The following is a 72,089-nucleotide window of genomic DNA, read 5'->3' as shown; positions in this document are numbered from 1 at the left end:
AAGTTTGGCCAATCTCTACTCCTTGAGAACAAAACAGTCCTGGGATATTGGAATTAGATGTGGATTATTCTAGGGCAAGAATTTCAGATGCAGGAGGGATCGATCGATCAATTGGTAATGCTTCCCAATTTCTACCACATCAAGTGCACGGAGGTCACCGTCTACCAGGGCGACCACATGAATGAACCCAACTAGGAGCACAGAGTGGACACAACTTTCCAGGGTGGACCCACACTGATTTAATGAACTGGACACAGGCTCCCAGGTGGGTCCCAGAACTGACCCCAACCAAATGGACCCAATGGACACAGCTTCTCAGTGTGGTCCCACAACACACCCCAACCAAGTAGATCCAATAGGAACATTTCCTCATGGTGGTGCCAACAGCTGAGTTCAACCAAGTGGATCCAGTGGATGCCTCTTTAGGATGGCCCCAGAACTGACCTCAAGCAAATGGACCCAATGGACACAGCTTCCCAGTGTGGTCCCACAGCAAACCCTAACTGAGTAGATCCAGTGGGAACATTTCCTCATAGTGGCCCCATAGCTGACTTCAATCAAGTGGACCCAATGGACACAGCTTCCCAGTGTGGTCCAAGAGCAAACCCCAACCAAGTAGATCCAATGGGAACATCTCTTCACGGTCATCCCACAGCTGTGTCCAACCAAGTGGACCCCCAGTGGATGTCTTCTTGGGATGGTCCCAATAGGTAATGACGGTTAAGATTTGCTGCCATTGGCTATTAGGAGAATTTGCAAAAAGGGATCCCCACAATGGAGAAGAGTGGGGATGTGGCTTGCAAACCCATCCGTCAGCTGATGCAGGGACACAATGGGCCCTTTAGTGCCACCATGGTCATCCCATGGGCCTCTACTCATACAGTGTTCTTACCAAATCACCCAGGACACAGAATTCCACACAACCGTACCCTCTTCGGTTATGCAACATGGCGGGCCCCATGGGAATGCGGGTGTCCTGTGACCAGTTTCTGGCATTTGAAACGTCATTGAAATTCACTCTGATGATCTCTTACAATGACCAGATTTATCTGGTTTTATTTTTTTTCTCCATCTTGCCTTGATTTTCCTTTTCTTAATTTCGTCTGTTGGTCCAAGGCTAAAATTTTCTGTCTACTTTCAGCCTACAGTGAATTTTAACAGCTGAGTTAGAAGCCCCTAAAAATAGGGTTCCCCAGCCAAAGTGCTGACACCACGTTCTCTCCTCAGGAATGAAGGTGGCAGGGCTGTAATTAAAAGGACATGGGCTGGTCTATCTTTGACTTCCCTCAATAGCTATCAGGTTAACTTAAAATAAAGTCTCTCCGTGTTATGGAAGGCTGCAGGACACAGAAAGCGTGTTCTTCCCTGCCACAAAAAAAGAACGGATTATCCAATTCACATGATAGGTGAAGAAAAGCGAGCTTTTCTATGGCTTTCAAAACCACGCTCATAAAATATTCTTTGAACGTGCTTGGCGACTGGTTAACAGATGGGGAGGGACGTGCCTCCAAGAACCCGGTGCACAAATGGCCGAGCTCCTTGGCTCCATTCTAGGCAAAGACGCTGGGGTCTTGAAAGAGGCTCGCGCCACCGCCGTTTGACGGGAACTGTAGCTGTGAATACTTAGGTTGCATATTAGGTCATAAAATAAAAAAATCGACGTCTTTCCCTCCTCTATCTCTTTTGGAAGCATCTTGCCTTTTTTTTTTTAATCCCTTCTCTGGATCCGATCTCCCATTTATTTTTTCGGCTTGTGAGCAAGAGAGCATCTGGAATGATTTTTCATTTTCATGTTTCCTTAATAACATTTTCTCAGATTTCGTTGGATGCCTTCATAAAAGCCCTCTTGCTTTATAACTTAGCTTTTATGAGTTCCTTTCACCATTGTTTCTGGTCGGCTCAGAGTTTTTTCTGTTTCTTTCCTTCTTTCTTCCTTTCTTTCTTTTCTTTTTCTTTCTTTCTTGCTCTTTCCTTCCTTCCTTCCTTCCTTCCTTCTTTCATTCATTCTTTCCTCCTTTCTTTTTCTTTTTTCTTTCTTTCTTTCTTTCTTTTCTTTCTTTCTTTCTTTCTTTCTTTCTTTCTTTCTTTCTTTCTTTCTTTCTTTCTTTCTTTCTTTCTTTCCTTCCTTCTTTCCTTCCTTCCTTTCTTTCTTTCTTTTTTCCTCTTTCTTTCCTTCCTTCCTTCCTTCCTTCTTTCCTCTCTTTCTTTCTTTCTTTCTTTTTTTTTTTCTGTGTTAATCTTATGTCTCTCTTTGCTCCTTATTTCCAATACACTGTTAGGGAAAAAAGAAAAAAAAGACGTTTCCCAGAGGTGATGATATAGGGTGTGTTTGGGTTTTGTTTTTCTTTTTTCTTTTTTTTCCTCCATGCAGGTATATTATTTGTGGGAAGTTCTCTAGGGATGTTTTTCTTATGAATAGGAAGACTGGGTAAACGTTAAGACAGAGGCTGTTGGGAGAGAGGATAGGGTGCCCGATAGGAATTATGTCCTTAGCCCTGGAGGAAGCAGGAGGAGTCCATGGACTATTCTAAATCAACGAGACTGGTTTTTGAGATAGTTGCCTGCATCGTGGTCACTGTTGTCATTATAAAAGCAATATGATGCGTGTCTGCCTGAACTTTGAGCAGATTCTTCCGTGCCCGCGTGGTTTGCCAGGTTTCAAAGCTGATTCCTCTGAGACCTCCTTCCCAGGGAGTCCTGTCACCCCTCAAGCTGGGGGAGCAGCCCCGCAGCTCTGACCCCCTCCCAGTGCAAACCAGTGCTACAGGACATGGTTCACAACGGCCCCTGGGCACTGCCACCTGAGCCTGGGAGTCTCGTGTCCACATGATGACAGATATGATGGGTTTGGGGTAGAGAATCTCAGAAACTCCAGGAAACCTGGCAGGTCTGGATATCTGGGGACCAGGTTGCTTCTGTTTTTGTAATGTCAGTAATGAGAACCCGGTCGGGTCCTTGCTGCCAGAGCCCAGCTGGGGGACGCTGGGGGACGCTGGGGGGACGCGGCTGCATGGTCGTGCGGCTCTGCTGGCTGGTCAGACACGGCATGTATGTTCGTCTCATGCCCCCTGCTGGGGGAATCGGGCTTCTCTCTCCAGCCTCCAAATCCCTGTGTCCTGGAGCCTGGGAGAGGGTGGTTGGAAAGGACCCAGGCTCATTCCTCAGGGTCAGCCAGATTGATGGGAAAACCCAGGTGCACATGTGCCCCGAATCCCACCTTCAGACAGGACCGCCTGCAAATGCAAACTTAAAGTACGGGCTTGTTGGTTGCAGCCCTGTGAAATGACCAGGAAAGGCAGCAGAATATAAGGGTCCATGCAGGGATGCATAGGGTGCTCAGAGCTAAGTCCTATGTCCAGGAAAACCTGCACCTCCTGGGCACCAGGGCCCACAATAGGGACCCCAGTTGCCTCAACCATTAATAACACGCAAAAGTGATCACAGTGATTTTCCAGTGTTGCGGCTATCGACAACGTAACTCAACACACATCAACGACCTTGCCATTCTAGCGGTGATGGTGTCCCCGCACCAAACTCTCAGTATCAGTGGGGCTGGTTCTTTCTGGAAAATTCAGGCAAGAATTGACCTCCTTCCCTTTTGCAGCCTCTGGAGGTGCGGCATCCCCGGATGCACGGTCAGAGCACATGCCCCTGTCCCCACAGCTTCACTAATTTGGAGCCTCCCGCCTCCCCCTGATGGCAGTGGGTCACCGGGGCCCCAGGACCATCCCCAAACCAGGATGCTCAATGTCACCTCTCTACAAAGTCCCTTGTGCTGTATAAGGGAACCCTCACAAGTTCTGGGGATCAGGACCCTCATGTCTCTGGGGACATTCCCTCCACCACGTAGAGCTCAGGGCATGGACGTCTTTGGGGACATTATTTTGCCCACCACTCAGGGATCTGGATGTTGACATCTTTGGGGAACATTCCAGCCCCCACCACATGCACCTGTGAATGGAGAACCATCAACAGCAGGAATGCACCAGACGCATTGTTAGGTTGACCGTGGGGCACCTTTCTGTCCCCCAGGAGTCACCCTCGGGGGCATGGAGACAGCAAACAATAAGGTAGACACCCCCTCAGCAACCCTGAGAAGCAAGTGATCGGCGTGTGGCTGACGTGGAAAGAAGGTGAGCAGGATCCCAATGGGCTGATCCACCGCAGAGCCCCACATACTCCTGGCTCCGGTTCCCAAGATGAGTTTCTAGAGGGTCCCCCGTTTTTACTTGGTTCCCCTCACCAGTTCTCCAGCCAGTCCTCCGAGAACACACCACACCGACAGAAGACGCAGGCCATTCTGTGCGTCAGCATATGCCGAGCCGCACGTGCATATGGACTCATGCGGGGAAAGTGCCCAACACAGTGGCAGGCGCCACCCAGAGAGGAGCCATGCCCGGTCCTGAAGGAACCACGCTCCTCTCTGAGGACAGACAAGATACAGAAAACACCCCTGGATCTCGAAGTTCACGAAAGGGCGAGGCAAGGCATCTGGGGATGCCAAACTGGGGGGAAGAGGTGTCCTTCCTGCCCGGCAGGTCCCACCAGTTCTGTCGGAACAGAGGAACGGTTGAACTGTGGGAAGCCCACTCTGAGCAGAAGACGCAATCCGTGGCATGTGGGGTCAGCCTTCCAAGACAGGGGACTGTGGACAGAAAAGCCCTTGTTTGTGATCTGTATCATGTTTGCGAGCTCCCGTCAAGTTAATGCTTTGGGTTTGGGGACCAGCAGGGGAAGGGCTATGCTTTAATTCTCTTTTATTTTGTGCATTTATAATTAAAACTCTGGAGTTAGCCAATGGACGGAAGAAAGAAACTGAATGTAGCCCCTGCTTGGAATGAGGCCGGGTTTCCTCCTCCGAGATGTACTGTCGTTAAGCGATATGCACCCTTGACCGATGGCCCCAGGGGACCCCATCTCCCCTGCAGACATGGGGGTGGCCCAGAGCCCCACACACATGGCAAACACATGCCACACAAGGTTTGGAATGGAGCGACACGCAGGACCCCGTGTCTCCACTGAGCCATGACATCCATCCATAAGGAGTGTCTGACCTCTGGAAGAAAGGGAGGAAAAACACGGTTCCCATTTCACATTATATATCACATGTGGGTCTCCACGTTTTAAAAGGTAATGAAAATATCAGGAGTGTGGTACAGGCCACCTGCTCACAGGAGCCCCCACCCCACTAAAATCTACAAGGTGTGTGTGTGTGCGCTCCAAATGATTGTCTGCACAAAACCACACTAATGTGGGAAATGCCCGAGCTCCAGATGGTGGCAGACACAGGGTCCTTTGTTGATGGGGGCATCAAAGGGGTTTTGGAGATTTACTCATGGCTCATGGTGGATACATGCCTCACACTGGTTGGGGTGGCTTGTGTGCACTGTGGTCCTGTCGTTTGAGGATTTATTTAATGGATGGATGTATAGGTAGATGGATGAATGGATGGATAGATAGATGATAGATAGATAGATAGATAGATAGATAGATAGATAGATAAAGATGGATGGATGGATGATAGATAGATAGATAGATTGATTAGATGGATGGATAGATGATGGATGGTTAGATGGATGGATAGATATGATGGATGGATCTCTAGATAGACGGATGGACGATAGATGAGAAATGACAGACGTAACTATAGATACATGCATTCATACAGACACATGATGTGTGTATCATGTACATTATAAAGCTTAACATGTGTATACATACACACATATACATGTGCACGTACATACATGTGCATATACTGAGCTTTATAATGTTTAAGCTTAATATATATGTGCAGAGACATATGCATATACATGTAATAAAGTTTAGTTGACAATGTCCACGTACACGGTATTAGTCACAACTCTGCAGACAAACAGAACCGACAAGATACATCACATACGGAGCGTGATTTTTTTTTTTTTACAAGGAATTGGCTCACAGGGTGAAGGAGGATGAGAATCCTGTGTACTGTCATCAGAGTCCAAAGGCCTGAGGCCCCGGGACATAGGGTGTAAATCCCAGTCCAAGGCCAGGAGCAGAGTGATGTGCCAACTGAAGCAGCCCCACGCAGAGAACAGATTCTCCCCACCACCTTTCTGAGCTATCCGGGCCTTCAACTGATTAGACGAGGCCCACCTACATCGGGCTAAGCCATCTGCTTTACACAGTCTACCAATTCAAATGCTCATCTCGTCCAGAAACACCCTGCTGGGCACAGCCAGAATCCTGTTTAGCTAAATATCTGGGCACCTAACGGCCCTGTTGACTTGATACACAAGACTAACCAAACCAGGTATGCACGCGTCTATGCATTAAACTTTATAATATGTGTGTATATCTTTTTAATGTATAATATATTCCCACAGAAGGCACATGTACATAATATACGCGTAAAGATGTCCTTAAACGCAAACTTCAATAACAAAAACTTTCATCTTTTGTAAGTTTCAGATTTACAGATAAATCACACAGATAGTCTGGAGTCCCCACGGACCCGCACCCAGTTTTCCGCACTGTAAACGTGGTGCCTTCTCGGGCACCGTGGTGACAGCCAACAAGCCAGCGCGGGCACGTTACGACTGCGCCGTTGTCAGACAAGGGGTGAGTTCAGGCTGGTGTCGGACGCGGGTCTCTGGAGCACACCGCACATGGAGAGAGGTCTGGGGAGACAGGCAGGGACAGCGGGGCTGGAGGGGAAGTCAGACATGGAGGGTGGGTTCGTCACTGGGATCCTGTGCATCCTTGGGGTGCCCAGCATCTCATCCCTCTGCGTAGGAGGAAACGTGGCCACCAGCACACGCATGCACACACATGCGCGCGCACGCACACACACACACACACACACACACACACACAACTAGTCCCGAGCCTTCAAAATCGATAGCGTTTGACACGAAAATAATGTTTTACCTGGAAGCACTCAGCGGCCCTGCTGCCTCCTGGAATCCGGGAGTCCTTTTGAAGGTAAGAGCAACAATTACCTGTGTTTCATAAATGCGGAATTACCCACTAATGCTCCTGGTTATTAACTGGGATACGGCTTCTAAATGTGTTAGTCATTGCGATCTCGTGCTGGAGGAATTCATCTGTAGGAGGTGGGAACAGTGCTTTGATGTCTGTGCCCAGCAGAACCACATGTGGCGAGGCTCCCCTTCTGTTTGCTGTTGCAAAGGGCTTGGAACCACCTAACACTGCCATGGTCCCTGCCCTCCCTTGGGTGCCAGCTCCGTGGACTGAGTCTGGGAGGGAAGATCCTCCCTGATGACGTGGGGACAGAGCCCCAGGAAGCAGTCCAAGTCCAACAGGGAAGTGGGTAGGATCTTCTTCCTTCAAGTGCATGGGACGTGAAAACTGTGGGACTTCACGAGACACAGGGCCCGTGGGCTCTGTGGCTTCAGGAGAAGAAGGCAGGCTGCCTGGGTTCTATTCACAGGTGTGAAAGGGATCTGGCTTCTGTGGGCGACAGAATGGTGGCCCCAAAGACGTCCACATCCTGATCTCCACATGTGGACAGAATAATGTCCCCCAAAGACATCTACATCCTGATCCCCATCTTGTGGATGGAATAATGTCCCCAAAGACGTCCATGTCCCAATCCAGACATGCTGGACTCAATAATGTCCCCAAAGATCTCCACTTCCTGATCCTCACATTGTGGAAAGAATAATGTCCCCAAAGATGTTCATGTCCTGATCCACACATGGTGTCCTGAATAATGTCCCCAAAGGCATCTACATCCTGATCTCCACGTGGTGGATGGAATAATGTCCCTACAGATCTCCGTGTGCTGATCCCTGCAGAGGACAGATGAGCAAGCCTCACAGGGAAACCCAGCACAGAAGGGAGATGCCATGTTGGACCACCAGCCTGCAAAGCCTCGTGCCTGCAAAGGGGCATCTGAATCTTAGGGTCTTGCGGAGAACTTGTGGGGGGAGCAGATGCAAATATTTGGATGAATTTCACACACTTCACATGGATGCCCCTTGTCACCCCGTCTTACTACACAGAAGGGTGATCTCTGACCTGGAAACTTCTACTCATGGCTGAACCCTGGGCTCACATCCCTCACCCCATCTGTATCCCGTGGAAATCCTGAGCTCCAGAGAAGCCCCCCTCACTCCTCACTCAGTGCACTACTGTGTAATTTAGCAAAACCGGAAACCTAGTAACATCGGAGTCCCTTCTGTGTCTGTGTGGCTCACACAGCTTGGAACACGGGTCTCCTGTGGGATTTGTGGCTGGAAGCCTGAGGGGGTTCTCTCTGGGCATCTCTGCTTCCAAATCAGGCCCTCCACCAGGCTCCCATGACATCCACCACCTTCACTGCTGGCTGATGCCCCTGGTTTCTTCTTGTTCAAGATATCTGAAGGTGTCAGACGGACCCCCCCCCCCATGTGCCACCCAGTGGATGCAGGTGCAGATGCAGGTGTAGATGCAGATGTAGGTGTAAATGTAAGTGTGGATGCAGGTGTAGCTGTGGATGCAGGTGTAGCTGTGGATGTAGGTGTGGATGCAGGTATAGACACAGATGCAGGTGTAGGTGTAGTTACTAGTGTGGATTTGGGTGTCTGTGTGGATGTAGGTGTGAATGCAGGTGTAGGTATAGATGGATGGAGGTGTAGGTGAAGATATAAGTGTGGGTACAGGTGTGGATGCAGGTGTAGGTGTGGATGCAGTTGTAGATGCAGGTGTGGATGCAGGTGTAGGTGTGGATGCAGGTGTAGATGTAGGTGTGGATGCAGGTGTAGGTGTGGATGCAGGTGTAGTTGTAGGTGTGGATGCAGGTGTAGGTGTGGATGCAGGTGTAGATGTAAGTGTGGATGCAGGTGTTGGTGTAGGTATAGGTGTGGATGCAGTTGTAGATGCAGGTTTGGATGCAGGTGTAGATATAGGTGTGGATGCAGGAGTAGGTGTGGATGCAGTTGTAGATGTAAGTGTGGATGCAGGTGTTGGTGTAGGTATTGGTGTGGATGCAGGTGTAGATGTGGATGCACTTGTAGATGCAGGTGTGGATGCAGGTGTAAGTGTGGATGCAGTTGTAGATGCAGGTGTGGATGCAGGTGTTAAGTGTGGATGCAGTTGTAGATGCAGGTGTGGATGCAGGTGTAAGTGTGGATGCAGGTGTAGATGCAGGTGTGGATGCAGGTGTAAGTGTGGATGCAGTTGTAAATGCAGGTGTGGATGCAGGTGTTAAGTGTGGATGCAGTTGTAGATGCAGGTGTGGATGCAGGTGTAAGTGTGGATGCAGGTGTAGATGCAGGTGTGGATGCAGGTGTAAGTGTGGACTTAAGTGTGGATGCAGGTGTAGGCATCAGCATTAGTGCAGGTTGGTGTAATTGTAGATGCAGGTGTACAAATGGAGATACAGATGGACCCATCATAATCTCATACTTCCTTTAAGCAAAGGTGCCTGTGACATCAGTGATGCGAAACCCTAGCCTGGCGTTGGGAAGCTGGACATCCGGGACCACCAATGGCATCGGTCCCAGCCCAAGAGCAGGAGGACACTGATGTCCCAGCTCCAAAACCATCGAGCGGAGAGAGTGAATAATTCCCTGTTCTCCTGAATGTGTCGACAGATGGGGTGAGGCCCACCCCCACCGCGGAGGCCCCTGTGCAGAGATGCTAATGCGAAACCACGCACACACGCCCAGAACGATATCTGACTGAACGTCTGGCACTGCCAGGCCCAGCGACGGTGACTCATGCAGTGAACCCGTGGACCCCCCGTCACCAGACTTTACCCTCCGCGGTCCGCGCACTCATTCCCGTCGGCACTGAAATCACGCTCCTGTTTTGACCCCTCCGAGCGCCTTCCCCAGCAGCGAGCACCCCATTTCTTGGTTCCTCCTTCAAGCACAGGGGGCGTCCCTGCCAGGAGCTCTCGTGTGGTCAGCGACAGGGGCCGCCCCAACCTGCCTCACCCCCTGATGTGCACAGTTACCCCTTACCAAAGCCACTAATGACACCAGGTGACCATTCCTTGAGGACCTACCAGCAACACGCACATGGCACCACTCCTCCTCCTGACTCATGTGCCTTTCGCTTTTCCCCTTGCTTCCCCTCCCATCTCTCTCTGCCTACACCTGCCCGGACTTCTGGAACATTCTTCCCCAGGTATCCAGCTTCATGACAGCTCACACTTCCTCCCCATTTAACACACAAACAGCTGACGGCATCCTCCTGGGCCTTCTTCCCATACCACGTGGGTCCTTTGTAACGCACCCCCAAATCTGCTTCTTCTTACATTTTCCCCCAACCTCTGCAACAATGGTACACGTCTCACGAGAAGGAGCATCTCTGTTTGCTTCCTGCAAAACCGCCTGACCCGTAATGGGAACACAACACGCATTGTTGAACGCATGGCCGGCACTTTCCACGCTCCCGGGCGCCCTCTTCCCAGCTCTTGGGAGGTAGCGACCCATCTCTCTGTCTCTCTCTCTCTCCTGTTTTTTGTGCGTACGTCCGAGCACTTTTCAGCATCACACCATAAACATTCTTTCCCCGACTGGCTTTGTTTTTTTGGCGTAGGTTGATATATTAGCCCGTTCTTATGCCTTGCCTCTTTCAACCTATTAAATTGCATTTGCTCCTAATGGGAGACAGAGCGTGCCGGGCACGGCGGCCCCTTCTGGGGTCCTATGGGCATCTGTGTGCGGAGCTGGCGCCTGATGAGGTGCTAATCGGATACAGTGGAAGCAGACGAACCCTGGACATTTTTGTGTCACATCCGTATGATCTACGGCCCCAATCTACGGGAGTTTCATGGGGCGCTCCGGAGGAATGCGTGTCGGCTCTGCGCCCCCTCCCCTCCCTGCCCTTTACCCCTTCCCTGGGCCGGAGCCTTTGAACGTCTGTGGCTGATTTCCTGAATGTCGTGCGTGTCGGGATGGGCCACGCTCCCTGCCGCCCAGCTCTCTGTGACTCATGTTAACGCCATCTCGTTGCTTCCTGGCGGTCCTTCCCTCTCCCCCGGGTTCTGGATTCGAAGAGAAGTTACAGAAACTTTCCGGAAACTAGGGGTGTTGTTCCTACACGTGCACGCACCGGAACCCCTTCCCGGGGAGGGGACTGGGGAAGCTGTTCTCGGCAGGATGGAGGCCCTACCTGCTTTGTCCGCATTATGCCAGAAATCAGCTTGGAACGGTGTTTCCTAAAGAACTGAATTCCCGTTAAGCGTCTGCCTTCGGCTCAGGTCATGATCCCAGGATCCTGGGATCGAGCCCCACATCCGGCTCCCTGCTCCGCGGGAAGCCTGCTTCTCCCTCTCCCACTCCCCCTGCTTGTGTTCCCTCTCTCGCTGTCTCTCTCTGTGAAATAAATAAAATCTTTTAAAAAATTAAAAAAAAAAAAACTGAATTCCCACCTCCGTGTGTTTCTCAGAGGTCGGACCCATGTCGTGTTCGTCGGCGAGCTCATGTGGGATTTCCTCACTGTGCCTCGGAAGGAGGTGCACGTGTAGGTGGAGAAGGCAGAGTCCCGCAATGGTTTGGAATGGCCCCTGTGAAAAAAAATCACTTTAATATCCAAAACCCATCAGATATCATTAAATATTAGGCTTCTCAACGTTGAAATGGGTGTATGCCTATCAAAACCAAACGTCCTCCTGCAACAATTGCCTTCTGGTATTTTTTTTTTATTTGTTATGGGGCGGCCATAAGAAATGACCCCAAACTACAAGCTTAAAACTACAAGAATTTATGCTTTCCAGCTCTGGAGACCAGAAGTGTCTGAGATCCAGGCGGGGCAGGGCCGTACTCCCTCCTGAGGCTCCAGGGGAGGGTCCTTCCTGCCTCTTCCAGCTTCTGAGGCTCCAGGTGTCCCTGGGCTCGTGGCCACGTCCCTCCCATCTCTGGCTCCGTCCTCACGTGGCTTCTCCTCTGTGTCTGTGTCTCCTCTTGTGTCTCTTACAAGGACACCTGTCCTTGGATTTAGGGCCGCCCTGATGCAGGATGAGCTCATCTCAGATCCTTCATTTGATCACATCTGCAAAGACCCAATTCCCAAATAAGGCCCCATTCCCAGGTTCCCAGTGGGCATTCATTTTGGAGAGATGCCATGGATTGAGATGCCCAAAAAGTCCTCTGGCACCAAATTGTATCTTCTGCTTGCTCCAGCGCTCCCCCCCCCCCCCCCCCCCCGTGCCAGGATTTCCTGACTCACTTGGTGGAAGAATCAGGATTCAGGACGCAAGAGACTATGGATCCATCATTGATAAGTGACCCCCGGGATTCCGAGAAATGCCTCTAATAGAATTAGCCGTCACTCGCGTCTGCCGTAAACCAGTAGCTTCGGGGCTGCAAAGAGCCGTGGTGCCTTTTCCGTTATCCCGGCAGACCTGGTCAGAGGCTCCGTGACGCTCGCCACAGATGCGTCACGAGGGCGGTTTGCATTTCCTATACCCAAGCGCTGCAGGAGTGGGTTGCAGGCGGCTTCTGGGAGCAGGGCTGGGGTCCCGTTTTGTCCCCGTGAAGCTCAGGAATGCCTCGGCTAGCATGGAGCAAGAGAAATGTGTTTGTGAGCCCCCGGGTGTCGACGGGCACCGACAAAGGTTTTCAGCGCCCGCCGTGATGCCTGTTTGGGGCACAGCGTCCTTCCATGGACCTGAACTAAAGTCTTGCGGCTCCCTCTGAGCTGTTGTCTGGGACCTTTCCGTGTGCAGCACGGGGGAGTCTGCGGGAGAGAATAAAATCCGACTCCCCCTGAGGAGGGTATTTTGCAGCACCTGTGTTTCGAAAAGGACAAAGTTCAACCCTCCATTCTGGGGCACATAACATGTTTTCATCTCTGGGTGGTTCTGGAAGATTCTGCAAAGCAGGTGATCCCGTGCTCTGCGGGTGAAGTCCATATCGCAGGTTATGCTCCCAGTGTCACCGGCACGTGGGTGGACTGACCACGGAGTTCAAATTTTAACATTCAGACTGGTCATCTCAGGAAGTGGGATCTGAGTATTTGTATGTCTGACCTTCATACTTATGATTTCTTTGCTTGTTTCGTTTTTTGGGGTGGGGAGGGTGGGTTCTTTTTTGTAGATTTCAGTTTGGTTTTGGGATTTCCAACTGGTTTCCAATGCCCTCATTCGTGGACAGGCTTCGCACATTTGTGAAGATCCTAAGAAGAGATACACACCCAGCTGCAGATCAGATTTTGCAAAAGTTTTGCGTGTGCCCCAAATTGGGGCCAGCCGTATAGTTTTGAAGATTCCCGTGGCCGAGCTTTGCTGGGCCTCACATCGAGCAAGATGACAAATTGGCTGAGCTCAGGGATGCACAGTTGAGTTAATCCACGGTTCCGTATTTAGCTGAGACTTACGCCACACGCCTTAAAACCCGTTCGAGCAAACCTTCCTAAGTCAGCGGGGGAATTGGCTCTGTCACGGAGCTGATAAAATGTGGTGAGACGTGTTACTCAAGCCAGTACCAGTGCTAATGAGTTGCTCTGCTCTGCAGCTCTTATATCGGGCCCTGCAGAGGCACATCCCTCAGAGAGTGCCCCGGCGGACATCAGCAGTGGGGATCTTGCGCCCGGTCTCGATGGTCTGGAGAGCCGCCAAACTGCTCAGGACCAGGCGGCCAGCTCGTAGGATGCCCCATCTTTGCAGAAACATCCTTGAGCCCCGGTGTCCCCGGAGACCCTCACTTAGGCTAGGACTTCTGCAAACGGAGAGCTGGTAGGGTGGTGCAAGCAGGCGACCCGGGTGAGCAGACACGTCATTACGATGGCAATGATTTTTACTTCGGGAGGCCCTTGGCGGGGTATGGGATTGTACCAGGAAGGAGAACTTGAAAACAGTCTCTTCCCACATCAAAAGCAACTTCGTGCAATGCGAACTCCCAGTGGAAAGCGTGGGGGGCCCACCGCCCATCTCCCCTGACCCCATTGAGAACGACAACGGTTTCCACCAAACACGCTTGGTAAGGATCCATCAGCCAAGCAGAGTGCCATTCATGGGTTCTGTGTGGATATGTGTTTTGGGGGCCACCATTCCACCCCCAACAGTGGCCTTGCTCTTATGACATGAATGTGGCCCCCACTTGATTCTTGAAAGAGCTCCCAACCCTTGAGGACCAGAGGGAGCCAGGGCTCAGACCCAGGGAGGGAATAGGTGTTTTATGTGACCAACGGGGGACCGCCGGGCTCCACCCAGAGAACCCTGCCCACCGCCTGTCCACATGTCTTTGGGACAGTGGGGGCACCCATTGCCTTCCGGAGGAAGAAGCAATACAGACCCAGGGCATCCTGAGCCGGATGTCTCCCGGAAACCCACATTATCCCATGAGCCCCTGACTCCGGGGGCGTTCGAGAGATGTGAGTTACAGTGATGAACAGGTGTGGAGGAGATTTTCATTAAAAGCACAGGAACTTCCCCCGATTTTAAGTACCATAAACATATTCGACACACAGGAAATTAGTCCTCGGGGAGTAATTCAGGTCCGGGGCAACCCAGATAATTGAGTTAGTAATCATTGAAATGCACTATCACAGCACTGGGTTGCAGTCCTCGCCGAGGTGGGGGGGCTGCACCTGCTGGGATGATTATTTACAGCCTAGCGCCATCTCTATAATAAAAGACTCATCACGGAGAAAACAGATGAAGACAGCGGGGCAAGTGAACAATGTGACGTTCCCTAACAGGATGGCGGGGGAGGGAACGTAATGAAGTTGTTTAAAAAAAAAAATTTTTTTTTGAGGCAGAAAACAGGAAACCTCGTGTTTATTCCAACAGATGTGGAGGGCGGGAAATTGTCCAGCGTTTGGGGATTGGGCAAAGCGGTGTGTTTTTGGCCTGATGGGCCGCAGTGGGACAGGGAGATGGGGTTCCTGGAAGACGGTGTTTCTCTGTGTCCACAGGGGGGACATCTGCAACCAGGCACGAGGGGACCTTCTTCCTCATAAGCAAAGTTTCGATGCGGTCATAAACCATCCATGCATACGAACCCTCTTGCTACGCGCTTAGTCTCAACTGCTCGTAAAACAGGATGCTGATTGAATGACAGCAAGTCTGTCCACAAAGCCCTCTGCGGGGTCCGAGGCCACCTGGGAAACCCATCGCCTCTGGCCAGACCACAATCGGGGAGCAACTTCCCCCTTCAACTGATTAGACCAGGCCCTCCCACACTCTGGGAGTGATTTCCCCTTCAACTGATTAGACCAGGCCACACAGCAGATTGGGAGGGCCAGTCTGTTTCACCAACTGCACTGATTCAAATGCCAATCACATCCAGAAATGTCCCCAGAGACACATCCAGAAATAATGCTGAACCAAATATCTGGCCCTCCCACGGCCAGGCAAATGAACACATTAACCATCCCATTCAGCAGCCATGAGCTGAAAAAAAGAACAGGAAATCGTGAGACTGTTCCCTCCTTGCAGTATTTTACAATGATTCTGGTTCTTTCATGGAACGAGTTCTGTTTTACCTGTGTTTGCATTTGTAAGAAAACTTAGCCACTGTTCTCCAAAAGCACGTGGATGTTGCTCTAAACCTTGAAGTGCTTTAGAGGCGCCTGGGTGGCTCAGTCGTTAAGTGTCTGCCTTTGGCTCAGGTCGTGATCCCGGGGTCCTGGGATCGGGCCCCGCATCGGGCTCCCTGCTCGGCGGGAAGCCTGCTTCTCCCTCTCCCACTCCCCCTGCTTGTGTTCCCTTTCTCGCTGTGTCTCTCTCTGTCAAATAAATAAAATCTTTAAAAAAAAATAAAATAAAATAAACTCTGAAGTGCTTTTGAAGTCCGACACAGATTGTGGGCATCTTTGGGGCCATTATTCTGTCCACCACATGGGGATCAGTCCGTGGATACCTGTGGGGACATTATTCTGTCCACCATGAGGGGGTAGGAACATTGACATCTTTGGGACCATTGTTTGTCCACCATGTGGGGATCGGAATGTGGACGTGTTTGGGGATTTTATTCCATCCACCATGCAGGGATTGAGATGTGGGCATCTTTGGGGACATTATTCTGCCCACCACATGTGGATCAGGATGCAGTCATCTTTGGGGACATTGTTCCATCCCAACTTGGGGATCGTGATGTGCTCATCTTTGGGGACATTGTTCTTTCCACCACCTGGGCATCAGGATGTGGTCATCTTTGGGGACATTGTTCCATCTACTACTTGAGGATCACGACGTGGATGCTTTGGGGCCATTATTCCCTGTGCAGCATGCACAGATTAGGACATACACATCTCTGAGGATGTAATTTAATCCACCGCATGGTGCCACGATCTACATTACAGGGATCCACGTAGCAACGGGGATCACTATGGCAGGTGGAATTCACATTCAGGTGACAATCATGGTCAGCTAAGAAAAGCAACCCTGGACTCTACTGGAAATGGGGAGGGTTGTGTTCTAAACAAAAATCGCTTCTGGTCTGAATGTCACAGCCACGGCCATGCAAAGAGAACCATGTCCCCTCACACACGAGTGCTCATGGCTCAGACACACTCAAACCAAACTAGACTGTCTCCCCATCAGCGACGTTGACATTTGGGGTTCAAGACTTGTGGGGGGGTGTTGCGTGTTGTAGGATGTTGAGTGGCATATCTAGGCTGCACCTAACACATGCCAGAAGGATGTTCCTACCTTCAGTGAAGACAACGAAAACTGTCTGCCAACATTGTGCAATGTTTCCTAGAGGCAGAGTCATCCCCAGTCTCGAACCACTGTCTAGGTAGGTAGGTAGATAGACAGATAGATAGATAATAGGGCCATAGACAGATACATAGATGATAGATATGATAGATAGATGATAGATAGATGATAGATAGATGATAGATAGATAGATAGATAGATAGATAGATAGTAGATGGATAGTAGATAGACAGACCATCTCTCATGCTAGGTTAGGGCGTCTCAGCCTCAGTACTGCTGGCATCTGAGGCTGGATCCCCTCTTTGATATAGGGCATCCTGAGCACTGGAGGATGTGGAACAGCGTCTCTGGTCTCCGCCCACCACACCCAGGCAGGATCCTCCCCTCACCAGCCATGACAGCCAAGAACATGTCCAGGTCTTGCCAAGTGTCGCCCGGAGGCCTGATCACTCCCAGCTGAGAACCCCTCTTCCAGAAGAGCCTTGTCTGGTGTGGGAGCAGACAGCTCGACCCACCCCGCTATCTCCCTGGTCCTGCAGAAATGTTCAGCCAGCGGTCATACCCTGAAACCCTGAAGGTTCTACAGCCTGCACAACCCTGGGATGGGGAACCGCAGGTCTCTCTCCCCACTCCTGGGTCCAAGATGAGGTTTCCGCATGGAGAAAACACGACCGCATGGCTGGTCTCTCCACCGCAGTGGGACAGACTCCACCTCTGCCTCCCGGTCACCATCTGGGAAATAATTCTTGTCCCCCCAACACGATCCCTACACCCGGGGGCCGGGGGACAGCGAAATCCCCCCTTAACAGACAGCCCATCTACTGCAATTTGTGTGCACGTCAACTCTGACCAAAGCCTCGCGAAAGAAAGCTTCCTTTTTACTCGTATTCTCCAAACTTTCCTTTTTTTTTTTTTTTTAAGCTCACCATAGAACACTTCCTTTATTTATTTTCTCCCCCAACAATAATCTATTTAGCGCATGCCGTCCTGGCTTCTCACCTCAGTGGTCAAGTCGTGAATTATGAAGCTTGGCTGTCCACCGCAGGCAGGTCCAGGCTGGTCCTGCTCTGGGTGCTGAGACTGGCAACAGTGAGGGCTTGTGCAGGCGACCGGGGCAGGGCGGAGGCCCCTCAAAGGGTTTCTGTGGCTTCAAGGAAGACGGAGGGAGCATACACCCGGCCGGCTGTGCATGAGTAGGTTCTCTTTCTAACCCTCTGGTGGGGGACGCCGGCCGGGCTGATGGTGAGCGTAGGTGTTTGCTCAGCACGGATGCTGAATTGAACCAGTGCCACCCCGCCCCCGGCCCATGGAGCCTTGTCCTTTCCCAGGTGCAGGGCTTGGAGCTCCGGGGGCTGGGACACGAGGGTCCTGCCCCCTTGACATGCTCCCTGCCTGCAGATCTTCCCCAACACAGCAGCCGAATGCATGCACACCAAGAATCAATTCATGGGACGCGTGCACCCGCCGCTCCCACCCACCCGTTGACACCTTTTCAATTCATCCAGGGGAGCCTCTCCTGCAGGCTAGCCTGACAGCATCCTGCATGCACTCTGTGTTCCCCACCTCTGTTCCCTCCCACTGTTCCCAGCACAGCAGGGCTGTCCATTCTGCAAACCAAGGGTGAACCCTGCATGCGCTGCACCCGTGGGACAGGACCAGAGAGGGTGCACGGGGTGCCCAGCACAGACTCTCCCACGCCTGCCCGCGCACTGGCTTCTTCCCTGTTGCTGTCCCGTGTGAAGGGTGCCCGGGCCACGGAACCGCTGGGCCACTGCCCCTTGAACCGTGAGGGACAATTTCAGACAAAACAAATGGGAGCCAGTCTGCGAGGCCATCGGAAGGCGTGACGAGCTTCCTCATAGGGACGAGGTTCATCCGTTCAAAACTCCGATCTCTGCACCGACCCCGAATGCCTCCCACTCAGGAAGGCTGCACCCCTGCCCACATCTTTCTTGGCATATTTTAGACACATTTTAGAGATTTTATTTATTTGACACATACAGAGAGAGAGAGAGAGAGAGCACAAGCAGGTGGACGGGTATTAGAATAGGGAGAAGCGGGCTTCCCGCGGAGCAGGGAGCCCGAAACGGGACTCCATCCCAGGACCCCAGGATTATAACCTAAGCCGAAGGCAGACGCTTCACGGACAGACCCACCCAGGCGCCCCCGCACGTCGTTTAAACCAGATTTTCAAACTTAACACATTTAAACCAAAACCAACGACTAACATTCCCCGGAAAATTTTCCTTCCCGGATATATTTCTCCAACCTTTAAATATATATATATATATTTTTTTTTAATTGTTTCATGGAAAGACTTTTTTTAAACAGTTCTAAAAAATAAATAAAACTTAAAGATGACAAAAGTCGTTTAGTGGGTATGGAGCTTCAGTGTGGGATGACGGAAGGGTCCATGCTCACACGGGGTAGATGCTGATGGTGTTTGCAGAACTATGTGAATATGGTTGATGCTACATACCGCACGCTTTGCAGATGCTAAATTTTACGCTTTATGTATTTTACCACCGTTTAGAAGAAAGAAAGACGGTTGAATGAGCTCACTTGGTTCTTTTCTTTTTCATTGGCTTTCCGGGTAATATCGCTCCCCGTAGAATGAACCGCCCCTACATTAATGCTGCCCTTGGGATGCAATAAAATCTTACTTACGAATAATACAAACCATCCCTCTTCCTGTGCGAACTCGGGCCTTTTGAAGAACTTCGGCGGGAGCGTTCAGGTCGGGCACTGTCTGGGTGGAAAAGCCGGATGCACGTTTACCGGGCTGGAGGTGTTCTGCTTACTCTGGTTCCTATTTCCACAAAGCCCTATTATCTGGAGAAAAAGGGTCCCCGTGTCGGCAGCGTGATCCCCATGACCCAAGCACCTGCCTGCTGCCGGGCCCTGCCGCGGTCCTGCACACCCAGCTCCCCACGTTGTCTCGCGCCCACCTAGACGCTGGGTCTGCACATGCTAAGGACACAGGCAAGTGGCCCAAATCACCGGACAGAGAGAGGAGCATGGTCAAAATCGCCCGCAAATCACTCTCCCCGAAAGGCGTCCACGGGGACCTCAGAACCATCACCACCTGTGTCCTCACTGAACCCAGTTTGGGCGTTCACGAAATTATAGAACCACAAATCCCACCTCCGGAGTCTGACCCTTGATTGGTGTCGCCCGCGTCCGGTAAATCACGCCAGGCCCCGAATTTCAGAATGGGGGCCACGGCGGGTCCCGCTTTGCCCTGACCGTGTGGGTAAACGGCGCATCATCCAGCACTGAGTGTTTTTCAACAAAAAAACAGGGAGGTTTGGGATGATGGCAGCTTGCAGACGTGGGGAGCATTGGGTTTTTACGTGATTTTTGAGAATGGGTTTGGGGAGACTTCACCCCATTGCGAATTCTCCATTTCTTGGGAAGTTCTGTTGGGTTGGGGTGTCGTGGTTCCGGATCGAGTGCGTCTCCGCAGTTTCCGATTGTGTGTTGGCTTCCACAGGCAGAGGAGGACGCCACAGACGGCCCCCCTGAGCGGCAGGGACAGGAACCCACGCTCTGGTGAAGCCTCTTAGCTGTTCCTGTCGCCTCCGAGCTGACTGCCGTCCCCCCGAAAGGGGCCCCGTTCCAATCATGCTTGCAAAACGATGCATGCAACATGCGCGCCTCGGGCCAAGAGGACCCTCAGCCGTGGGAAATCATACTTCCTGATTGCAGCACCCGCTGGTGGTGGACTCGGGTCCCATGCACACGGGGGTTGTCCAGGGGGAGCTGAGCTGCCCCCCCACCGGCTGCTGGGAGTGAGGGGTGCCTGTGCCCCGCAGCCGTCCCTGCAGAAGGGCTTGCGGGGCAGTGGGGAGGGGTCACGGAGGGCACAGGCAGTGGAAGGCGGTGTGGGTCCATCTGCACAGAGTCCGGAGGCTGCCGAGCTCCGGGGCCATCTGCACGACTGAGGGGGTGGTGAGTGGGGTGCTGCCACCCCCTAATTGCAGCCTGCTTCCCACAAGCTGGGTGCAAAGCCTGCTTGACCCACGAGCTAGAGCCAACCCCGGCGAGTGACCCCGAAACACGCGGGGCGTCACCCATGTCCGTCCTGCCGCTTTTCCTCCAGATACAGCCCCTCCCTCCCACCCCAAATATTCCTATTTGGGGACGTGGCTGGTCCAGCCCGGGGTCCCCACGTTGTTTGCCACGGGGAAAGGGACGCCCTGACGGGGACTCTGCCGCGAGGAAGAGATGTGAGTGCGTGTGGGATGGACACCAATCACGTGGTGCTCTGTCTGTGGTCCTTTGTTGAGGCCACTGAGTCCAGGGGTCTGGGCTGTGTGGGGAGGGAGGGGCCCTCCGTGGCAATGCAGTGTTTCCTGCATGTGTCACCAGAATCAGGGCACTCTCGGAGAAGCCGTGGACACCTGCTGCCCCCCAGTGGCGTGTGGGGAGCATGGCCCAGGTGGCCAGGCTGCGAGGAACCAGCTCTGATCCGTGTCCTGCCGCTGGTGTCAACGGTGGAGCCCACGGGAAAAACTGAAGGCATTGCCACCAGGTTCCAGGAGCACCCGTGCCGAGAGCCCCCGCGCACGCTGCATGTTCCCGCACGCTCCCTGTGCGTCCGCACCGCCTACAAAGCGCCGCGGACTGTTTTCCGCGTCTTGTGGTGTTCACGGTGCAGCGTTCCTGCCCCAGATCAACAGGAAAGGGCTCCTGCCTATGCGTCCGGCCCGCCCTCCAGGATAAACAGGCCCGGCGATCGTGAATGGAATCCTCCCAACTGCTCGTGCTGAAGACGGGTTCCTTGTCCGCACGGAGAGAAGCTATGGACGAGCTGGCTTGCCCGTTTGCAACAAGGCGATGTGGATTTTCCAGCCCGTTGCAGGGTGCTTCTAAGTACTGGCCCTGCCTCAGGCATCACGCATCTGGCCACGTTGACCTGCAGCCTTGACAGCTTGCATGGAACAGATAGCCAGCCCACCTGCTCAGACGGCCACGGGGTCAAGCGCACCCCAGGTGGGATGCATCCACGTATGTGTGTGTGTGGATGTCACAGGACTGAGGGGATATCGCGGCACAAACCAAACCCCCTGTTCCCGGCCGGGAAGCGTGCACGCAGGCCCTTCTTCTGAGGGCACGTCTGAGGTCCTGCAGCAAGGAGGTGAATCCTAGGTACCTTGTAGTCTGTATGCACCACCCTGTTGCACACGCTGACGGGAAACGGGCCAACGTGGAGCTCTAGGTTCCTTTGCTTCTGCAAAACCTGAGGCGGGATGATCTCGGGCTAGTTGCAGCCGCCTGCCCCAGGTGCAGATACTGTGCACCTTGTTTCCAGATTTGGGTACCTGCCAAAAACGCCTTGCTTCTTCGGGGCCGCGATGAATGGGCTCCTTCTGTCTCTCCTTCCTGCTTACATGAGATCTGGCTCTTGGAGACGGACGTTCCTCAAGGCCCGTGAGGCCGTACTGAGCAAGGCTTAGGGAGGCTGGTTGCGGAATTATGGATGATGCCTTGACGCATGCAACTTTCTTTGCTGGCCATTTTCCACAAAAGTGTGCTTTTTTCAAAGACAGCCAGATTTTAAAGGGAGAGAGGCAAGCTGGGGTGATACTTATGAGCTCTAGCAAAAAATAAAATAAAAATTAGTCTCTGCCATTAGAAGACATTTTTTTTTTCTCTATTCAGGGGACCAGTTGATAATTTTTTTTTTCTCTTCAGGGGGACCAGCTTTGTCTGCGGGAGGCTCCTTTAGGGAGGCTCCTTTAGGGGATGGAGATGGATTTCTTCGGAATGCAGGCCTACGTGTACAGGAAAAAACGTGCTTTGTTGAAACAATGTAGACTTACAGGGAGGGAGGGAGTCACTGATCAGAAAGAGCATACACTCCCCAAGCCGCGACTCTGTATGCAGAAGGAAACGGAGATACAGATCTAGTTCCTACTGTGCAGTCACCAGAATTGCCGGAGCACCTTCCTCCGTATCTTCTGCCCACTTCCAGGCCCAGAAGCACCGCGCCCCTGGCATCAGCAAGCCAAATCTCTACCTGCAATGCTTCCCCTGATTTTGCAAAAGGACGTTTTTGCAGATACAGCTACTTGACTGTGGAAATAGTAGCATAAATATATGTAACCTTATGCATCTAGGGACAAATGAAGAGCAGGGTACAACGTATCCATCCTTACAACCTTCGGTAGAAACAAATAGTACAATAAAAATGTATCGGATCTATAGGCGGAGATCGGAATAAATGCTAAAATTAAATATATGTCATTCTGTGCAGTTAGGTAGAAAATGAAGACCAGAACGGAAGGCGTCTTAATCTTATGCATCGAGGTAGAAATAGATTAAAAATATTTCGTCCTATGCACTTAGGTAGAAACACATATCTATGTAATCTTATATATTTATTTGCCTAATAAATACTGCAAGTGGGCCAACTCAGATTTCCCTTTCTTGCACCAAGGGGTCTTTTCTACAAATGCATTATGAACAATCAGACACATGGAGCTTTGACATCACGTCTCACAGCTTCCTTATCCCCACCATCAGGCTTACTAAGAAAATAGGCTTCTTGACTCTTCATCAAGAGTCATTTCCAGTCTGCCCGTTTTGGGGCGTCCTGCATAAATATCCCTCCCCCAGGTGGTTGGGGAAACCGCATTTGAGATGCCGTGAAGGGCTACGAGGGTCTGCATGGGGAAGGCAAGACTTTTGGTTTGCACATTCCCTCCTCAAGCTTGCGGGGTCCAGCCTGCTGCTATCCATGGCACGTGTTTCCAGCTTTAAAGACGTGGGACCCTCGTCACAGGAGCTCAGAGGAGGTGAGAACACGGGGAGCTACTGCTCATCCGGGAAGGTGAGGGGGCCCATCTGGGGAGGTGGGGGGTTCCTGGGTGCACGGACGTGCCTGGGCAGGGAGATCCAGGTGCATTGCAGAGGTGTCTAACCTTTCACAGGCAAACTTCATCCACAAGGGTCACTGTGCCCCTATGCACAAAGCAGGAGTACAGGACTCAGGAAGATGCAGCCCCTTGCCCTAGCAGGAACTTGGATCTGAAAGCAAAGACAGCTCTAGGCTTTGCAAGGAGGAAGACAGTGCACAGCCTTCTCGTCTCCCAGGAACTTCCAAAGAAGTAGCTTCTAACCATCTGGAGCGTGCACGCAGGGAACCGCAAGCTGTCTTGATACGCTCAGAATCCGGCAATGCAGGAAGCAAGCACGGCTCACAGTTGGGGGCAGAGAAGACTCGCCCTGCCCATGTGGCGGCCAGCCCCGGGGGCCAGGGGGCTAAGAAAACAATGACTGTTCTCGCAGGCACCCTTGGGGTCAGGGGTCCAAGAGGAGGGCTGGTGCAGAGCCCCACATCTGGGACCAGGATGGAGAGACAACTCCTCCCCTCCCAGGGGTGAGGGCTGGGGGTGGGGAGAGGGGTCAGGAAACAGGAGAATAAATTAGAAAGAGGTGAGGAGGCGGGTCCCGGTTCAGGAATGCCCAGCGCAGTCCCCACCTGATGGAGACTCACGTGCCCGGCTGTGGTCCCCAGATCCTGGGTGGTGGGGGTGGGAATTGGGGTCTCACGAAGGTACGGTGTCACATGGGCCGTGTTCAAATTCCACCTGGCACCAACGAGCCTATGTTGGGATATTGGATGTTCTCCGCTCCCTTCCCCCTGTGCCATGCACTGGGACATAGGATGTCCCCCAGGTGTGGAGCCTGCCAGTGCTGGGACACGCTTGCTCAGTTTCACGGGGACACATCTGTCCCTGGGGTGGGCGAGCACATCCGTGAGGATGACAATGTCCAAAATGAGCTGTTGCCGCCATCTTTCAAAAGCTGGGGGTTGCAGGTAGAATTGAACAATCGATATTCATGTGTATATAATGATAATATAGTTATTAGTCGATGCCTAACATGCATTATGGTATTGATAGTGAAGGAGTCCGGAATGAGCCACTGCGGCGTAAAAATTATTTTGAGCTGAAAGCATCTGAGTTTCTGAAATTCCTCACCTACCTGAAAGCAGGGCTCCCCCAGCAATGCAAGTGCCATAAACCCACTCCCTGGAGAAGCTCTAATCTCTTCTGGGAGATGAGGTGTCAACACCACATGCAGATGACACTGTTATACAAATATTATATCTCCTATTATCCGAAGACCCATTCATCTTTCGAAGTAGCTGTTTGCCCTTTTCTCTCCCCCTTTGGGTCATTTGTTTTCCTAGATGCCAGAGGAAAAGTTTCTCCTACCTGGCAATATTACTAGAGGGAAGGATAATCTGGTTTTTGTCAGTTTAATTTGCATGCCCCAAGGACAGAACCTAAGAGGGTAGAGGAAAAGTTTTTCCTACCTGGCAATATTAATGGAAGGAAAGATAATAGAGTAGCTTCATCCAACCTTGCCACCCCCTGTTCACCTTTGCTCGTGTTTTTTCCCCTCTTCCTCCCCAAATGTCTGCCTCCCCAGACCAATGAAAGCCAAGGTTTGAGCCTGGGGTAGGGGCCACAGTGACTGGGTCCCCCACCCCTTGCATACATGGAGGAAGGGGACCCTGGGATGCTGGTGCCAGGCCACCGTGCAGGAGGGGCGTCCCAGAAGTGAGAAGCCGGGGGGTCCCATGGGGATCATTGGAAAGCCAAGCTCACCTCCTCCCAAATCCTTGGCATTTCTCTCCTAAGGGATGTGTGAGTGTGCGGATGCCTGCAAGTTTGCATTGGCGGCGTCAGAGAGTATGGGTATCCATAAGTCGGTGAAATCTGATGGCCTGCCTGGAGGAAGGTGGTGTGGACACTGGGGGGCACAGGGAATGAACATGGATGGATCTTGGCCATCATCCTGAACACTGGCACCCGGGGCTGCTCCTGGGCAGGTGCAGACCTCATGCCCACAGGAGGCCATCCCCGTGATGGGAGCGTGCAGCCCACATTGACCACCACGGACTGTGGCATTGACAGGAAGGCCCCAGAGCAGGAGACGTGAGCACAAACTATCACTCGGCACTCCCCTCCCATCACCGGGGAGCGCAGGCAAATCCCTAAATCTTAACGGCATACCCACCACATGACTTTGGCCATTGGTTGGGTGTTTCTGTCGCTCGGCTTCGGGACGGAGAAAACCCTTCCATGCCAGGATGAGCTATCGGTCTGCATGAACCAATCAATTTCCCCTGAGGTGTGTACTTCAGGTCTGTGTGAGTCAGGCTAACGTGAGTTGAGCCTTCAGGGATTGCTTGGCTTTGGCAATTGGGGTGAAATCAGACTTCTGAGTCTGTAAGGTTAGAGGGGGCAGTCCCACTATGGGGGTTGAATCCGGATTCAGAAACCCACCTTTCAGTTCAGTATTACAACTGGTAATTAGCATCACAAGAGCAGAAATAGACAAAATAACTGAGTCTGAATCATTTTTAAGGAAAATGTCAGTATGAGGATGTGCTCTTCTGAGCCTGGCTTGTGTCACGTCCCATAGTGGTGTTCAGGTGGACGCACACGGTTGAAAACCTTCAAAGACTCGGGGGAAAAAAATACCTTTGATAGCTGTTTCTTGAACTTTTTTTTTTTTTTTTTGCCTTTTCCTTCCTACTTAATTGAGATACGATCAACAAGTGACTCTGTGTGAGTTTAAGATATATAAAGTGATAAGCTGGTGCGTTTGTATGGTGCAAAATGCAGACCATGGTGAGGTTGCCCAACACATTCATCACCTCCCATAATTACCTGCCTCTTTTTTTAAATTTTGTGCTGAGAATGTTTCAGATCTAGTGTCTTGGCAACTTTGAGGCTCACAACCCAGCTTTGCTGACTATGGTCCCCATGCCTGGACTCGTTCATCCTATCACGGGAAGCACACGGCTCTGACCCACATCTCCGCATTTCTGCATCTCCAGCACCTAGAGACCACGTGTCCACTCTCTGCTTCTGTGAGTTTGACTATTTTGGATTCCACGTAAAAGTGAGCTCTCGCAGAATTGGACTTATTTCACTTAGCATAATCCCCTCCAGTTCCATCCATGTTGATGCAAATGGTGGGTATTCATCCTTTCTGATGGCTGAGTAATCTTCCACTGTATGTATACCACCTCTTCTTTATCCATTCATCTGTCGAGGGACAACTTGGCTCTTTCCACAGTTTGGCTATTGTGGACATTGCTGCTATAAACATTGGGATGCATGTGCCCCTTTGGATCACTACGTTTGTATCTTTGGGGTAAATACCCAGTAGTGCAATTGCTGGACCGAATGGTATCTCTATTTTCAACTGTTTGAGGAACCTCCATACTGTTTTCCAGAGTGGCTGCACCAGCTTGCATTCCCACCAACAGTGTAGGAGGGTTCCCCTTTCTCCACAGCCCCGCCAACATCTGTCGTTCCCTGACTTGTTAATTTTAGCCATTCTGACGGGTGTGAGGTGGTATCTCATTGAGGTTTGGATTGGGATTTCCCTGAAGCCAAATGACTTGGAACATCTTTTCACGTGTCTGTTACTGATTTGTATGGTTTTTTTTGGGGGGGGGGAAAGTCTATTCATGTCTTCTGCCCATTTTTCAATGGGCTTATTTGTATTTTTAGTGTTCAGTTGTATAACTTCTTTATGTATTTTGGCTACTAATCCTGGATCAGATATATGGTTTGCAAATATTTTCCCCTTTCTGTAAATAAACTTTTTTATTATTACTATCCCTCCTCAAGGAGGCTTTTTTGACATTTTTCCTAATCCCCCCCACCCTGTGTATAATATATGTTTATATAATATATATAGAACTGTGGCATATAGTTAAAAAGGGTAAAATGCTTTCTTTTCTCAGTGATTTCCCCCTTTGAGGGCTGAAAGGCATTACACACACACACACACACACACACACTCATATGACAAAATGCACACCAATTGGTAAATTTGAGTACTGTGTGTGAGTTCTTATATTATTCTTGCAACTTTTCTGAAAGTTAGACATTATCTCAAAAGGTACTTTTTAAGCACACCGCCTGTGTTATCTTTCAGACCTTGTCTCTAACTGTTATTGGAAGAATTACCTTTTTTTTATTTGGGCGACAATTTCACACAGTTTTAGTGCAACTGTCTTATGTATATATATGGGATAAAAATATATATATATTTTAATGTTATCTGATCATTTTGTTATGGGCAGAATTATCTTTTATTTTTTTATTTGGGGGACAGTTGGCATAATTTTAGCGCAACTGTCCCATATATCTTTTTAATGTTATCCAATCACTTTGTTATTGGCCGAATTAGCTTTTATTGTATTTGGGGGATGATTTGGCATGGTTTTAGCATAACTGTGCCATATATATTTCTTAATGCTATCTGATCATTTCGTTATGGGAAGATTTGTGTTTCTTGATTTGGGGGATGGTTCACCATAGTTTTGGTACACCTCTCATGTACCCTGGAGAGAAACGAGCTTATTTGGTTTGGGATCCTATGTCCCCTCTGTTCCCCTCCAGGCTTCAGGCTGGCGCTCACTGAAGCCCCGCCAGGCAGGAAGTCAGGTCGCCCCTCCCCCTCCTCCGGCGCCAAGGGTCGCGTGACCCTGCTTTCCTGCAGACGAAAGAAAACAGCATTCCACAGAAAGGTTTGTGCTGGTGGCTTTTCAAAAGAAACCCCCAAATACGTTTCCCCGGACCCACGCAGAATTCACACATTTCGCACCCTACGGCTGGCTTCCCTCTTGTCCCCCTTCCTGTGTCTTTGTGCCTCGTGGGGACCCGGAGCTGGTGTTAAGATTATTTTGAGCTGAAGGCATTTGAGTGTCGACCAGAGGCAGAAAGAAGCCTTCTCCAGGGAGCTTCCCTCATCCGGCACAAACCCGCAACTCCTGGGAAGCAGAGCTCCATAAGTTCCTCTTCTGGCCTGCTCTCTGCCCCAGAAGGCAGAAAGCAGTAAAACCCACCCAAACCCTCTGTCCAGAGCAGTTGATGGCCCTGCAGGAGATGCAAAGACCACTCATATCTGTCTGGACCAACATCATTGCAACCTTTCTTACCTGCTGTTTGTTTTGAGAAAACCCGTCGATGGTTCCACAAAGTCATCTGTGCTCTTGTAAGGTAAGGGCTTTTTCTCCCCACCCCCACACTGTCCCCACCTTTTAGGAGGGTAGAGATGCCCCTGATTCTAAGCATCCCTTCAGCTACTCCTCACGGGGACCCCAACACCCCACCCCCAAAATGTGGACTATTTTAAACTAAAGGTCACCGAGAACCAGCAGAAGCAGGAGACGCTCTAGGAACGGGGCGCCCATTTCTGTAAAGAAAATTCACATTCATAAGTGAAATATCCCCTTGTAGAGATGTCTCCCTGTCCCAGAGCTGGAAGAGGACCCCCTTGTAACAACTCTTATCAATGGAGGACGTCTTGACTTACATCCGCATAACAAACACCACGGAACACCCCGTTCACCATACTATCCTGGTCACTTTCCCATAACTTGCTTCCATAGTGCAGGAACCCAAAATCCCTTTGCCTTTGTTTAGCCTGAAAAAGTATATAAGCCCCTTCTAACCAACCCTCAGTGTTACTCATCTCTGGGTACTCTCATGTGTAAGTGTGATGCAATGTTAATAAACTACTGCTTGTGTTTCTCTTGTTGATCTCTCTGGAGCCAATGTCATTTTCAGGACCCTACTCAGAGAAGCCAAGATGGGAAGAGATTTTTTTTTCACTCCCTATATTCATCACTGAACTCTCCTGTGTGTATGCACACCAAATGCATAAATAAAATCTTTTTATTTTTCCTCTTGGAAATGCATGTTCTCGGTTTAATTGACAGCCCCCAGGGACAGAACCTAAAAGTGTGTGGGACATGTTTTTCCTATGGTGCAGTTCAAACCTCGCTATAGAACTATCATCGCATGTAGAGAGTCCTCTTGAGACCCACTTGGAACATCGACTGCTCCTGGAGACTAGATTTTGGAGCATTGTCCCAAACACTTCCTCTGCTCCATGTGCCCACCTGTCTTGGGGTGTGACTAACATCTTAAGAATGTCCCTGAGGCAGAAGGATGGTTTGTGATGGGGCTTTATTGGAATCAGAGCCGCTCATGAAAGCCTATGAACATTAGCCGTGGGGAGCCCGGTTAGGTGTGGGCAGCGGTGTGGCTTACGTGGCCCATCTTTGTCACTTCTTCCCTCACCACAGACCAGTGGCTGCCAAGCCTGGGTACGGCTCTGCGCATTGACCTGAAAGGTTTCTCCATATGGCTTGGGGTGGTGCTGGCTTCACACCGTCATAAGGTGTGGGTGCTCTTCTTCTATTTCCCTTTGAAAATCAGGGTCCCACCTCAAAGGGGCAGACTGGGTCGGGGCTCAGACAGGGGCTCTTGTTTCCCTGCACGTGAGGGATAAGAGATGGGGGGGGCCCTGGGGGCACCATTGTCATTTAGAGCATCCTGCACAGCTGCTGACTTGATTTCCTGGGGCGATCATAACAAAGGACCTGAAATTGGGGGACTTGGGGCAACATTCTCCCCCAGCTCCGGAGACCAGACCCCTGAGATCCAGGCAGGGCGGGACCACTGAGGATCCAGGTGGGGCAGGGCCCCTGAGATAAGTCTGTCTGTTAATTTTTTTTTTTAATTTCAAACTTTCTTCAATTTATGTTGCCAAATCGCTTCCCGGAATTTGGGTGTGATTTACCCCCCTGAGTCCCAGCTCTCCTCGTGGGACAGCTCTCACTGCAGCTGCGGGCTCTCTGTATTTTTGCATAATTGTATTTTGCATAATTGAGAATGCGTCAAAAGTCCGGTGTGGCGGGGGCGGGGGGGGGGGGAGATGCTATCTGACAGACCGTTCTGCCCGAGGAATCAGGCATTTAGGAAAAGTCCATTTTCACTTTACCCCACACCCAGGAAGGAAATCACAGATACATCCAAGATGTAAATGCTTGATTGAAGCAAACCTACGTAAGTAACTGCGAGAAAGCACGGAATGTTTCGGAAAGCTCTAGACAAGCTCATTCTTTCTAGATTTGTGCCCCGTGGAAGAGAAAACCAAGGTGGAAGACTGAGCCCCACGTGTGTGCGTTGACACCAAGTATTCCTGCAAGGCCAAGGATTGGTATAAATAGAGTGACTTCGCCCAAATCGGATAATCATATTATATAAATGTCATTTCAAACATCTGCACAACCCATATATTAAACAAATACATATATGTAGATATATATACATATTTATCTATAGCTAATAAATATTTGAAAAATAAATATGAACCGCCTCGCAAACGTAATATACACTACTTATCGAGGCGACTGTATTGATTGATTGATTGATTGATTGATTGATATAAGCTCTACACCCAACATGGGGCTCAAACTCACAACCCCAGATCAAGAATCAAGCGGTCCCCCCATAGAGCCAGCCCGGCACCCCTCGAAGCTACTGTTGATCAAAGACACTTTGCAAACCATTGTAGGGTCCAACAGTTACAGGATGGGGTGGTAAAAAATCCCCAAGTATGTTCCAAGGAAAAGGGGGTTTCCTTCATTTTCATAGCTGTCACAGAAAACAGGATCTTGGGGGTAAAATAAAGCTGAACCAGCTCTGAAACACGGGAGGTCTTCAGAGGCTGGTTTGTACTTTGTCGGGAAGAGGACTAAGGTGCATAATGTCGATAAGAACTGTTGGATCTGGCTTCTGGATGCGCCCCGCACCGGGGAAGCTCTGAGCCTCCTCCACAAAAACACAGCGATCAATCCAGGGGACATCTGTACAGTGGGCATCCCCCTTTGCACCTGTCAGGGAGCTCCTGCCTCCACAGAGCATCCTCTGGGATGCAGGGCTGGCCATGTGACCCATGCTGGCCAATCAGAGCGGCCCAGGCCCTGCAGCACAAGTGGGTCCAGGAGCAGGGCTCCTCGGGGACAATTGGTAGCTGGATGCTGGGACATCCTCTCTGTCCTGGTAACACAGGCAGTGAGGGCCAGGGAGAAGGTTCACAAAGGGCATGTCGATCCTTTGCTGAGAAAATATATGTTTTGCAGAAGGACAGAAAAGGGAGTCTACAAAAAACAGGAAGGTCAGCTGTGTATAGATGCAGAGGCTGATGGATGCCCTGAATGAGTGCAAAGTCAAAGCCCAACGGAGTCTCTCAGGGACATGAAGAGATGATGCATGAACTCAGATAAAAGAAAAAAGGGACCCAGAGATTTTTGAAGAAGAAAAAGAAAAAAGGGATGCAAAGATTTTTGAAGAAGAAAAAGAAAAAAAGGAGATGGCATTTGCCCTACCAAATATCAATATATAAAGCTCAAGTGAGGGGCACGTGGCTGGCTCAGTCCAAGGAGAGTGCAACTCTTGATCTCAGGGTTGTGAGTTTGAGCCACACACTGGGCGTAGAGATTACAAAAAAAAAAAAAAAAAAGTAAATTGACTTTAAAAAAAAAGAGTGATCTTAAGCATGGAGGGTTGGGGGCAAGAATCGACCAAAGACACCCATGTCTGTACGTAAATGGGGACTCTGTTCATGGCAGAAATGGCATCGCCACACATCGGGGTGGGGGGGAACGATGGGGTGGACAATCAGCTATCCATTAAGAAAAAATACAAATTAGGCTAAACCTTCGTGATGGGCATGATTCTGGCCCCTAGGACCATCTCGCGCGGCACCACACCCATATATATGTCGTGATGTTCATCAAGCAAATTGTGGGTATAATTAAGGCGCCTACTTACCTGCATGCAAGATCTGGAGATGAATTTACCCAATGTAATCCATCACACGAGCCCTTCAACGCGCGGGGGGAGAAAGGGGAGAGAGAGAGAGAGACAGTCAAAGCATGAGAAGGGGGTGAATTCTGCGAGCATATCCCGAATGAGCTCGGGAGTGGATTCTGGGAAGACACATAGCCCCGCGGACACGTTAATTCCGGGTTTTCAGCTCACAGTCTGAAAACCCAGCTCGGCAGTGTGCAACCTGTGCCCAGAAACGGGAACGACAAAACGGAAGTCATGTGAGGCTGCTAAGTTTGTGCTCCTTTGTTACATGGCATAGCTAACTAAGGCGATCTCTAACCCACCATTTAGAGACACAACGGTCGAGGCAGATTAAGCACATCCTGACAAATGAGGAATTATGATAACTTCCAGCAAGGGGGTGTGGGGAGAGAATAGGAAGGTGTCTTTATGGTTTATGGGATAGGGAACGTTTGCTTCAACAAGACACAAGAAGTGCATTCTGCAAAGGGAAGGAATCCACGTTGGAATCATTGTCTCCCCAGATTTGGGGAATTGAGATCCTCAAGAACCCTCTGGAGAAGGTGAGTGAGTTCATAAAAAATATTCTCTTAGACGTGAATGGGGGAGGGAGGGAGGTCAGTGAAGGTAGTCGGTCAACGCCATTCGGGTTTTATGTTTGAAGGGATCCAGAGAGGTGTGCGGCGGACCAGAATTCCTCAGCCGCGGGTGATCACGTGGCCGTCTCCGCAGGAGACATGCAATCTTCCGCGGCTCTGTTTATGACCCTTTCCCTCCAAAGGGTTTCCGATGCAAAGGCGTGCACGCAAACGATGCCGACCTTAAAAAGTCCTCAACGTTTGCTAAGACGCGTTTCCCAAATCCCCTATTTCCCGCGTGGCAGGCGGTGACCACCCAGATGTGAACTCCGGGCGGGTAGCCAAAGGAAAGTTGAAAATTCCCCCTTTAGGGACTCCTGGATCTGCCGGCCGTGGTGTGCCAGACACCGAGCGGAGAAAAACAGTTTACAAGAGTGCGCGCGCAACGGCCTGGGGTTTTTAGAACGTGAATGTGAAAGCGCGCGTGTTGAACTGGATTTTGGTTCTAAGAACTTCGTCAAGAAAGTGATTTTGACTAAACACTTGGAGGGTCTCAGGCCATGAGGCTCAGCACCTCTTAAATTCATGTTTTCTTGGTAGGCGTAGGGAGATACAATGCATAGCCTTTAAATATTCATCTTAGGGGATTTTTTTTTTTTTAATTGAAGAAATGTGAGAATGTAGAAAGCAGCGAGATGCGAATGAAACATAGACATTTTTACGATGTCTTTTTCCAAAATAACCAGAGGCACCTCGCAATGCCTGGCAAATGTCTGGACTTTTTTTTTTTTTTTTTCCTATTGGAATCCTAATTGCTTCTCCTGTGTAACGTAAGCGCCCATCGAAAGCATCTACCAGTCCTGGTCTCGAGGGTAATAGGATACACCGATCCCTGCTTCCAAGCGTGGACGGAGACTTTCATTAAAATGAGGGCCGGTTTGTCCAGAGGGATTTCTGAGCATACGTTTTTATGGCTGAATTCCGAACACACAGAAATGCTGAACAAGTATAATTCCAGCACGGCGTACATATTCTGAAACTGCTTTCTGTGAATTCTGGGCTTAAGCTAATGAATGGGTTTAATGGGGGTAATGGGAGTCGTATTTCTCACGGCCGGAGAAAGATTTTCGCACATGGAAAGATGGAGGTGTTGCACTGAGGTTGGGGTATTATCAGTGTGTGAGTCACCCTGGGGGCGACCGAAGCAAAGCAACATAAATCAGGTGGCCCAAAACCACAGAAATGTATCCGGCCACCCCCAGCTTTGGAGACCAGAGTCTGAGATCCAGGCAGGGCAGCACCACTGAGATCCAGCCGTGGCAGGACCACTGAGATCTAAGAGGGGCAGGACCCTGCTCCCTATGGAGACTCCAGGGGAGGGTCCTTCCTGCCTCTTCCAGCTTCTGGGGCTCCAGGTGTCCCTGGGCTGGTGGCCGCAACGCTCCCATCTCTGCCTCCGTCCTCACGTGGCTTCTCCTCTGTGTCCGTGTCTCCTCTTCTGTCTCTCACAAGGACACCTGTCATTGGATTTAGGGCCACCCTCATCCAGGATGAGGTCATCTCAGATCCTTCACTTATATTTGCAAAGACCCCATTTGCAAATAAGGTCCCATTCTCAGGGACGAGTACACATGAATTTGGGGGACACCATCCAACCAACTCACACTCCCATTAAGTAAGAACCCTATAAATACCCGCTCAGCAGATAAGTGGTGAACTTCTTCCAAAATTTGATGACAACAGTTAATTCATGTGTCTTTCTCAAACTCTGATCTCTCACCACTAGGTTTTTGTTTTGTTTTGTTTTGTTTTGTTTTATTACCACTAGGGTTTTTAAGAAGTACTTTTGGGGTCCCTGACTGGTGGACATACCAGTGAAGGGTATGTGCCCTCCACATAGAAAAGCAGATGTAGTGGGGGTGCTTCACGGTTTCCTCGTGTGACTGTAGGGATTCGTGTCTTTGGGGTTGCCAGTGGCCACTGGCCAGCCGGTGTCATCTTCGGGGCAGCTGACATCAGGGACCTTTGCTCGTTTCCCGGCTGTGAGCTGGTAGAGTCCGTAGTCCCACCCTTCCCTCAGGTTTCCGTGGGGTGGGGTGGACAGAAATGGAGGCACAAGGAGCCAGAAGCAGCCTCCCCAGGAAATCCAGAAGCACAGTGGAGAGTGGACAGTGTTTCCTCATCCCCCAGGGGGCGCGGGCACAGAACTCAGCCGAGGGACAGGGGCCAGAGGTCCACCAATGCCCTGGGCGTGATGCAGCAAAGCGACTCTGCATCAGCACCAGGTGAGCCCTGCAGCAGCAAGCAGGACGGGAGGGTGGCCACGGGGACAAGGGCTCCCATAGAACAGGGGCCACAGCTAGAACCAGGTGGAAACAGAGCAATGTCCGTGGAAGCCAGTGTGGACACGTGCAGAAGACCCAGATTCCTGCCCACCAGGCCGGGATGCTCCAAAACCCCAGCCAGCCGGCTTTGTCATATCCTCCCAGAAGACCCACAGGATGTGCCCAAAGGAGCTCAAAAACAAACAAACAAACAAAACAAAACAAAACAAAACAAAAATCACCCCACACCTAGTCAGCACGGGATATGATAATTCTGTCATCTTGTATTTGTGTCCTCAAGGAAAACAGGTACAATCAAGATGATCTATGTGCACGGACCGCTTTGTCCATTCATCCATCCACGGGTACTTCATTGCTTCGTGTCTCGGGTGCTGTGAATCGGGGTGGGGGGTCTGTGAGCAGAGGAGTGCAGGTGTCTTTTCGATTTAGGGATTTTTGTGTCCTTCGGATAGACACCCAGCACAGGCATCACGGGATGGTCCGCTGGATTTCTCATTATTTCACAAGACAACATCACCTTGCAGGCTCCGTCCATTATTGTCACCAAAGCTCGGACGATACGCCCCAGGCTGCCGGAGCCCCGTCATCTAAGGGGAACGGACATTCTTTCATCCAAATCCAAACCCGTTAACCACATGGGCAAAAAATGAAGTGGGGTGGCCATCGTCATTAAAGCAAGAACATTCGGGTGCCAAAACCCAAAACTGAAAACGCAAGCAAAACTGAAAATCCTAAAGATACGTAGGCTACCTGGGTTTTATCACACGCTGTTTCCGAGCCCCCAGCTCGTGAGGCAGGATCGCAGGACGGTTCCGGGGCCAACATGTCTCCTGGGTCACCAGATTCTCGTCCAACAAAACCCACGTGTGGGCAACTCTCTGGAAAACCTGATGCTTACCCTGGTGGCAGGACTAGGTTCCAGAGAACGCCACCGTTCAGCTCCCTGATTTAAAGCCTCACCTGACGCGGGGAGAGAGGTGGGGCTCACCTGGGACACAGCCCAGAGGCCACTGCAGAATGAAAAGCCCTGGGTGGGATGTGCACAAACCTTCCGGGGGCTTCCATGCCCTCTGGAGCATGAGAGCCACCCCCCCATCTTTACGACATCATGCGTGAGGAGAAGAGAAACACTATTTTTTTGTGCTCTTTCTGAGGCTTCGCGGTGATTCCACGTTCTGCCGGGAGGATCTGTGTTGACAGTTCTAAAGTCAATAAGAAAATCCGGAGCTTTGTGTGTCTCGCAAATTTTGGCAAACGAGCTATGACTCAGGATGGTTTTGCGTGCGTGCTGAGCTCCAACAAAGACTGTGTTGCACGAAAACGTCCCACATTGTATTGAGCGCCCATTCCGGAGTGTGTGTGATACATAATAACGTGCACAGGATACAAAACACACAATATGTGTGGCAATTGGGACGATGTGCAGTAACTGCTCTATGGAATGGTTTCCACATCCCTTGTAACATCAACCAGTCGGGTTTATGAGTAACTCCGCCGCATCCCTGGGACATAGAAGAAATATTCTCTTTTCTAAACCCGAATGTGTTGGTCTGAACACAGATTTTTCCCAGCAAATTCCATCATGATCCCATGTGGACATCTTATATTTCGTCCCTACGGCCAGTCCAGGAGGGGCTGTGGGTTTTCACACCAGAGGCAAAACCTCAGAGGGGTTCAGACACCGCCTGAGGTCACACAGCACAGCCCAGGGGCTGGACAGCAAACCACAGGGCTGCTCACGTTCCTTGAAGGTCTGCCCATTCTCAAGGCAGGTGGACAGAGGGGCAGCCCTGTCCGCAGAGTAAAGTCTTTCCTTCCGCCTTCAACTTTCCCGTGGAAACGTCCCCTCTTCCTTTTCAAGTGCTCTGGGGGGGACACAGGGTGCTCAGTTGCAGCTGGGGTGGGGGCCATCCTCAGCTTTCAACCTGTCATCCGTGCCATGGATCATGATAACCACCACGTGGGGGCAGGGACAGCTCAGGGAGGGGGTGGGCCCCAGAGTTGGGAACGAGATGCAGACGAGGGGACAGATAGCATCTGTGACTCATGACCGTTCTCGAGAACATCCGCTCGTTTGGGCTACGGGTTCTCAGGCCGCATGTGAGACCCAGTGTCAGGCCCGCCCCGCACATCTCAAAGTAGAGGTGCGGAGAGCCGCGGGGGCGAACAAGAAGGCATGACGTGTGCAAACCCGAGGGCTTGGGGTGCATGTGGGGGTTCCCTGTTCCGAACGCATGTCTTGGGGACCCAGTGATGGTTTATAAATTCTGGGTTTGGGGAGGCATTCTGTGGGATGGAGGGGTCCGCACTGAAGGAGGGGGAGCCCAGGGTCTGTCCCCGGGACCCCCAGCAGCAGAGCTAGTCTGACGAGTTAGGAGGGTGGCATGTGAATGAAGCTGCAACAATCCCAATGAAGGTCCCAACGCCCGAACCCTGGATCTCTCCATGACGCCAGGCCCCACGGGCCCTGTGTAGACCTCCTGGTGGAAAAGGGCCATGTCCCCCCAAAACCAGAGCCCACCAAAGGGCAGGACACAGGGTCCCCTGGGGCGGCGTGCACCTGCAGGGCATGCCCGACGCTAAGTCCAGGACCCAGAGGGATGTCAGCACTACGAGAGTTAATATTTGGGCCTCAGCGCCAGTCCTGAGTGGGGCCTCATGAGCACCCCCCTACCGCGGATTCACCTTTGTCCATTGAACTGTGTGTAGGCGTGTCCTGGGGGTACCACCTGAAACCAGGGCTTGGACAGCAGAAACTGATGCCCCCGGAGGACCCTTCCTCAGCTCCCCAGGCCTCTGTTGCAGCCACTGTCTGAGCCACCTGTTTGGGGTAACTTGTTACTGTAGCCACAGGGAACCCATGCAGGGCATTGACAAAGACGGGGATAGCACTCTACAGATTATCTCCCCCTACATCTGGTCACCTCCAATATCTGGTCAGCTGGATATCTGGTCACCTGAATGTCTGATTGGGTTCCTCATCTTCTACCACCCTCAATATCTGGTCACCTGGATACCTGGTCACCTGCATACCTGGTCTGGATATCTGCCTACCTGGATAGTTGCTCACCTGGATATCTGGTCATGTCAGTATGTGGTCATCTGGATACCTGGTCGCCTGGATATCTGAGTGGGTTCCTCATTGGCCGCCCCCCCCCAGGTAACACTGATCACCCTGCTCTGCCTTCAGCAGGAGTCCTGAGAGATCAGTTTAGCCAGAATCCCTCCGATCCCTGATGCTCCTCCTGATAATTATCCGTCCACAAACCCACCTGCCCCTTGGCTGTGAACCCCACTTGCCCACACGGTATTCAGAGCTGAGCTGGGTCTCTACCAAGGTCTCCTAGCCTCTGTTGCAACATCCCTGAATGAAATCTGCTTTTACCACTTTAACTACTGTCCCATTATCTCTCTCTCCTTTTTTTTTTAACACGTAACACTGAAACCACGCAACTCACAGTATGAGGGTGCTTAGCACCATGCATATCTGTGAACGGGCAGAATTGGGTCTGAGAACTGGACCCGGGCTTTACTGTCACATAGAGGGGTTGGTGGGGAGAAGAGCTGAGCTGGGGTCTTCCTCCAGCACCTGGAGGCTCTCGATACCAACCAAGCAGTGAGTACTTGACCACACATCGTGGCGAAGACGTGACTGTGTACGTGTATGTGTGCACGCAGACCCAGCACTCACGTGCAGAAAGCCCATACTCTCTTCTGCACTCATGTTCCTTTGAAGGGGGGGCCCTCCCAACCCAGAAGCCAGGCTTGTCCTCCACAGCGGACGCCACCACCCACACCCCCGGCCCAGCGTCGCACGGTTCATAATGACTTGCGTAAAGCTCATGTTCCCTAATAAAATAAGCGCCACGAGTGCTGGATTCACACCTGCTTAAAAGTCGTGTTTGGACCCAGCTCCACCCGCAGGCCGGAGTGACGCTTGAACGCGGGTGGCCGTGAGCCCCCGAATGCCAGGCCACGTGCACTAGGGCATCACCAGCCCGTGAAACACAGGCAGCCGTAAAACCTGCTTTCCGTGTGATAAAAACAGGCTGCTCAGCATCACCGGAAAATGCACGGTCCCCCGCCTCTGGTCCATGTGTCCGCTTACCTCCCTTCCCACATGAGCAGGTGCTAAATCCATGTGAGCGGGTGCTAAATGTGGCGTCCCGGGAACCCATCCCGGCGAGGATGAGCACAATGCTTTTAACAAATAAGCAAGTGACGCACCTGCTTCTCGAAGACTGTCCTGCACGTGACAGAGACGCATCTCTCGGGTTTCTTGCTCTGGCTGGTGCAGGTCTTGGGAGCGTCTTTCCAGTGCAAAATGGTGATAATTATGGGAAGAGGAAACAGAGGGTGCGTGTGGGTGCACAACCATGGGTTCCCCGGCACCTCACCTCTGGGTCACCCTCATGGTGCAGGGCTTATGTTTCTTAACCTCACCTCTTCTTTTGATTAAATGGGAGCTGTTACGGGTTGAATTGCATATCCCTAAATCCATATGTTGACGCCATAGCCCAAGATCTCAGAATGAGGCTTTATTTGGAGACTGGGTCTTTAAAGAGGTAATTAAGGTAAAATGAGGTCAGCAGGGTGGGCCCTGATCCCATAGAACTGGGGTCCTTATAAGAAAATGGGATGAGAACACAGACACGCGCAGAGGGACGACCATGTGAGGCCACTGGGAGAACCCAGAGTCTACACGCCCAGGAGAGAATCCTCAGGAGAAACCTGCCTCGGCCCCGCCTGGATCTCACACAAACAGCCTCAGCCCCGCCTGGATCTCAGACGCCCAGCCCCCAGACTGAGAGATGAATACCTATTGTTTAAGTCTTCCCGTATGGGGTATTTCTTCTGGCCACCCTAATATACGAGGGGAAGGCCTCACTGGCACCTGGCTCCAAACTGCAAACCCACCTCCATCCTAGAGAACAGAGAAAACTAGCAATTGCCTTGGACAACGTGAATGGGTTGTATGGTTTGAGGTTATGAAAACGGCGAGATTCTGTCTTTGCAATCTCTTAGCGGGTTGCCTGTGAGACACGTTATGTTCTGGTTTCCTGCACGTTCAGGGATAAAGCTCTTTTCTTTCCATTCTACCTTCGTGGAGGGGCTTTCTGGGCAGGGGAGAGGTTTTCTGAGGTTCCATTTCCCCAACACACACACACACACACACACACACACACACACACACACACACACACACACGGACTCCAAACTTATTTATTGCAGCCGGCAGGGGAGAGGGAGAAGGTACACCCAGCGCCAGCCCAAAGAACCACGACCTCAAGAATCTAAGAACATCCCATACTCGAAGCCCCAGGGGGATAAAATTGGTAGTGTTCTCCTCTGTCTACACAAACACCAACAACCTACTTAAGTCTTAGTAAAACTCGTAAGCCAACGTCCTTTTGTCTCTTTTATTTTCATTCACAAAATAAAATGTGAGCCGCCCTCAAGGGCAAGATGCTTAGGGTGACCGCGTACGGCATTGTAACGTTCGCTATCTCTGGAGTAAATGCCATGAGTGTGGACGCCAAGAAAAATGGAGTCTCCTGAAGAAAACGCCCACCACCACCACCACCCTCCCCGTGCTTGAAAAGTGGGTGTTTTTCTGTCTCAGAGCAGAAGCTGGGTGGCTGGTTGGCATCTGCCAAGCAGGATTCCTTTCCCACCCAGGAGCAGCAGGTTCTGCTTGCTGGGTACAAAAGAGCAGGGAAACTGTTCGGGGAATGGAAATGTTGGTTGGGGCACGGGTGACGTGCATGGAGGAGGATGGTTTCAGGGCACCCTGGTCCTGCTTCCTCACGATTTTTGGGAAAACATCAGCCACAAGGAGGTGTGAGCTGAAAGCAAGAAACACTCCAACGCACTGTGTCTCATCTACGGTGAATCTGCCTTCGAGCCCTTGAGTAGCAATGTCCATGGGATGAAAGCTGACCCAGGGGGTGCACGGGTTTGGGGTCTTCAGCGACAAGCCCCTCTGGACACGGGCCATGTCCATGTTCCCTTTACCATGGTGTTGAGTCCCCGAGATGCTCCTCCTTGATCCCATAACGTCAACATAGACCCCCAACGTTGGCTTTTGAGTTTGCACCCCCTCATAACATGATGTATGAGTTGTCACTCATCACAAACGTAAAGCCCCCAAGAGAGACCACCTCGCCACCTTGCAGGGGCCGGCAAGGGAACTGGCTGGGGTCCCTGGAGGCCTCTTCCTCCTCTGTCTGTGGGCACAATGGGGTGGTCATCATGATGGGCGTCTCAGCCTCATTCTTGACCAGGTGGACAACTAGGACCTCTTCCAGGACACACTCCTGCTCAGCACCCTCCATCTTATTCAAGTGGGCCACGTTCTGGGTGTCCTTGATCCACTCCTGCAGGGATGAAACATTGCATCCTGAAACCAAGGAAATGCCTCGTGGCTGGTGCCCCCTGACCGAGCATCTCTGGGACCCAGGCAGCCTCCCTCGGGTGGGAACGCCACTCCCAGGGGAAAACGCTCGTGTTCTTGTCTGACACCTCTGAGCTAAGCCCATGGTGCTTTTTTGACCTGCCTCTTATCATCAGCCTTGAAGGCTATTTGCAAAACCTCTGTGGCCCCGTAAACGTGTTAGGACAAGGAACACGCCTTCTGCCACGTGCTTCTGAAACTCGGTTGTGTTTGCAAGTCGCCCGGCGTCTTGTGAGCGGGATGGTCACTCAGCGGGTCCAGGTGGGCTCTGGAAGCTGCAATTCTAACAAGCCCCCTCGATGCTGGCCACGGGGTGGGGGCGCCTGGGACAGGGGGCTCTATGGGACTCATTGCCAACAGGGGGAGTGTCCTTGGCACGTGCCCAGCCTCCCCCATCTCCTTCTTCGTTTTTTCTGCCCTGAAAACTCTTTTCTCATTCTCTCTCTTCTCCTAGAAAAGGATCAGGACACCACCACCCCTCTCCCACCATAAGGCACTTTGATCAAAAGATGATTTTGAGCTGAAGGTGATTGAAAAGGACAACCGTGGGAGGAGCTCTCTGCCTTCCACCTTTCTGCACAAAAGCCTAGGCATAAGTTTCCCTTTAGGAAAGATTTCCACTTGCTAAGGTGTCCCTACAACTGCAGAGACAGCCCTGGTCACCCCAGAGGGCTTCAGTCTGCGTAACAAACCTTAGTCGACAACCTTCACGGTATCATCCTATCTGCTTCCCACATCACACCTGCCACCCAGAGGCCCAACCCTCCCTTTTCCTCTCTGCCCCGTCACTTCTCCAGACTTTATCATGCTTCGTTCAAACGGCACAGGAGCCCCCGGGTCTAACCACCTCTTTGGGGTTTTCACTTCTTTTCTGCGAACCTTCCTCCACCCTCATGTGCATATGAAATAAACTTTTTTCTTTGTTAATCTGTCTTTTTCATCTGTTTAATTTGCAGGCCCTGAACACAGAAACTAAGAGGGTAGAGAGAAAAAAAATTTCCCCCGTTTTTTGGGGGTTTTTTTGTTTTTTTTTTTTTTGTTTTTTTTTTTGCCTTCCCCTGCGTCTAAGTAGTTTTGAAATTAAACTTGCTCCTGTAGGAGGTGAAATGGTACACACCCGTCCCAAAATAAAGATATGTCCAATCCTAAAACCCCAGAACCTATAAATGTATACTTATTTGGAAATAGCAACTTTGCAGATGGGACTAACAAAGGATCTGACGTGAGACCATCCTGGATGAGAATGGCCCTAAATCCAATGACAGGTGTCTTTGTAAGAGACAGAAGAGGAGACACACATACAGAAGAGAAGCCACGTGAAGACAGACAGAGATGGGGGGGGACGTGGCCACAAGCCCAGGGACACCTGCAGCCCCAGAAGCTGGAAGAGGCAGGAAGGACCCTCCCATGGAGCTTTAGGAGGGAGCACGGTCCTGCCCCGCCAGGATCTCAGCGGCCCTGCCCCGCCTGGATCTCAGACTGCCAGTCTCCAGAACTAGGAGATGATTCATTTCTGTTGTTTCAAGCCTCTGGTTGGTGGCAACACCAGGAAACTTCTGATGCATTGTGCCCTAAAATCCACACTGCCATCTGGTGAGCTCCTGGGGGCGGGGGCTATTCCCCAGTTCCCAGCAACTCATAGGCAGCCTTCCACAGGCATTTATCAAGTGAATGAAATGATGACTATAAACGTTTTAAAAGCGGAAGTTTCTGGTCTGTTTTCAGCTCTGCAGGGGGGAACACATTAAGAACACAACTTCCTGGTGAGATGAAAAGGCGATTGGGCTGGAAAATCCCGTGAGGGCACCGTTCTCTCTGTCTCTGGGGCTGACTTAAAGAGAAGCCGCCCTTTGAAACCCTTTCTGGAACCTCGTCTCTCTGCCCCGAGACAATACAACGAAGCTGCCGCTCTCAGTTCAGAAAAGGCTCTCAGGTATGTAAGGAGGTAGCTGGAATAAATATTGATTTTAAACACGGTAAGCAGGGAGTTATTAGAGCGTGACAAAGAAATCCTGTAGAACATGCACAGGAGGATGGCATTTACCTGGAAGTTACCCTGGTGGGATTCAAAGAGTCCAGGGAAGGTGAATTTGGGATCAGGCACAATGGGCATGAGGACCTTCTTAACTCTGAAATGGACACGGAGAGTCTGGTCAGGCAGGCTGGAGTCACGGAGCAAGGCTGTGGACTTTCAAGGGGCCGAGGATGGGGACACAATCCGCCCCCTCGGGGATGTGGCACCTGGATAGAGCTGTGCCTTCATTCTCAAGGCATGCCCTTCCCCCCTCAACTCCCCAGGCACCTTGCTGCCACCATCCAGCTGACATGTCCCACTGAGAAAGTGTGGGGTTACAGGGACAGAGCATCTTTCTGCACAATACCTATTGTAGTAAGTAAGTAACAGGGACTGTTACTTCTCTTTCCTGAACCAGTGGACTGAATGGTGTCCCCACAAAATTCATAGGTTGAAGCCCTAACCTTCCCTGTGACTTGTGTTTGGAGATTGGGCTTTTCGAGTGGTAATAATGAAGGTTACATGAGTCTTAAGGGAGGGGCCTGGCGGTGATCAGGATACGCTGCCCCAGAATATGCCCCCTGGACGATTGATTATTTGGGGCTGATGGCTTTTAAGATAGAGGACACATAGAAGGAGCTCTCTGTTCCTCCCCACTTGCCTAAGAACAAGGCATCAGTTTCCCATTTTGCAACGGAAATTTCCATTTTAAAGGCGCCCCCCCCCCCCGATTACGAGGAAGAGAACAAATTTTATCACCGAGATCTTTCCACATAGACAACCCTTCTCTACTATCAGTTTTGTCTATACATTTCCTAGTCACCTTCCCAGAATTTACCCTCCTAGAGCTTCACAACCCCTTTCCCTCTGCCTAGCCACTTCTCCACAATCATTACCCTTTGTTAAAGTGGCATAAAATCTCCCCAGACTAACTGCCTCTTTGGGTTTTCACTTCCTGTCTGGGACTCCTCCGTGCACGTAAAATTATGACATCAATAAATAAACATATGCCTTTTGTGCTCTTAATCTGTCTTTGGTCACTTTAATTCGCAGGCCCCCAAGTACTGAATTTAAGAGGTTCCAAGCTACTATGCTCCTAATCCGATATGACTGGTGTCTTTATGAAAAGAGAGAGCGATTACAGGGATGCGTGTGCTCACAGAGAGAGGGGACATGGGGAGAAGACAGCGTCTACGTGTCAAGGAGAGAGGCCTCAGGGGAAATCAACCCTGCCCACACCTGGATCTCAGCCTCCCAGCCTCCACAACTGGGAGAGGGTAAATGCCTGTGACTTGAGCCTCCCCATCTTTGGTCCTTTGTTATGGCCGCCCTAGGACACCAATACCCAATATAGTTGACTTTTCACCTCTCGTTGCGAATAGGGGCTTCCCTTGAAGACAGGGCAAGCGTTAGTGTTTTCCAGGGATCGTGCCCCTCGGTTTCCCTTGGGGGTGATTTCAGCTCTGTATTTAAAACACCATGCCTGTCACCGGTAGACACCCTCATCTGATTGCCTCCTTTCCTCCCTAGCAGAACACCGTTTTGGTGGCATCTATTTGAGCCGGTAAAAGAGAGGAGATGAGGCTGGAAAAGTCACGGACAATCCACAAGAATTACACGAAGCACCTCCGTGCTGTATCAGGCTCCAGGGGGACCCTTTGGAGTTGTCCGACTCACCCTAGCACAGACCCAGCCTCAGTGCTCCAGGGTGGTGCTTCATCTTTCTCTACACGTGACCCCCGCTGTCGCTATGGAAACCTCATCCTAAGAAACAAAGATGGTGCCCACTACCCTGGGCATCGGTACCCTCACACGTCATTGACAGCCAGACGCCTGGGCACAACACAAGTCAGTTTACGTAGGGATGGAGATAGCGGGGGTTAAGTTGTTGTAGGGAAGGTTAGCAAAGAAAACTATTTAATACGATATTTTTGAGAAGCGGTCTGCGGGTTCAGAGAATATTGTGTTGGTATATCTGTCACTGGATTTAAGAAGCAGACAAGCTTCCCTGTACAATTCTTCTCACTTCCCCAACAAATCAGTTTGATAAGTCTCAATGACAGTTGAAAGGTGTTTTAAGCACCTGTCGCTCTAACATGGTAGGTGGACACACCTCAGCAGGGTCTGTGTTTGAAGCAAGCTAACCCTCTGGTAGGAGTTAACACTCATATATTCTACTGTCTCTACGAGAGTATTTCTCAGTGAATGCCCCAGGTACCCCTGCATTTTTTGGCATTGTTTTCCTCTATTTTCTTGTAAGACACTGTTGGCGAAGTGTGCATTGTGGGGGACTTGATGCTCACCTCAATAACCCTATCAGATGATTCTCCTTCTCTTTTCTACTTTGTGGACATATGGCAACCAAAGCCCTCTCTCCCGTGTGTATGGCAAGACTGGTCAGGGTCACCCTTACCTCCATACTTTCCATAAAGACAGAAGAAGAAGGAACACGGTCAGCAAGGCAACCGTGCCAGAAATTAAAATAAATTTTGGGAAAAGCTTTTTCTCCTGGCACGAATCTAAAGAAAAGAAGAATGAGTGCTGTCAGTTTCCAAGATGGTAGTAAATCAGGCTCCGACTCCCCATTTGTCTTCCTTTATAAATGGCAACGTCAGCAAATCTTGATTTCGGTGGGAGGTGTCCTGGAAAGAGAGACGGTGTCTCTGGACAGGCGCACATCAGGCAGCCACTGCAGGAGGTGGGTAGAGTCAACACACTGCTCCCAGGTACCTGAGTTGGCAGGGGTGTTTGAGGATACTGAGGCTTGCTTTTGGCTATCACTTGTCTTCTGTATCTCTATCTATTATCTATCTATCATCTATCTATCTATCTATCCATCGATCTATCTATCCATCCATCTAACATCCATCCATCCATCCGTCTATGCATCCATCCATCCATCCTTCTATCTATCCATCTATCTTTCTATCTATCATCTAAGCATCTATGCATTCATTCACCCATCCATCATATCTACGTATCTATGCACCACGTATATCTATCCATCCATTTATGTTTATCAATCTATCAACTATCATTTACTTACCTATAATTATATATTTATCTATGTCATCTATCATCTATTTATATATCTATAATCTATGCCTATATCACTGTAACAACATTCGTAAATAGAGTATTTATTATTACTGCTGCCGTTGATAAGAATAAAAATGAAAATTAGCCCAATGAGGAAGGCAGCCTGGAGAGAGAAACAATTGCTTTGAAACTGGGCTCTGAAGTGGAAGGTGAGGTCATTCATTTTTAGGTGCCCCTAAGCCTCTCTCCCCCAAAAGACAGGTGTCGCACGGCTGTGTAACAAGCCTCACCTCTCAGCTCCCCCCTCTGCTGGTGTGTCACCTCTGACCAGTCACTCGGGTATGTGTCAGGGCCATAGCTGGACTCCATTGTTTTCACTCTGGCCCGGAAGAAATAACATTTCTCAGCATCCAAGCCATCTGTTGTAACATTGCAGGTTTCTCCCTCCTTGGACTGAAGAAAAAAAAGCAAACACAGTGATCAGTGATTGGACCTAAAGTCTTTATCTTTGTACTAGGAAGTCACACAAGATTCCTACTTTTCAGCATTCACACTCTTGTTGCACTTCCTCTGTCTGCCTAGCAAAAACAACAGTAAAAAGAAAAAAATGCAGCAACAATCTCTAGAGGCCCCTCCAAGAACAAACAATCCTTTGTAACAGACACTACCACAGATGCTTTTAAGAATTACCTGATGAAAACGTACTCCTTAAAAAGAAAAGTAATTTTTTGTATGAATACAAAAGTAACTCATGCTTACTTTGGAAACTTTAGAAAACACACACACATACCAACACGCAACAACAAAAAAACATAAAAATGTCTTTATTCTAGCCCCATGATATAATCACCATTAACAAATTGATATTCTTTCTTTCCTTCCAGGAGTAGTCATATAATACAATGTTTTACTGTACGCATTGCTTTTATCACTAAATATCTGTTATCATTAAAGCGCCTTTGGTGACTCTTACATATTTTATCATATGTATTTTGACTCTCTTCCTAGTGCATGGCATACAGGTGGCCTCCAGTGCTTTGTATTTATTTTAGATAATGCTTCAATAGATGTCTCTGTGTATAAAACCTCATCCACATTTTCAATTCTTTCCTTAGCATCAGTTTCTAAAAAGGGACTGAATAGACCATAGACCAGAACCAGGACAACTGATGAGCCCTTCAAGTTTGCTGATGCTCAACATCCTTGACCAGTAACACATTTTATTATGAGCATGCTCTTTAGGTGAACTCAAGTACCTACCTGTTGCTTTAATTTGTATTTCTTTGACGAGTTTCATCAAATTTCATTTCAGTGATTACATTCTACTAGACCCAGCAATAGATCAGTTCTTTTCTATTTCTGATCGGTCCCCTCCTGCTTCAGTTACATACAACTGCCTTACAATGGTATTCTCATTTTTATCCTTACTGCTACATTTTATTGCACCATTTCCAGATTTTGGGGTGTGTTACACGGGCAATGCATCCGCTTAGGGTTTGTCTCCTCCTACAGGATGTACACTTCATGAGAGTAGGGATTGCCATCTGATGACAGATCTCCTTGCTGTCTCCACAGATGTACCTGGTGCAGACACCAGTGAACATAATAATAATGAGTGAGGGTAGTAAGTGAGTCGTAGCTGTGAGCCTAGTGGTGAGAGTACTAAGACTACCCATAGTAAGAATGAACTTACTTAATGCTTTTCATGTGTTATCACTTCCATCCCCAAGTCACCCGAGCTAGGTGTTATTATTATGTCCTCAGTGCTAGGGACATAATAGATACTCAGTAAGTATATCTTCAATGAATGTTGAAGGAAGCCCCTCCCAACACCTGTAAACGTGGCAGATATCGACAGTCCTGGGCTGAGATAGTCAGTTATACTCCCCCTGCCTTAGCTCCCCCCTACTCCCTGGATGGTGCTGAGATACGGTGCTTCTGGTTGACTTCATTATCCAAGTCTGAAGAGCCTGATGGACACAGGTGTACTTGCAGAATTGTGGAATCATTGGCTCCTGGGATTGTCAGGGAGCTCATACTCCAGGTAGTTTAACCACTTTTGCTGTGCTAGACTCTAGTCTTTAGGAAAGCCCTTCATGCCAACTTCAGACTTTGGGCACCTCCAGGAATGGCCACCTCACCGTACATGATTCGGGTGATTCCGTCTGCTCTCTGCAGATTTTGCCCATTGGTTTCTCTTCTGCTTTTGCAAGGAAGTTAGTCCCTTGTTTATATGGTGGTCATTTGATTATTGGGAGACAACTGTGAGCCCCTGGGTCATTGATATTCACATAATTTTAATTTATTCCATAGATTGTGCCCATATACTCAGAACCAGAAAGGGTTCTCATGTGTTCAAAAGGCATACAAAGAGGGGTGGATGGTACAGTGTGTGATGAGGGTGAATTTCATTTGTCAACTTGGCCAGGTGTGGTGCCCAGTTTTTAAATCACGTGCCCGCCTAGGCGTTACTGTAAAGGTATTTTCTAGAAATGATTAATGTTTTTAATCAGCCAACTTAAGGTCACGCTATAACGTGGGTTAGTGAGCTTTACTCAATGCAAAGGCCTCGAGAGGACAGACTGAAGTTTCCCGGAGAAGTCTCAAGACCATAATGGAAACCTGTCTGGGTTTCCAGCCTGCTGGTCTGAGACTTGCCCGTCCCTATAATCGCATAAGCAATCCCTTAAAATAAATATCAGCATCTGTCTCTGTGTCTCTCCATGTTTCTCTCAGTTACCACTTGGGGATTCTCGCTCACACTTGCCCTGAGAAGAAGATGCCACCCCACTCACTTGCCACTCAGTGTCGAACATACTCTTGTACTGGATTTCATAGAGGAGACGCTTGTAGGGCAGATCAGAACAGGTCACCGTAATGGCTTCCTGATGCCACTGGAAGTTCAAGTCTTTCGGGGAGCTGGGTTTCACTAAGAAGGAGAGGCAACAAAATGATCATCACCTCTAGAAAGATAAAGATCCCACATCTCTAAAATTACAGTGGTAAGTTTGCTTAGACTCTCGTTCATCTACCTGCATAAACCCTTCCCTTAATACTTTGTTAGATTGGGGTTGGGGGTTATTTGTCCTTACTACATCTATAGGAGAGGTTTTAACCAGAACTCCAAGGACCTGTATGTGTGTCATGGAATGAACTCTTTGAAATTGTGTGAAAAATTCCTATGTATCTGTTATGGGATGAAGAGTGTTCCCCCACCCCTATGGGATGAATGTTGAAGTCCTAGCCCCCATATCTCAGAATATAACTGCATTTGCGGTCATTACGGATATAATTATTGAAGAAAAGATGGGTTTTACTGGAGTAGGGTGTGTTCTGATCCTATGTAATTGGTGTCCTCATAAAAGGAAACACAGACACACAGACGGAGAAGGACATGTGAAGAAAGAAGTATAGATGGGGCTGATGGGTCAACAAGCTAAGGAACACCAAGATTTGCCAGCAGTCACCAGAAACGAAGAGAAAGGCATGGAACAGATTATCCCCCAGAGCTTCCAGAAGGAACCAGCCCTGCCCACACCTTGATTTCAGATGCCTGGGGTCTTCTTAGCTGTGGGAGGACAAATTTCTCTTGTTTTAAGCCACCCATTTTGTAGCAATTCATTGCAGTAGCCCCAACAAACTAAAATGAAGACAGAACATGGAAAATGTCATATGGGACTCCTTTCTAGAAAATGAACACTTTTGTGAGTTACAGGGTATCTACCAACAAGTATGTTCAAGTTCTAACCTCTGGTACTGTGAATGTGGCCTTATCAGGAAATAAGGTCTTTGCAGATATAATCGAAATAGAATGAGGTCGTCCTGGATTAGGGTGGCCCTAAATCCAAGAACAAGTGTCCTTAGCCAGAAGAGGAGAGACACAGACACAGAGGAGGAGCCACGTGAAGATGGAGGCAGAGACAAGAGGGACGTGGCCACAAGCCCAAGGATGCCTGGAGCCCCAGAAGCTGGAAGAGGCAGGAAGGACCTCCCCTGGAACTCTGGAGGAAGCACGGCCCTGCCCCGTCTGGATCTCAGCAGCGCTGCCCCACTTGGATCTCAGACTCTCGTCTCCAGAGCTGGGAGATGATTAATTTATGTTGTTTCAAACCATCTGGTTTGTGGTCATTTCATTTGTACACTGTTTTGTAATCCCAGATAGACAGCCAACCCTCAGTGCATCTAAGAAAAACCAATGGGGCAGTACTGAGAGTAAGAGAGTGCTTCTCTCTCTTTCTCTGTTGGAGGGCAGAGTGCCATGCCACATCTTTGCCCAGTGTGTGTATCAAGATGGATCTTCTAGAAGACCAGTCTCTTCTAAGTTGGAGTAGGAGAGAAGCACTTGGCAATGAGTTCATTTTTGGTACTTACAGTAAGCGCTGATCCATTGGCACTTGGTGAGAAGGAGATGTGTTTCATTCTTGATGGAAAAGCACAGAATTTCATCTTTTTTTGCCTCCAGGAGGCATCCAGCAGTATGACTTTGTTGAAGAATATAGTTGGAGCATTGGCTACTGGTCTTATCACTGCTTAATCTGTGGTTAAACAAGAGAATCATTCAGCCATAGAGAGTCTTTGAAAATAACATCTTCACAAATCTACTGGCCACTCCCTTTGCTCCACATCTCTGCCACAGACTCAGACTGGATCCCTTTCACTCGTTTCAAGGACCCTGTCTTACAAGTATAGCAAGAACTGTCCAAACAGAAAAGTATCCCTTCTTTCAAAAGGTTAAGCTCCTTGAATGTCCCCTATAGTGGGTTGAATGGCTTTCCAAAAGGCATGTTCATGTATTAATCCCTGGAATCTGTGAAAGGGACCTTATTTGGAAATACAGTCTTGACAGATTAAAAGAAAGATATCAGTATAAGATCACGTTGCATTATAGTGGGTCCTAAATCCAATGACAGCATCCCTGTAAGAGACACAAGACAAGACACAGACACAGAGGAGAAGCCACGTGAAGATGGAGGTAGAGACGGGAGGGACACGGCCACAAGTCTAGGGATGCCTGGAGCCCAGAAGCTGGAAGAGGCAGGAAGAACCTTCCCCTTGAGCCTTTGGAAGGAGGACAACCCTGCCCTGCCTGGACCTCAGCAACACTGCCCCGCCTGGATCTCAGCAGCCCTGCCCCGCCTGGATCTCAGCAGCCCTGCCCCGCCTGGATCTCAGACTTCTGGTATCTAGAACTAGGAGAGGACGAATTTCTGTTGTTCTAAGCTGCTCAGTTTGTGGTACTTTGTTACGGCCACCCCAGAAAACTAATACAAGTACAGTTTGACTTGCAGAGTAACCATGTCCCTGATTTGAGGAGGCACTTTAATAAGGATGTACCAAGATTGGTGATCTCTCTGAGGCTTCCTACAATACTAAGAAAAAACGTGGTGCTCAGTTGAGACCAGTTTAAGCTCTGTCTTTAAATCCTCAAATCCAAGCAGTGACTTGATCAAGAATTACGTCCTTTACAATGAAGAAACGGATGCTCAAATGACTTACCTGTGTGACCAGCTAGAAAATTCAGCACTTTTATTTTAGGCTTATTTTCCTGGCCAATTCATCTTAAAATGTCCCTCTTGTGTTCACTTTCCCATCTGTCTTATGTGTTATCAAACGGCAAAGAATCAATCACACATCACACATCTCCCATTCACAGAATTGAGACTAAATTAATTGAAGAATCCTTTCCTCCCACATTAATACTCATGTCCTTGAGTGTGTAAGACAAAAAAAGCCTGTGATAGGGAGAAATATTTTCGGAAGTTGGCTACTGGTAAGGTGGCATGAAAAGTCTCAGAAGGTTAACTTTTGCCATGGCTGCACAGCATGCTTCGAGGGAACAGGGCTCCAGTTAAAGGTATCTGTTGAGACATTGTAAATGGTCCCAGATGAACAAACACCTGTGGATGTCCTGGTAAGAATCTAGGTGGTTTTGAGTGTGACTCAGTCATAACTTGGTTGGTTGTTCTGGGGATCTGTGGTCGTGGTTGTGGTGAGGGCTCAGGCCTAAACAGAACACACACATTCACACTTGCACATTCTGATTCTTCACACCGTCACCACCTGACCCTCCCAATTGCCGGTGTCTCAGAGGAAGAAATATTTGAGCCCAGGGCATGGTGTGTTCCCTTCCTGAGGGCACTTACTTGTAGAGGAAAGTCAAATTTGTCCCAGAGAATTTGCTTGCATTCCATGTAACCTGCACAACTTCAAAATTAAAGTTGATAATCTGAAGCTGCAATGCTCCTTCTGGGTAAAAAGAGACAAATAGAGGATCTTTTAGGCAATGCTGAAAGCAGTTGGAAATTTGTCAAAGGACATCAGCACTTCTGTCACAAGAATAATAGAATGCTTTAAAGGGACAGAGAAAAATCAAGATTCTCACAAATAAGCCAGACATTAATTATGTCACTAAGAGCCACAGGATATATAAAGTTTGCTCAGGACAGAGGCATAAGTCAGCAGCAAGATTACAGCTGCTTTTCTTCTTATGTTTGCAAGAGATAATGACCATTAATTAGTATGAAGAGTAGCTATTGAGTATCGACAGTGTGTCTCATGACACCACCTTTGTGGGCACACATGGGGGGCATTAGACACTGTCCACCATCCACCAAACTCATTGTCTTACTCAGAGCACCACTCATGACATTTTGAGAAAAAGCTCACAGACAAATGAGTCCTTTGGTCTTTGCTTTTCAAGTGGCTTAAGCTTGGGTACTTTTTTGATTTTCACAGATGTCTGGGTTAGTCACTGTGAAAGTAGTTAATGGGTGTATTCTAGGATTGAGCAAATATGCTATGATACTGTAGGTAATAAGAGGCAAGTTTCCAACTGTCAGAGAAGGGGTAACAATTTCGGGAATATGGAAAGCTAGAATGAACTCACTGGTGTTGAGTTAGAAGTGGAAGTATCAGAATTGGTAGATAGATGATAGAGAGAGAGAGAGATAATAGATGATAAATAGATAGATAATAGATAGATGATAGATAGATGATAGATAGATAGATAGATAGATAGATAGATAGATAGATAGATAATAGATATATGATGGATGCATGGATAGGTAGGTAGGTAGATAGAAAATGGATGGATGGATGGATGGATGGATGGATCAATGGACATAATTCTAGCACCCAGCAGGTTGTGGGTGAGAGGAAGGTGAACATATATATGTCCACAAATGCTGAGAAGGAAGGTCTGCAAATCCCCAGGTCAGGAACTCACACTCCACATTCAGTGCTGCGTTCAACTCCCCTACCCGTCAAGCAGGAGGCAAATACAGGTCCTGGCCCTAGCTCTGTTTGCTCAGCACCCCCTGTGAGGTCTCTGGGCTGGATAACTTGGCTTGCTGAACATTCATAGGGTCACATCCCATTTCATGGTTTGGAATTAACCATGCTCTCCCATGATGGCCTCTCAGGAAGCCAAACCCAATCTTGTATTTCCCTTATGTGGTTTCTTAAGATCTCCAACCAAAATTCTCGTGCAATTGGCCAATGACTATCTACACTGTGGAAATGAACAATGGCCACCCAAATGAAAACAAGCAGAAGGCATCTATTCAAAACTTGCTCTTCCAGGGAGTTGAGCACCATCACCTGCATTTGGCAGACACCAAAGGCAGACAGAGGAGTGGGAGAGCCTCATAGCCAGGTGGGGGCCGGGGTGGGGTGCGGAGGCTCAAGTTTGTCCTGATGGAGGCTGTTGGCACAGGGGGGGCTTCAGGTGGTTCACTGGAAGCAGGGTGTCCGATGGGATTGGTTAGACGAGCAAAACTGTGTTTTTGTGGTTGGTTCAAAGTTGGAAGCTGGGATGAAAATTAGGGAAGTTGTCAGATATCAACTTGAGGGGCAGGTTTCCCAGGCAGGTTGCCATAGGTTGTGAATCAGAGTTCTGTTTTCCTAGATTGTTTGGCCATTGTCCATCTGCTATTTTGTCTCTCAGTTTCCTGCATTTTGGCAATCTGACTGCAAATCGTTGAGACCCCAACGAGTCCTCTCGATGCTGTTCTCAACCATGTTTAGTCTCATCTTCTTCTTCCAATCTGGTTGACACTCCCAGGTTACCGACCATGCCCAGCCCTGTGCTCAACACATAGAAAAATGTTCAGGAAAGATGTGCTGAATTGGCAGCAAATAAAGAAGTTGAACTCTCTGTGAAAAATCCCATTATGGGACTCTGGTGGGGCGCCTCGGTGGCTCTGTCAGTTGAGCATCCAGCTCTTGGTTTTGGCTCAGGTTGTGATCTTGGGGTCATGAGATCGAGCCCTGCATCAGGCTCTGTGCTCAGCGTGGAGTCTGCTTCTTCCTCTCCCTCTGCTCCTCTCCTCACTCTCTCTCTCAAATAAATAAATAAAATCTTAAAAAAAAAAACCTATTATGGGACTCGGGGTCTATCCCAACTTCTGAAAATCAAAGGTAGAATGAAGGGTATAAATGTGCTTTGAGTTTTTAAAGAAGACTTTCTAATGCCCAAGGCGTACAGAATACTTCTGTTCTATGCTGACGATTGTTCCTGACATAACTGATCACAAAATAGATGATCTCAACCTTGATTCATTGGTTCCAGAAATAGAGAGAAGAGATGTCAGGAAGGACGTCCTAGCTTCTGGAAAGCCCTGACCTTCAGAAGAGGAACTTGTGTCCATCTCGTACGGTGAATGCCTTCCAGGCTCTGAAAGGGAGGGAAGTATACAGCTCTGTCCTCAGCAAACATTATGACAGATCTTCAGACCTCTGTCTGTAGAAAATATCTAATGGATAAAACCAGATGCCCCAGGGCACCTGCAGGAAAGGAGAAATGTTCTTGTGGTTCACGACCTCCCCCACATGATGAGTCAGCTGCAGGACAGGACGCAGCTTGGTCAGACTTGAAAAGGGGAGAGAAAGGGAAGTCACCGTGTCTCTGTTGCTTCTTTGCTAAGTGCCCAGAATGGATTCAGACATGCCTGGCGAGTCTAGGTGAGGGACGTGATTGGGGTTCTCGCCACTGGGGAGTGGGCAAGACCTCTCTGAGAAGGAGGAGGAAAGCATGGAAGGCGTCCCGCTGATCCTACAAAACGTTTTCATGTAGCACCGTGTCACTCTTGAAGTGGATTCTTCAGTCGGGCATGAAAGCAAGTCAAAGATCAGCAAGCCATTTGTAAGGGCTTGGGTGCGGTTTGCAAAATAGAGAGGGAACTTTTGCTTCCACATTTGGTCCTCACCCCTGCTCTGCCCCATACCTTGTAAGGGCAAATCAAGTTTAAAAATAAAACATTTGGGGCACATGGGTGGCTTAGTAGGTTAACCATTTGCCTTCGGGTCATGTCATGATCTCAGGGTCTTGGCATTGAAACCTGTGTCCGGCTCCCTGCTCAGCAGGGCGTCTGCTTCTCCCCTGGCCCCTTCCCCCTCGTGCGTGCTCTCCATCTCTCTCCCCTTCTCTTTTTCAAGTAAATAAATAAATATCTTTTTTAAAAAAATAAAACAAATAAAAGACTTAATTCTTCCTGTTAAAAATAAAAGGGGCGCCTGGCTCACTCAGTCGGTAGGATGTGCGACTCTTGGTCTTGGGGTTGGGAGTTCGACCCCACCCTAGGTCTTGAGATTGCTTTAAAAAATAAATAAATAATCTTTTTAAAGAATAAAATAAGGGGTGCCTCGGTGGTGCCGTCAGTTAAGTGTCTGACTCTTGATTTTGACTCAGGTCATGAACTCAGGGTCATATGCAATGGAGCCCCATGTCAAGCTCTACACCTCAGCATGGAGTCTGCTTGAGATTCTCTCTCCCTCCCCCTCTGCCCCTCCAGCTCATGCACTCTATCTCTTTAAAATAAATAAGTAAATCTTAAAAAAATAAATAAAATAAAAAAGGAAGACATGCTTCCCCTCCCTTTCTTGGAGAATTTACTTGAGGAAACTTGTAAGATCTTTCTCCATCTCTTTGACATACATGCAAATCTTTTTAAAAGTTAATACATTTGTTGCCAGATTTAGGACCCAGGGATATCTTTCTCAAGGACCTGAAAAACCAACTCTTTGAAATGCAAATACCAAGGAATGTGATGCTCCATCTCCCAATTTCTGTGTGAGGGTAAGTCTGGCTCCAAGTTTCAACACAACCTCTTATCGTAAAGATAGGAGTTTATTTTTCCATTCGATAAAACCAATTAGTTAACAGATGGTCACTCCAATTACCGGATGAAATTAAGAACTTTGTGTGACAAAGTGTGCTGAGGGGTCTCCCACTCGAAGACTAGTTATCGTTTATCCGCAGAATATGTGTGTCATGGGTGATGCCCATGAGCTCTCAAAAAGGGTCTCTGTGTTTGCAGATCCCTTGTCTTTGTAGGTCTCTTCAGCGCATTGTGTGTGATGTGTATTGCATTCTGGTTAAATTCTTATTGAATAATAAAGCGGTTTTTCTCTCTCTGCCACCTTTGTGGACTAGGCTTCTGGGTTGGCAAGCAATTTTGTTTCTTGTTAAATTTCCACAGCAGAGTCAGGAGCATCCCCATCTCTCCAGGAACTAGCCACGCTCCTGGGCCACGGGTCTATCTGTTATTAGCAATCCTGGTGGCACCATTTCCACTGAGCGATGGCGTCTTACTCGTGTGACCTCAGGGTCCCCATCTTTGAATATACGCTCCTCAACAAAAAGGAACACGGGGACACCACAACTGTGCTTTTTTCCTCCAGCTGTTGCTTGAAATCACGTGTCAATTTTACTAGATATGATGAATTTATTTGGTTGTATTGAGAGGCAAAGATTTAATACTGCGAATTGTATCAGAGAACCTGTAACAAAGGAAATCCTAGTAATAGAAGCTGTCTGTACAGAAAGAGAAGGAGGTAGAGAAAAATCCTTGGGACACTGATTGCCAGACTTCATCAAGAGTTCACTTGTATTCAAAATCCCCACTTTTGTGGAGAGCCCCACATGCACTAGATGGTGGAGCCAAGGGATGGGGAGGGCATGGGAGTCAGTGTCTCATGGGGACAGAGTTTCAGTTTCGGAGGATGAGAAAGTTCTAGAAATGGGTGGTGGGTTTGGTTACACAACACTGTGAATGTAGTTAATGTCACTGACCTGTACATTTAAGAAAGATTAAGACAGAACTTTCTATATATAGTTTACTATGATTTTTTAAAAAGAATAAGCAATGTAGTTTTGTAAAAAATTGTATCAAACCACTTAATTTTACCATACTTCTTAAAGTCATTGCTTAGGCTCTAGATTTGGGAACATCTGCCCCAAGGAATGGTTCAAATGAATTTCACTGCCTTGTGTTGATGCCGATCACGCAGGCATTCCAGTCTGGGGCTCTCTGGGCAAAATTCGTTCTTCCTTTTTTTTTTTTTTAAGATGTATTTATTTATTTTGAAGAACAAGAGCATGAACATGCACAGAGGAGGAGCAGAAGGGGCGAGAGTCTTCAAGAAGACTCTGCTCCAGGCACAAAGCCCAACCTGGGACTCGATCTCACAACCCTGAGATCACGACCTGAGTGGTCACCGAGAGGGGGACTCTCAATGGGATGAGCCACCCAGGTGCCCCCCGGGGGCAAATTATAAAAGTCGTGTGGACAAACACACTGTGGTCCATCCATAGGACAAGGTATCATTCAGCCATCCAAGGAATAAAGAATCCACTTGTCCTAGAACACGGCTGAAGTATGAAAACACGTGGCTGAGTGACAGACGCCACAGAGAAAAATGGTCCCATAGTGTGATGACACCATGGACATGGACCGTCTGGAAGAGGGAAATCCACAGACACAGAAAGCAGGTTAGCGGTTGTCAGGGGGCTGGGAATGGGATCGGGAGCGGAGAGGGATGGATTCATGGGTATAGAGTTTCCTTTTGGGATGATGGAAATGTTCTAAAACTCATTGCATATATCTATGAATCTACTAAAAAAGCATTGAATTGTACGTTTTAAATGGACGAATTATATCCCAAAAGAGCTGCTTACAAAACAAAACAAAACAAACAAAAAACATGTCGCCCTGCCCTGGCTCCTGTGGATTTTTCCCTTGACGGAGACCTTTTCCGCCAACAGTGATGAGCAGGGTCCCCCCCCCACACCAAGGTCTTGCAATTGGAACCTGCTGTTGCCAACAGCTCCCCCATGTCAAGGACCCAACAGGTCTTTCTCAAAGTTGCCTCTGATCCCGTAACCCTCCCAGAGCTGCAGGAAATCTGGAGCCCAATGCATTTGCAAACGGCGGGTCTGCCTCCTGCAGGTGCATCACTGAAACACCAACAATCTCCCTCCCAGGTGCAGTACCCAGGTCTCAGCTAACTATACAGAGAGACAGAGACAAAAATGATGATTCATGAACCACACGAATTTGCTACAGGGTGTTTGGTTGTCACCAAGGGACTATGAGCCTAAACAGTGCTGGGTATTTCTGGGGTTGGTACGCGAGGTCTGATCAAAGCGTGGATTGCGTGGGGAGGGAAACCACGGAATGCCCAAGCTAGACAGCATCCTGTAAAATCCTCGGTCACGTCCCTTTTCCCTGGGGGTTGCTGCCTGCCTCAGGGTAGCAAACACAAAGACAAATACAAAGATGACAGGGACCCACAGCATTAGTCAGCTGGGGACGTCTGAATCATTCCTGTCTGTCCTAAAGGCAAGGACACAGAGCTCGAGAAGCGGCGAAGCAAGATCCCCAAATACAGGCAGGTCCTTGAAGGGACGGGAAGCCCCATGTCCGCGCCTCCCGGGGGTTCATTGGCTGGAAGGAGGTTGGCCGAAAACACAGCATCGCTCAGTCCTGCCCGATGCTGGCCGGGTCTCCGTGATATCAGAGGGACGTCCGGTTAAAGTCTGCAATAATTCTGGTAAGGTGAGCATTATTAATTTTGTGATTTGGACTCTCTTTCTCTCTCTTTCTCCCTCCCTTCCTCTTTATTTACTGTGCAGCTGACGTGCTGGCGTGCTGGCGACCGTTAATCAAGTCAAATGCAAAGCCACCTACACGGGGGTGCCATCCTCCAGGCCCATCCCCACCTGGACCCCCTGTGGAATCCAGCTCCTGCCTGTCGGCCACATCCTTCCTAACCACCCGACCCACCTCGGGGTCCCCTTGTTCCTCTCGTTGTCCACACCGGCTGTGACCCGGGCACACAGGTCTGCATTATGCATGCACATCTCCCCGCTTATAGATCTCTCCTGCCCATGACAGGGACGCTGCTAATAGCTGGCTGCCCCTCCATCCACCAAGACCCTATTTCCAAATAAGGTCCTGTGGGGAGGTTCCAGGGCTTAGGACTTGAAAACTGGAGGGGTCCCGGCTGAACCCACACAACGGGAGGGCGCATTACACACATGGATGTAGGGACAGTAATCGTAAGCATCTATGCTCTTAAGATACACCATGCTTGGTGTGAAAAGGCAGGTAGATGTATCCGAAATGTCTCAGCCCCCTTATGTTCATGGGAAGACTTGACCTCGGGACTCCCTGCAAGGCTCATGCAGCATCAGCAGCACGGAGGGTAAATGAAAGCCAGGGTCCCCCCACTTCCTTGGTGCAGAGGCAGCCCGATGCCCGGTCCGTGTCCCACCTCAACATTTGGCTTCAGAGCAGCCTCCCTCCACGTCTATGGGATTCTGACTCCTGCCATGGGTGGCTGTGACCCATGGGAATAGGGCGTCCCAGTGGGTTCATGACGAAGACGCCCGGGGGGGGGCGAGCCACAGGACCAGTGGTGGGAGCTTTCCTCAGGCTGTGCTCCTGTGGGAGCTGGTTTCCTCTACTCAGTTTCCAAGGCTTTTATGCCCTATAATGACTCCGGCGGGGGGAAGGCAACTCGATTGAAAAGAAAAGCAAGCAAACCACAAACACCATTCACGAACCAAACAAGCTCCGGTGTTTTCTAAGAAGTTACTAGAAAGCTGTACGTTGGCTAATCGAATTTAAATAAATAAAAATAAATAAAGTGAAATAAAATAAAAGTGACGAGAAAGGGTTTGTGAGTGTGTTGCGCACGTTGTCTACAGACGGTGCTTACAAGCACCTGTTTGCAGGTCAAAACCCAGAACTGGTCTACACTGTGCTTTTCTGAATGTAAGTCCAAGTCTGGGGTGTCAGGGAGGGAGACCCCAATGTCTGGAAGCCACCTGGGAGCCGTTGCGGGTCCACGGGAGGTAAAATGCCAGTGCAATGTGTCATGGGTCTGCTTTGATGTCTGGTGCGTGGAAGGTCTGATCTGAGCATGTGACCATGGACCAATGGATGTGACACAGACTTTGGGAATTGTGTTACAGCCAATGCAACCCCTGCCCGGGGAGGCTCCCATGCAGGCTCCCTCGGACTCCTCACGGTGTCCACTAGAACCCTGATGCACCATCATGACACTATAGTCAATGGGAGGTGGGGTGGGGTGGGGTGTCTACGGAGCCTTGCAAACCCAGGAGGCAAGAAGCCAGCTCAGCAACACTAGGATGAACATGCAGTGACATGAGGAGACACTTCACAGACTACAGTTCCCTAAACTGCCATCCCCAGCTCCCGTCTGAGCCACCCCCATGCCAGAAAATCCAATCACACCTCGTGTCGGACGCGAGACCTGCCCCACCATGCCCACTGCAGCTGGATCTCTCCCACCTTCCCATCTGCCTTCTCTCGCCACCTAGCACTGTGTTAGCAAAGCATACCCCAGGAGCACGCAGGCTGGTGGTCGTGTTCCAGAAAAAAGCCCAGGAACAGGCCCTGAGAACACACAGCAAGGGGAGAGCTGAGATCCCTCTCAGGAGGTACCGCTATGGGTTTCAAGGATGACCCCACAGATGGATGGCTCTGAAGCCCATGGAGGGGGTGGAGGGACGCCCTCACCTTTCCCGGAGGTAACACGAGCTCATCACTAACAGAGCCGTATTCACTTAAACAAAATGCCTTCGAGCTCTTGGAAGGCGGAAAGGATGGGGAAGCCACCCAGAATCTCAATGCAACAGACATTGAGCTCTTTTATCTACTTATTTATTTTTTCTGCATTCGAACCGAACGCATTCAAACTCGATCCATCATGAACCCTCCGCAAACAGGCAAACTAGGGTTTGCAGAGACTCGGGAATCTGTGCACGCTCCTTGTTACTGTTACAAAAAAAAAAAAAAGGAAACAAAAAATAACTACCGTTGCAAAAGAGAGAAAAAAGAGAAACACACGAAGATGAGGAGAAGGAAGGAAAGAAAGAAGGAAAAATAAAGGACATTTTATGTACACAAGTCCCTACATCTGCAAGCATCACTTACCCAGTGCCCAGTCCCCCAAAATGCTCACAACGACCAGCAGGAAGAGTGCTGCAGATGCCCAGGGCAGAAACACTGTCCCCATGCTTGCAGAGAGACACGATAGAGTGAGCAGAAGGTCTGTGCCTTCGTGCCTAATGTACAGAGGTTACCCTGTTTTTAAAGAGTGGAACAGAAACAAGGAAATGACAACGGGAAACAGAGTCAATCTTTACTTAAAACGATGACTCTTGTTTAAAAAGAGAGAGAAAAAAACCATGACAAAAAAGCAAGATCACTCTTTTTTTTTTTAAGATTTTATTTATTTGACAGAGAGAGACACAGCGAGAGAGGGAACACAAGCAGGGGGAGTGGGAGAGGGAGAAGCAGGCTTCCCACAGAGCAGGGAGCCCAATGCGGGGCTCGATCCCAGGACCCTGGGATCACGACCTGAGCCAAAGGCAGACGCCCAACGACTAAGCCACCCAGGCGCCCCGCAAGATCACTCTTGCCTACACACTGCCGATGAGGAGCTGGGCTGGAAAGCGTTCTGGCTGGTCGGGAGGCTTACGGGGAGAGTGAGGTCCTGCCGGCACTCTGTGGACAGCCAGGGTGGCAGGTCATCCAGAGGCAAGGGCATTGGACACCCCCTCCCATCTGGCTCCAGCCAAGCCAGGGGTGGAGGGTGAGTCTGGGGTCCATAAGGTTCACACTGGGGGACTTCCAGAATTCAAATGAAGAATCATTGTTTGCAGGATGTTAATGGGGAGACTGGTCAGTGTGTGTTGCTTGAGAGCTCAAAGCTCGGACTGACCACCTGTGACCAATTTCTGTCTGGTGCTTCTGCCTTCAAATGCACTCCTGGGAGTGGGTGCCCTGGGCTCTCAATAAAAAAAAAAAAAATCAGAGAGGAACACTTGGCTGGCTCAGTCCATGAAGCATGTGACTCTTGGTCTCAGGGTCATGAGTTCAAGCCCTATGTTTGGGAGCAGAGATTACTTAAAATTCTTTTTTCTTAATTTTTTTAATTTAAATTTTAAATTTTTTAAATTAAAAAAAAATCTTTTTAAAATAATACTAACAATGATTACTGTACTGGTGAAAACAGACCATAGCTACAAAGCGCTTTTACAGATACTCATGGAATCTGTGAAAAAAAAGACATAGGCAAAAAAAAAAAAAAAAAAAAAACCCAGCAACAACAACAACAAAAAAAAAACAGGAACAATTTCATTTTAGAATGAAAACTGTGTTTCTGGGAAGCTGAGCATGAGCTGAGTGACTTCCAATCACTTATTAAATGCAGGCTGACTCAGGTCTTCCTGGCCCCTGACCAGCAATCCTTCTACCCTGAGCATCCTGAAGACCAGAAGTCCAAACAGGTCTTCCCCGGCTAAAATTATGGTGGTGACAGGCCAGCATTCCTGCTGGGATTTCTAGAGAAGAATCGGATTTCTTGCCCTCCCAGCTGCTTGAAGCTGCCCACATTTCTTGCCTCCTAGACCCACATCCCTCCAACTTCTGCATCCAAGGTCACAGCTCCTTCTCTGACACTGACCCTTCTGCTTCTCTCATATAAATGAAGGCCCTGTGCCCACCTGGGTAATCCAGATGGATCCTCTGCATCTCCAGATTCTTAATCACGTCTGCAAAAGCACTTTTGCCTTATAAGGTAGCATATTCATAGATTTGAGGGATTTGAATGTGGACTCTTTGGGGGACATTGTTCTGTTTACCATGTGGGGATTAGGATGTGGATACCCTGGTGTGATAGCTGATAGATAGATAGATAGATAGATAGATAGATAGATAGATAGATAGATAGATAATCTGCAATGTAGGGTGTTGAGTAGCATACCTGGTCTCCACCCGCCAGATGCAAATAGCATCCCCACCAAGTCATGACACCCAAAAGTCTCCAGACAAGTGCCCCCTTGGAGGGTGAGTGTCATCTCCTTAACTCCCTTCCATCCACCCAACCTCCTTGCTGCCCTAGGGAAGCTGGACTTTCTAGCTCTTTTCCATCGGGGTCTCACCCTCTGGAAACTTCATTTCAGAATGTTCACATGTAAAAAGGAGAAATGCAGGCAGATAACTTGAAAAGAAATCGCGGGTCAGGCCAATTTGAGAAAACGGCCAAGCGTCACTTTGGCTCTTCTGTGACTTAGGAATGGAGATTTGGTGAGAGTCAAACTTTATGGAAAGAGAAACACATGTAGCTCCCAAAAATGGATTATCACAGCTAATGGGGTTTATGACATGAAAAAGAGTGTTTGTCCTTTGGATGCCCCAAAGAAACACTAGGAGAAATGTGGGATATATGATGTTCTCCAACACTTCCTCATAAACCATGAGACAGTCCCCGCCATATCTTACTGCCTCACACATGAAATATTATGGCTCCAAGAAGGCTGACGGGTGGAAAAAGCATTATCACTGGAGTTGGATCATCTTGATGAACTGCCACTGAATCTCTGACATTCTCTGGCCCTGTCCTTTCACTTGGGAAGAAAATAAGTAGGGGAATTTAGGAGAAAATGGGCAGCAAGCACTGTACTCCCTTTTGGATGTGGAAGCACGTTCCATGTGAGTTGTGAAGGCTATCATCATCTCTCATGGAGATGACACATAACCATGCCTTTTACCACCTTTGTTCATCATCTCTGCTCAAAACCACAAACCAATATTGTGTTGTTCATATTTCACAATGCCTGACATGTGCGATGAGTCAGGAACCAAGAAAAAAAAAACCAGATGGGGTTGTAAGCCGTTTGTTTGAATGTAGCTAAAAATGTCACTGCTTCTCTATGAAGAATGTTTCTCGTTTTTCTTTCATGTATTCATTTCTACTCATCCTGCCTATAGATGTTATTTTGCTCATCTATTTTTGTTATCTATAAGGGAACAAATCATGCTAAAATGTAGTAGTCTAAACGAACATTAAGCTGTTGTTATGTCTCCTGATTCTGAGGGTTGGCAGGACTCAACTGCTCTACTTGGTGTTGGCTGGAGCTCTAGAAAAGATAGAATGTTCTAGATGGCCCATTCATACCCCTGGCAGCTGAGCTGGCTATCAGCCAAGAGCTTGACCTTCACCAACTAGAAGACTTGATTGGACGGAATGTCCTGGATGGCACACCTGTCATTTCCACCACCTTCCATTGGCCAAAGCAAGTGAGGGGCCAGCACAGACTCAAGAGGAGAGAAACAGGATTTCACCTCTCTTTGAGAGTTGCTGTGAAGAATTCACACTCATTTTGATTGGTCTATGGTTGTGATGTTTTTAATAAGGTTTAGGGTTATTTCTAAAAGAGACATTTAATTCTTACATCAACTCAAGAAAAGAGCTATTCATGGAAATGACAATTTGCTCTAGAAATGGTTAAGCCTCCACTAGTTCTTCATGTCAAGCTCCTTCTGTCTTTAACTGTGTCAGAATGTACATGATGAAATGATCTCTTATCTTGACTCTGGCTGGCTTTACTTCTAAATCTGCCCAACACGCTAGATGTAATCGTGAAGAGGCCTAGGTGCAGCTGAAAGTTGTGATCAACGCAGTTAAGCTATCAGATTCATCTCTGAGCAAAAGCCCGTCCAAGTTTACGTAACGTTACATAAGAGAAGCATTTCCCCACCCCAGCAGAGGGGACTGCACTAGGAGGGAGGCATATAGGACAGCAGGGTTTTTACACTACAGGACGATGTGAAAAGCCCCTTTCATTATTGAATTTGTTTTGGTAGAGATTGGAAGACGAGCACGGGCACAGGGTCCAATCCAGAACCTTCTAGAGTGGAGGGGGTGTTGGCTTCGGAGGGTGCATGCATGGACACGGGGCTGCACACGTCTTGACCTGGAAGAAGGGAGCCTTCCTTGTCCACGTGTGCTTATGTTACAGCTAGGTCTTTTCCTCTCTCTTCTCTGAGGACTGGCCAGCACAGGCCATCAGCATGGAGCATGGACCTGCATACAATGCTGACGTCACAAGACAAAGAAAACGAAACTCCTTAACTGCATGGTTTTTCTGGGCCACATAATTACAATATCGTGCCTCTGCCGAATAACATTCTCTAAAAACACAAGAGAGTCCTCGAAATGAAAAGTTGAACAAGAGCTGTTGCTTTTGTCTGCCATCCCCATATCCTGCCTCCCCTTGCTCCACCCCACTCGCCCCCAACCCAACCCAGCCTTGCTTCTCACAGAAGTACCAGGATGGGGCCAAGTTGCTGATCAACATCCTGGGCAATTGTGGGAGAACTAAGCCAGTTCTCCAGACCTTTCCTAGATGAAGGAAATACAGTTGGACTAAGGAAAACCTTTTCATTTGTGATGTGATAAAGTCTCATAAACAAAATTACAAGTGAGACACTAGCTAAGTGGAGGCCTAAATAAATAAAGGATGTGATGACGATTAACATGGTAGGGCTCTGTCACTCTAGGTCTACACCTCCCGGGAACATGGTGTCTACCCTGTGTCCAACACACAGAAACTGTATGACCCTAAAAGTTGATAGAAGGAATAAATGGATGCATGAATCAGTATATGGGTGGATGAACGGATGGATGGATGAGTAGACGGATGGATGGATGGATGAGTAGATGGATGGATGGACAAATGGATGGATGGATGAATAAAAGGATGAATGGAAGGGTGAATGGGTGGAGGGATGGATAATGGATGCATGGATAATGGGTGGATAGATGGATGGATGATGGATAAGTGAACGAATAAATCCATGGATGAATGGTTGGGTGGGTGGGTGAAATCATGAAAGAATCACCCACTCCTGGTTTTGGAAGATGTTGAAATGGGTTGACTTTCCTCCTCAAAAAAGATGTTGAAATCCTAACCGCAATTACCTACGGCTATGACCTTATTTGGAAGTAATGTCTTTTCAGTTAATTGAGTTAGATGAGAGAATTTGAGGGGGCTCTAATCCAATATGACTCGTGTCCTCATAAAAAGGGGAACTTGGAAACGCAGACAGCCATGTCCAGAAGGAAGACCATGAGAAGGCAGAGGGAGAAAGCGGCTGTCTGCAAGTTATGGAACAGCTGAGCATCCCAGAACTAAAAGGGAACGCATGGAAGTGATTTGCCCTCACAGCCCTCAGAAAGAACCCACGCTGCCAACACACTGATGTTGGATTTCTGGCCTCAAGAACTATGATGCAGGGATACCTGGGTGGCTCGGTCACTTAAGCGTCTGCCTTCGGCTCAGGTCATGATCTCAGGGTCCTGGGATTGAGTCCCGCATTGGGCTCCCTGCTCAGCGGAAAATCTGCTTCTTCTCCCCCTGCCTGCCACTCAACCTGTTTGCTCTCTCTGACAAATAAATGAATAAAATCTTAAAAAAAAAAAAAAAGGAACTGTGATGCAGTAAATTTCTGTTCTTGTAAGCCACCTGTGCACATACTTTGTTAGGGCATCCCCAGGAAACTCACACAGGCACCATCCTAAGACTTCAACAGGCCGACAAGCTTGTTATGGGCAGAACAGCTCATTCCATTTCTGAATGGACAGAAAAGGTACCTGCCTCCCCCCGTTCTCAGACAACTGGGGGTGGAAATACAATACTGCTTTCCAGGATAAAGAAGCTTCATTCTTTCATGAGCTCCCAGATCCTCCAGCAGCCTTGTCACCCTCTTGTCAATGTGCCCTGAGATTCAAGATGGCGGCCCACCTTCTGTAGACTCCATTCATATGGCTGAACCGTCCTACAACAAAGGGGGTCGTCAGGGCCAGGCCTGGTCTCAAGAGTCCCTGATGGTACTTGCTTGGTCCATGCTCTTCCCCGGGCACCAAATACTCCTGCATTGACAGAACCATGCCAAAGATGGGGCAAGGCCAGCATCTAACATCCAGGGCATTGCCGGCTCCACATTCCATATTTGTAAGACATTTTGTGTATTCCCAAAAGAATGGGTTGTTTATGGTGGGACATAGGATGAATGAGACAGTCTGAGGGGACCTGGACCCAGTCTGATTTCTTGGGAAGAGATCCCCAATTTGTCAAGAATGGGGTTCTCTACAAAATGGTAACTTTGTCATAGAAAGGAATGAGGCTCTAACGCCTGGTACCATGTGGATGAACCTTTAAAACATGCACAGGGAGAGAAGCCACACACAGAAAGCCACATCGTGTGTGATCCCGTTGATATGCAATGCCCAGAACAGGCAAATCCACAGAGACAGAAAGTAGATGAATGGAGTGAAAGTTGGTGACCAGGGGGTGTACCAGTGGGGAGGTAGATGGGGAGTGACAGCTGATGGGGAAAGGTTCTCCTCTTGGGAAGATGAACATGTTTGTTTTTTTACGATTTTATTTATTTATTTGAGAGAGAGAGAGAGAGAGAGAGAGAGAGAGCATGAGCAGGGGGAGTGGTGAGGGAGAAGCAGACTCCCAGCTGAGCAAGGAGTCTGATGTGGGACTTGATCCTGGAACTCCAAGATCATGACCTGAGCCAAAGACAGACACTTACCCAACTGAGCCACCCTGGAGCCCGAAGATGAACATGTTTAGGGACAGGTAGTGCTTGGACATCAGGAATGCACTAAAATCCACTGGATCATACACCTTAAAATGGTGCATGTTTGGGGGCACCTGGCTGGCTCAGTCAATAGAGCATGTGACTGTTGATCTCAGGGTCAGGAACAAGCCCCATGTTGGATGTGGAACCTATTTAAAATAAAAATTTTAAAATATATGTAAAAAATAAATAAACAAAGTAAAATGGCACTTTTCTTTTGAGATGAGAATTTCATGTCCATCATTAAAAAAGAAAAAGATAAAGTTGTACTCAAGTATCACATGCCTACAAAAAAAAAAAAAACACCCATATCCTAAGGGAACAGCTGGATGGACCTTTGCAGATGGAGAATACCACAGCAGGCAGAACCCAGGTCAAGAACCACACGCTGGCCAGCTCCCCAGTGCCCGGCCCCCTCCCCTATTTCATCCCAACACCCAGGTGGGCGGGTGCTGACCCCACGATCTTTTTCAAAAGGTCAAGTCCCAGACAAAACTGTGAAACCCCTCAACAGACATAGTTCAGATTCATAATAAGGAAATACTTAGGTCGATGTTGTTCCTTGTTCCCTGGTCACATGCTCTCATGCTCTCCAGATAGAATCTGCTCCCTATGCTGTAACTCACAGGGGAAACTCCTACGGGTGATATGCAGACACTGTGGTCGCAAGTCCAGAAGATTCACGAAGACAAGAGGAAAGCGTGGGGAGGGACCCTGCAGAAGTGGCTTTTCAAAAAATTATTCTTAGAGAGGTTTTAGGTTTATGGCAAGTTCAAGTGGAAAGTACAGGGAGTTTCCATATGCTCACACACATATGTCCCCCATTGTTAAGATCTTACATTTGTATGCTACATTTGTGAGAGTGGATGGGCCGATAAGTGATACATTATCATTAATACGTTGACTTTTATCAATGAACTGTTAATGTGATGTGATTAATACATTGACTCATTATTATTAACTAAACAGTTAATAATAGTTTATATTAGGATTCTCTCTTGGCAGCACCCATTCTATGGGTTTTGATAAATGTGCAATGACATGGATCCTTCATTATAGTATCATACAGGATGTCTTCACTGCCCTAAAAACCCTCTGTGTTCCACCGCTCATCTCTCCCCCCACCAAACTCCTGGTGACCGCTGATCTTTTTACTGTCTCCATGGTTTTGCCTTTTCCAGAATGCCCTGGATTTGGAATCATACAGGATGGAGACTTTACAGATTGGCTTCTTTCACTTAGTGATGTGCATTTAAAGTTCCTCCATGTCTTTTCATGGCTTGAAAGCTCATTTCTCTTTAGTGCAAAATAATATTCCATTGTTTGGATGGGCCACAGTTTGTTTATCCATCCACCTGCTGAAGGACACCGTGGTTGCTTCCAAGTTTTGGCAATTATGAATAAAGCTGCTATAAACATCTGTAGATAGAAAATATATTTAAAAAAATTAAAAAATATATTTAAAAAAGAAAATATAGATAGATGATAGATATGATGGATAAATATGATGGATGGATGGATGGATAAATAGATATATAATAGATAGATAGATACGATGGATGGATGGATATGATGAATGGATGGATACATGGGTAGGAGGTTGGTTGGTTGGATGGATGGATGGATGGATGGGTCGATTGATGGTTGGATGGATGGGTGATAGATAGATAGATAGATAGATAGGCATGCAGAGTCTCTCATGCTAAGCCAGGACTTCTCAGCCTCAGCACAGTCAACATCTGTGGCTGGATGACTCTCTGATATGTGGCATCCTGTGCACTGTAGGATGCTGAGCAGCATCTCTGGTCTTCACCCACCACATGCCAATAGCGCCTCACGACTGTGAGTTGTGACAACTAAAAGTGTCCCAGACATTGCCAAGTGTCCCCTGATGTGAGGGACAGAGGCTGGCCTACCTGGGCACAGGGCAGGACACACAGAGTGGGGTCAGGGGCCAGTGGTTGCAGAAGCATATTGATCATAGGTATGGCTGACATCTACTACCAGTAGAATTTAGGGGGATCACCCTCTATATAGTGGGTGGGCCTCATCCAATCAGGTGAAGGTCCCAATTATAAAAATGGAGGTTTCCAGATACAGAAATTAATGCTGCCTCAAGGTTGCCAAACAGAAATCCTGCCTGAATTTCCAGCCTGCCAGGTTACCCTAGAGATTTCGGACTTGCCAGACCCACAACCACGTGAACCAATTCCTTAAAAACAAAATACACACACACACACACACACACACACACACACACAAACATGTATATATGTATGTATATACACACAGTTGATTCTCTGAACTCCTGCTTTCCTCTTGGTGTCTGAGTGACACAGATCAAACCACTTTGTCTGTATCTGCCTCAGTTTCCTCTCACATAATGGTGGAGGTGACAGGGTATCAACATCCCAGGAATGTTAGCACTTAGCTTCAAGCACATGGAGATGTCTTATTGGGCCCTAGTTTTCCTTGTCCTTCCTCCTTCTAGAGAACTTCAGAGGCCATGGCGGGTTAAGCCTGGAGTTTTTAGACAATAAATAAAATCCTCACCTTAAAGTGGAGATGCTCATTAGCAAACGAATTTTCAACCATGGGATTTGCCACGGAAACGTTCTAGAGGGGACTCTGAGAGATATTTGCAGCCCGTGTTCACGGCAGCACTATCCACAAAGCAACATATATGTTCATTCATGGATTCGTGGACAAACAGAACATGGTCCACGCACACAGTGGAATATGATGCAGCCTTGAAAAGGAAGGATGTTCTGCACCTGCTGTGACGTGGGTGGACCTTGAGGACGTGGAGCTGAGTGACATGAGCCAGACACAGAAGGACGAATCCTGTGTGATTCCACGTATACGGGGTCCCTAGAGGAGTCCCAGCCACAGAGACAGAGAGTAGAGGGTGGGGCCAGGGCCTGGGGCTGGAGATGGAGAAATAGTTTCATGGGGACGGAGCTTCAATTTGGGAAGATGAAAAGTTCTGGAGGCGGATGGTGAGGATGGTCACACAAAAGTGTGAAGGTGCCCAATGCCACTGAGCTGTGCACCTAAAAATGATGAACATGGTAAATTTTATGCTATGTATTTTATCACAACTGAAAATGAATGAATTTTTAACATACATATTCTTCCCCCAACATGGGAAGAGGGTTTTCTTTTGGGCGGAGGACCAAACATTGGACGGAGAGCCACCGGCAATGGGAAGACCCCACTAACACCTTCTCAAAGTCTCTCCTGAGCAGAGAGGGAGGTGCATTTGCCGGGAAGCGTATGCATCGTGGCCTCTTGGGATGGCCCTGGCAGTGACTTCACACGGTTCTACTTTTCGTAAAATTGGCCAAAATAAGACATTCCACCCCATTTCGCCATGATGTGTTTTCACTGCCACGTGCCCTCTGCCCAACTTCTCCTTGTATGTCGGGTGTGGCCAAGGGCCCTCTGGGATGGGCTTTCGGGGGAGCTGGGCTGGGGATGCGTTGGGTGGGGTCTTTTTGGGCCCTATCAAGCCAACCTGGAGCTCAAAGGTCACTGGCCACGTGGATGGCATGAGTGTCCCCACCAGTCACGGTCCTGAGTCTGGGACACGACGGGAAGGCCAGAGTCCAGGGGTGGCATCCCACAGTG

General features: G+C 49.0%; 1 protein-coding gene across 1 annotated transcript; it reads right to left on the bottom strand.

Moving 5' to 3' along the window:
- Nucleotides 1-40,582: 40,582 nt before the first annotated feature.
- Nucleotides 40,583-68,521, bottom strand: CRLF2 (cytokine receptor like factor 2). Its single transcript, XM_027608955.2, has 9 exons — nt 68,412-68,521; nt 61,956-62,086; nt 52,857-52,959; nt 51,085-51,248; nt 49,509-49,642; nt 47,004-47,166; nt 46,088-46,193; nt 43,705-43,789; nt 40,583-41,583 (listed from the first exon to the last, which is right to left on the bottom strand). The coding sequence occupies exons 1-9, from the start codon at nt 68,519-68,521 to the stop codon at nt 41,308-41,310; spliced, it is 1,272 nt and encodes a 423-aa protein (XP_027464756.2). The 3' UTR covers nt 40,583-41,307.
- Nucleotides 68,522-72,089: the final 3,568 nt, after the last annotated feature.

Source organism: Zalophus californianus, chromosome X (genome assembly GCF_009762305.2).
Source record: "Zalophus californianus isolate mZalCal1 chromosome X, mZalCal1.pri.v2, whole genome shotgun sequence".
NCBI lineage: Eukaryota > Metazoa > Chordata > Mammalia > Carnivora > Otariidae > Zalophus > Zalophus californianus.
This window is presented reverse-complemented; position numbering and strand designations above follow the sequence as displayed.

What these genes read in the sequence shown, in the direction of transcription:
- CRLF2 (XM_027608955.2), bottom strand. Translation starts at nt 68,521, where the DNA reads ATGCACCATTTTAAGGTGTATGATCCAGTGGATTTTAGTGCATTCCTG. An exon ending in TTTGGGGGACTGGGCACTGG is followed by an intron (nt 52,960 to 61,955) that starts GTAAGTGATGCT and finishes CTTTTTACCCAG; the next exon opens with AAGGAGCATTGCAGCTTCAG. An exon ending in CCAATGGATCAGCGCTTACT is followed by an intron (nt 49,643 to 51,084) that starts GTAAGTACCAAA and finishes TCTCCTTCTTAG; the next exon opens with TGAAACCCAGCTCCCCGAAA.